Below are 70,604 nucleotides of genomic sequence, written 5' to 3' on the forward strand. Positions count from 1 at the left end.
TGAGATGACACCAATTGCTAGCCAAGAGCCTTCAAGAACCGCTACGCCGATTCGAGCCACTACTCCGGCAACTAGGAGTCCAATTCACTCTGGGGCTTCAACTCCGGTGAGGCCCCAAAATGGTGGGATGGAATCTCATTCTGGTGAGGGTCATCAAGGATCATCAAACCCTTCTTGCAAGGTGTCTGAGAAGAAGGCTGAAGATCATGCAAGGAAGTTGAGCCCTCTTGAAAGCCGAGCATTGGCTTGGGATGAAGCAGAACGTGCTAAGTATATGGCCAGGTATATTATTATTTACATCATATGATCTGAACTTGTTTTGCAATGATGACTCTACTAGTTTGTTTAATATTTCAACCCTTTAACTTGATATAAACTTTTCAATTTTTTAAATTTCTCTTATAAAAATATGCCTTAGTCTAGGTGAGTTTTCAGAAGTAGCCAATGAATTGATACAGTTTGTTTCTGAAAAAATTGAATGTATAGGTTCAAGCGTGAAGAGGTGAGGATTCAAGCATGGGAAAACCATCAGATAAGGAAAGCTGAAATGGAAATGAAGAAAACGGAGGTACCAACTTTCCTACTTTAGTTCTTGGCAGCTTGTTCCTTAGAATAATAGCTGCTACTATTTAGAATTTCACAGGCCCAAATGCTGTATAATCTCTTCACAGCTTTTCTGAATGGTAGTGGTGTTGATTGGCACTGTACTGTAGAACAATGTTTTTTTCCATTCAATTGTTGCCAATGATTTTAACCATTTACAATGCTGTAGAATAGTGACAGCTCATCTTTTCACGTGCTGCTTTTTCTGTTAGTGGCATAGCACATAAGTGTATAGTTGAAAGTTCTTTGAATCAGACTGACGGAGCAATATTCCTGAAAAGAAAAGAAACATGGGCATTGCAGGGATCTTTCATGTTTTCAGTGTAATTCTTTCCCAGTGTAGCGAATAGGAAGAATATTTACACTGTAATGCGCTTCATGGTCAAAAGATAAAGGGCCAAATTACTCTTATTGTGTATTTTGATCACTTCAAAACGAGGCATTGGAGTAAACTAGTTATGCTCTATAAAGTAAGAAAGAAAAATAAAATTGTAGATAGATATAGTGGAAGAGGAAATTGATTTACACCATGGAGCTAAAGATTTTTACTTTTAGAACAGTAAACCGCTTGCACATGTACATATAACATGATTGATGTTGTATAGTGATACTTCATCCATTCCCTCTTATATGATATTATCACTTTTTTGGTACTTTTGCAGATCAATTATTAGGATAGCATTCTTGAATCAAATGTATTTAAATATTATATCTAGATACATAGAATTAAGAATGTATTAAATATTGACAATGTCAAATAAAGAGAACAAAAAGAGTATATCATTCATGAGTTGGCTCCTATGGCCCAAAATTTAATGAGTGAATCTTGTCATTTAGTACCTACAATTTCACGAAGATAGTCATAAATCTTGTGACTTTTAAGTATTTCCAAGCATTGATACTTAAATATTATTATGATTACTAGGTGAAAGCCGAGAGAATGAAAGCTCTGGCACAAGAAAAGTTAGCAAATAAGCTTGCTGCAACAAGAAGAATAGCTGAAGAGAAGAGAGCTAATGCACAAGTGAAGCTGAATGAGAAAGCATTGAGAACTACAGAACGAGCAGATTATATAAGAAGAACAGGACAAGTTCCATCTGCGTTCTCTTTCAGTTTCAACTGCAAGTTCCCTTCCCTTTGTTGCTGCTGGTAGCAACTAGGAACCAACTACATGTGATGTATAATATTAAGGGATAAAATATCTTATGTTAAGTATAGAGCCTTCTTATTTTAGCTCATTATACTCGTGTTTCTTTGTGAAATGATTTTATTACCTAAGTGATGTTATTCTTCCTCTATTCCGATGTCCAGAGAAAAAAAAAAACAAAGTACTAATGTTTACCATACATGGTACAAAGCTAGCTGGGAAATAAAAAGATGCCCTTCTTTCAACATTCAAGAGATATTCTAGGCATTTTTGGTTTATGTTCATGTCACGGATTTGCTATTACTTTTGTATTTGGATTGGCGTTTGAAGTTTGAACAAAAGTGATTTTATAGAATTAATGTTTGAAGTTTGAACAAAAGTGATTTTATAGAATTAATTTTTGATAAAAGTGGACTTGTGTCAACATAATTTATGTTTAGTAATTCTATACCAAAATTGATTTTGATAAAATAAATATTGTTATATAATTGGTGAGCAAAATTGAAACTCGCACAACTTTACCGACAAATTTACCGAGTCGTCCAAATAATACCTCAGGTGAGTGAGTATCGATCCCACAAGAATTGTTGGATTGAGCAAGCAATAGTTATCTTGCTGGACTTAGTCGGGCGAAAAGAGAGTTGTTGTTGCAGGCGCATAAAACAACAAAGTAAAGAAAAGTAATTAAAGGTTGTTGTAGAGAGAATATATGGAAGCAATTAAGTAGGGCTGGCAATTCATACCCTACCCGCGGGTATTCAACCCGGTCCAACCCGTTCGGGTAGGGTAGGCTACCCTACCCGCAGCGGGTAGGGTAGGGTACGGTCCGGGTATGCCTGCGGGTAGGGTAGGGTACGGGTTTAGGGTGTACCCTACCCTACCCTACCCGCACCTCATATATAACACATATTTTATAAAAATCTCTCTATATAGTGAAGGAAGTGAGAGTTGAACCCACAACCTCTCTTATGTAATGACTTATAATAAGTGGACAACCACAAAACTAGTTAGTTAATTAAGTAATTTAGAGCATTAATTTTTTATTTTTTATGTTATTAATACGTATAAAATTCAAAATAATTGAATTTTATATTTACTTTGAAAAATTTTGATATTTCTGCGGGTAGGGTAGGGTAGGGTAGGGTTTAGAATTTTAGGGTGCGGGTAGGGTTAGGGTTGAGAGATTCTCAACCCGCGGGTAGGATAGGGTAGAGTTTTAATGAAATTTTCAACCCGCGGGTAGGGTTAGGGTAGGGTCCAAACCCTACCCTACCCTACCCATTGCCAGCCCTACAATTAAGGTCTCAGAAATGTTTATCTTTCTGCATTAATACTTCATACTAACTACTTTAACAATGAATGATTCATTCCATAGCAAACTGTAAGTGAGTAAACCCTATTTTTTTAGTAATTTAATCTCCTATGATTCTCATCAAAAGTCAGGGTCAGTGGTCATTCAATTTAAATGAGGGTGAAGCTCAACATTCTAGTCTATACCACAAAGGCCCTAATTACCCCATATTCCAGCTGAACAGATGTTTCCATGTCTCCAACGAATTGTGGATTAGCCGTCTAGGAGATGTATTTTCAAGCTGTAGTTCAATACTATCCTGTTAGGGACTCGCAACAACTTATGTAGAAAAAGAGGTCATACTTCCGTTCCACCCAGTTTCATTTAGATTGAAGAACGAAAATACATCTTATAATGGAATCAAATATATATTAAAATAGAAAAGTAATAATATCAATCCATAAAAATAAACAGAGTTCCTAATCTTAACCATGGGATTTAGTTACTCATGACTTACAGAGAAAACAGAGTTAAAAGTAAAAGAAGATCTGAAGTAATGTGTCCATAAATCTAAGTGATCTCCTCTTTAAATAGTAAATACTAACCCTAAAAGATGTTAATTTTAATTTAAAAGTTATAAGGATAAGATAAAATAAGTTGAGGAGTGCTAAAATCCACATTGGGAACCACTTGATTATGTGCTTCGGTTGATGCCTAGCGTTCAACTTAGGTTCTGGGCGTTGAACGCCCATAGGGGGCGTGCTTGCTGTTTCCTTACTCCCTGGTTGGCGTTGAACGCCAGTTTTGGGCGTTCAACACTGGGGCTTGCTCCTTTTTGGGCGTTAAACACTAGGTATGGACATTTAACGTCAGTTTTGGTAGTGATTTTGGAAGAGAAGTATAAACTATCATATATCGTTGGAAAGCTCTGGAAGTTAGCTTTCTAACACCGTTAAGACCACATGAATTGGATCTCTATAGCTCAAGATATACTCATTGGAATGCACGAAGGTCAGGATTAACAACATCTGCTATTCTTTCTTTGTCTCTGAACAAGATTCTGATAAATTCGCCCAAAATTCACCTAAATTTATAAAAATAACAAAAAAACTCAAAGTAGCATCCAAAAATGAATTTTGCACTAAAACATGGTAAAACTCAATAAAATCTAACTAAAAACTACTAGAAAATGCTATGAAAAAGGGTATAAGATGTCCACGCATCACAATACCAAACTTAAACTATTGCTTGTCCTCAAGCAACCAAAAATAAGATAGGACTAATTGGAAGAGAAAAATACATCAGATTTGAGTTGTCAATGAAGCCCAAGTCCAATTACTGAATGGGGCTATTAACTCTCTATTTCTGAATAGTTTTGACATCTCACTTTTGTTTGAAGTTCAGAAATATTGGCTTCCTTTTAGAACTAAAATCCGAATGATATTATTGATTCTTTTCTTTAAGGTTTTCTTGATTCTTGACCATAACTTTTCTTTTCTTTTGGTGTTTTGCATTTTTGAGTATAACTGTGATCCTAAGTGTTTTGTTTTCAGGTATTACTACTTGATACATAAACACCACAAGCACTTAATTAGGGAAACCCTTTGAATTCGAATTTAGCTTTGTTTAAATTTCCAGACAGTGGTGCTCAGAGCCTTAAGCGTACTCTTTATAACATTAAATGTTAGAGACATAAATAGGACTTACCTCAAACGTTTGGGATAAAAACAATATTTTATTTATTTTTTTATTTGGAACAAGTAAAAAAATGATTTAAACTCCTTTAAAAATTCCAATTCTCACTTTTTCTTTGTTTACAAATCAGACCAAAAGAAGTCTGATTTTAAAATAAATTTTTATACTAATTTAACTTAATATGTCAAATGTGAAAAATATTTCTATTTAAATAAGTGAATGTTTAATAAAATAATTTTGTTAAAGACAAATTGTAAAAGAAGAAATTTAACTCATGTAAAAATGATTTCAAATTAAAAAAATTAAATTCTATTTTATTAGTATATTAAAATCATTCTAAAGTATAGAATTAAATTTTAAATAAAAATAAATTCTTTTTTTTAAATAGAATTTTTGTTTTACACTTAAATTCTTTTTAAACAAATTCTTAGAATTAATGGCTGAATCCTAATTAGTGAAATGGAAAAACTAAGTATGATTGCTTTCTATGAAGGTAGTATAAGTGTTTGTTTGGGCGTTATTATTTTGATAAAAAAAGATTTTTTTATTGAAAAAAATCTTTTCTTAATTTTTAGCGTGTTTGGCAAATTTCGAGTAGTAAAAGTAAAAGCATTAGAAAAATCAGAAAAACATCTTTTTTGAGAAGTTGTAATTTACATTTTTTTAAAAGATCTTTTTTCTTAAAAAAAATATATTTTTCATATAATAAATAAACAAAAAATACTTTTATATTATTATATCCAAACATAATTAATAGATAAAAAAATCTTTTTATATGAGATATCCAAACATAAAATTATTTTTATTTTTCCATAAGATCTTTTAAAAAAAACGACTCAAAAAAAGATCTTTTATTAGAAACTCACCCAAACCCTAAAACTACTTATACATTCATAAAAATTAGCTAAATTGAAAATTAAAACTTAAAAAATTTAAAGGTACTTTTTTCTTTTCAAATGTAAAAACAAACACATCCTTAATTCTTACCGATAAAGTTTTTCCATGAAACAAAGTAATTTTTCAATTGGGTGAATAATCCAACATATGGTTTGGAGAGCCAGTTTTTGTAGGCCCAAGTTGTGGCTGATGGCATGTGAAAAAATAGCGGAAATTCATATCAAGCTTTCTTCGCCTAATGTTATTAGTCGAGAATATTAACATTAATGTATTTGATTAAATTATTATTTAATAATTTTTAATTATTGTTCATACCCTTACCCAATGTTAAGGGTCCAGGTCCAATCGAAAGGCCTGATCCAATAGATTAAGCCTAGCAAAGCACCCACCTCCATTAAAGAGGTCGGTGTCAACCCCGACTTGGTACGAAGAAGTCGGTTGTGAGATTAGCTGGCAGATAAATACTCATTCAAATGGGTAACCGCCCCTGAAATCTCTCTAACCACTTCATAAAGCCATATCTTAACCTCCCTAAGATAATGGGACGGTTATTATCCTAAAGATACGGCACTACTTCAACGGTGGTTATTGGCTCACCACTATAAGTACACTGACACACCTCAGGTATTCCTAAGTCCAATACTCTCTAAGACCTGCTTACACCCTTGCTAACTTAGGCATCAGAGTGTCCTTGCAGGTACCACCCCCCATTCACGCGCGAGCACCAGTCGGACGGAGCCTCCCGAGTTGTGGACCTACCTGGAGCCCTCCTCTATTATACACTTGGGCCGCCGAACGCCATCCATTGGACTAATCTCCGGTTACCTACCGTAACATTGGCGCCGTTGCCGGGGACCCGAGAGATCATTCAACGATGGCGGATAGATCCCACGAAGAAGGCCATGCGGAAACAGATTCTGAGCAAGAGAATCTAGACGTAGGCCATGGCAATGAAGACAATGATCAACACCGAGAGGGTACCTCCGGAGTAAAGAATCCGAAGGTAAATTCCTCAGATGGACGTGAGTCAGAAAAAGGCGGACCGTCTCATGTAACCGAACTAATGAGTTTGGTTCATAGTCGCCTGGAACAATTGGAACAAGAGCGGGAGAGGCAAAAAGAAACCGAAAGGTACCTTAAAGAGGAGATGGAACGACGAAAAGAGTTAGAAAGAAAACTCTTACAGCTAGAATCCTCCCTCAAAAACTCCCGCGATGAAGGAGAAGATCGACTCCCGGGAGGAGAAGATCCCTTCAGTGAGGACATAATGAGGGCGAAAGTTCCAGGGAACTTTAAAAGCCCTGATATGGACCTCTATGATGGAACTACGGATCCAAAGCATCATCTTAGCAACTTCAAAAGTCGGATGTATCTGGCTGATGCCTCCGACGCTACGAGATGCAAGGCCTTCCCGACCACTTTATCGAAAGCAGCAATGAAGTGGTTCGATAGCCTCCCCCCGAGATCCATTACTAGTTTTGAAGACCTCTCAAGGAAATTCTTGATGAGGTTCTCAATTCAGAAGGATAAAGTAAAACATGCACCGAGCCTCCTGGGAGTGAAACAGGAGGTCGGAGAGTCTTTACGAGCCTATATGGAAAGGTTCAATAAGGCATGTTTAGAAATCCAAGACCTGCCCACAGAGGCAGTAATAATGGGGTTAGTCAATGGACTTAGAGAAGGCCCCTTCTCACAGTCCATATCCAAAAGACACCCCGTTTCTCTGAGTGATGTACAAGAAAGGGCTGAAAAGTACATCAACATGGAAGAGAATGCAAAGTTAAGAGACCCGAGTTCACGACCTGGACCTGCTTCCTCCTCTAGAGAGAGGGAAAGGGAAGTCAGGAAGAAGGAAGAACCCGGTCTCGAAAGGCCCAGAAAGTATCACTCTTATACTCCTCTAAAGACTTCTATAGTGGATGTATACAGAGAGATCTGCAACACTGAAAGGCTACCACCCCCAAGACCTATTAAAAATAAAAAAGGGGGAAGTCGCAGCGAATATTGCGAGTACCATAAGATATATGGTCACTCCACCAACGACTGTTACGACCTCAAAAATGTGATAGAAAAGCTGGCTAGAGAAGGTCGGCTTGATAGATATCTCATGGAGAGGTCGGACACCCATGGAAAGAGAAAGCGAGATGACATGGACAGAAGAGATCCGCCACCACAGACCCCTGAGAGGCACATCCACATGATCTCAGGAGGATTTGCGGGAGGTGGAGTCACCAAATCTTCTCGCAAAAGACATCTCAAAAGAGTCTATCAGGTCGGGGATGAGACGCCCGACCTCCCCACAATATCATTCACAAAAGAGGATGGGCAAGGGATAATCCCCGGGCACGACGATCCCGTGGTGATAACCATGATCCTAGCCAACGCCAACCTCCACAGAACCCTAGTAGACCAAGGGAGCTCGGCGGACATCCTATTCAAGCCCGCCTTCGACAAACTAGGGTTAGACGAGAAAGAGCTGAGAGCCTACCCCGACACCCTATATGGGTTAGGGGATACGCCAATAAAGCCACTAGGATTTTTACCCCTTCACACAACTTTTGGAAAAGGGGAAAAATCGAGAACTCTAAGCATAGACTTCATAGTCATCGATGAAGGGTCAGCCTACAATGCCCTAATTGGCAGGACTACCCTTAATCGTCTTGGAGCAGTGGTATCAACTCCTCACCTCTGCATGAAATTCCCAACTCCAGGAGGAATAGCCACGGTGAGGGGAGATCAAAATTGGCAAGGAAGTGCTATAATGAAAGTCTGAATCTGAGAGGGAAGGGCAAAGAAGTCCACACCGTAGAGCTAGGCGGCACAAGAACCAGAGAAGAGCTACGACCTCAACCGGGGGGAAAAACCGAGGAGATACAAATCGGGGAGGAGGAAGGAAAGAATACCTACATAGGAGCCAACCTAGGGGAAACCCTGAAACAAAGGTTGGGTGAACTCCTAAGAGCCAATTCCGACCTCTTCGCCTGGAAGGCCTCCGACATGCCCGGGATTGATTCCGAGCTCATGTCCCATAGGCTCTCGGTTTATCCAGGATCCCGACCTGTACAGCAAAGAAGGCGCAAACTCAGCCCAGAGAGGGCCTCCATAGTAGAAGAGCAAGTACAGGCGCTCCTGGAAGCCGGCTTTATCAGAGAGGTCAAATACCCAACATGGCTAGCAAATGTGGTGCTAGTCAAAAAGCAAAATGGTAAATGGAGAATGTGCGTCGACTACACCGACTTGAGTAAGGCCTGTCCTAAGGACCCTTATCCTCTACCGAGTATTGACACCCTGGTAGACTCCAGCTCAGGGTACCAATACTTATCATTCATGGACGCCTACTCGGGATATAACCAAATCCCGATGCATGAACCCGACCAAGAGAAAACATCGTTCATCACGCCAAAAGCCAACTATTGTTACGTGGTCATGCCATTCGGATTAAAGAATGCAGGAGCCACGTACCAAAGGCTGATGAACAAAGTGTTTTCCCCCCATCTAGGGAGCTTAATGGAGGTGTACGTCGACGACATGTTAGTAAAAACCAAGCAAGAAGTCGACCTCTTAACCGACCTCTCACAAGTCTTCAACACTATAAGGTTGCATGGGATGAGACTAAATCCCGCAAAATGCGCCTTCGCAGTAGAAGCAGGAAAATTTCTAGGGTTCATGCTAACACAAAGAGGGATTGAGGCCAATCCCGACAAGTGCAGAGCCATCCTAGAAATGAAAAGTCCGACTTGTTTGAGAGAGGTTCAACAGCTCAACGGCCGACTTGCAGCCCTCTCCAGGTTTTTGGCAGGATCAGCACTAAAATCCCTTCCATTATTCTCCCTATTAAGGAAGGGATGCCAGTTTGAATGGACTCCGGAATGTGAGGAGGCGTTCCAAGAGTTCAAAAAATTCTTGAGCCAACCTCCCATCTTAACCCGACCAGCACCGGAAAAAGACCTCGTCCTATACTTATCCGTCGCAAACAGGGCTGTCTCATCAGCCCTGATCAGAGAAGACGAGGTCGGGCAACACCCGGTCTATTTTACCAGCAAGGTTCTACAAGGTCCTGAACTAAGGTACCACAAACTAGAGAAGTTTGCTTACTCCTTAGTAATAGCCTCAAGAAGGCTAAGACCTTACTTCCAGGCTCACACAATAAGAGTCCGTACGAACCAGCCCATGAAGCAAATCCTTCAAAAGACGGATGTTGCAGGGAGAATGGTTCAATGGGCGATAGAGCTCTCCGAGTTCGATTTGAGATACGAAACTCGGACTGCAATTAAAGCCTAGTGCCTCGCCGACTTCATCGCAGAATACGCAGGTGAACAAGAGGAAAAACCAACTACATGGGAACTCTATGTAGACGGGTCCTCCAACAAAACAGGGAGCGGCGCAGGCATAATATTGGTAGATGGAAAAGGAACCCAGTTAGAGATCTCCTTAAAATTTGAATTTCCAGCTTCAAACAATCAGGCAGAATATGAAGCCTTGATTGCAGGATTAAAGCTAGCAGAAGAAGTTGGCGCTACAAAGGTGACAATCTATAGCGACTCACAAGTGGTGACTTCCCAAATAAGTGGGGAATATCAGGCAAAGGACCCCAATATGAAGAAATACTTGGAAAAAACCTTGGAACACCTTGGGCACTTTGCGGAAACCGAGATCAAACACATAACTCGGGATCTAAATAGCAGAGCTGACGCCCTGTCCAAGTTAGCAAGTACCAAACCCGGAGGGAACAACAGAAGCCTGATTCAAGAGACCCTACAAGAGCCCTCGGTATCAAAAGCAGAAGATGAATGAGAGGTTCTTGAGGTAGTCGGCCTAAACCTCGGATGGATGAATCCCTTAGTCGAATACCTAAAATTCGACATCCTCCCCAAAGAGGAGAAAGAGGCTAAAAAGATCTGAAGGGAAGCACAACATTATACTTTGGTGAGAAATGTCCTTTACAGAAGAGGGATATCAACACCATTGCTGAAGTGCGTACCGACCTCAAGAACCACCGAGGTGTTGGAAGAAGTACACAATGGGATTTGCGGAAACCATCTCGGAGCAAGATCGCTAGCCAGAAAAGTAATCCGAGCAGGATTCTATTGGCCGACCTTGCAGAAAGATGCTACCGACTTTGTGAAAAAATGCCAGCCATGCCAGATGCATGCAAATTTCCACGTAGCTCCACCAGAAGAGCTCATTAGTATAACTTCCCCCTGGCCCTTTGCAAAATGGGGGATGGACCTGTTAGGTCCTTTTCCCCAAGCACCAGGGCAAGTTAAATACTTAATCGTGGGAATAGATTACTTCACAAAGTGGATAGAAGCAGAACCATTAGCCACTATCACTGCTCAAAGAAGTCGCAGGTTCCTCTACAAAAACATCATCACAAGGTATGGGATACCTTATTCCATCACCACAGATAATGGAACCCAATTCACCGACGCCACCTTCAGAAACCTGGTAGCCAGCATGAAAATCAAGCATCAATTCACCTCGGTAGAACACCCACAAGCCAATGGGCAAGCCGAGGCAGCTAACAAGGTCATACTGGCAGGTTTGAAGAAAAGATTACAGGAAGCAAAGGGAGCTTGGGCCGAAGAGCTCCCTCAAGTACTGTGGGCTTATAGGACAACTCCCCAATCCGCCACAGGAGAAACACCTTTTCGACTAGTGTACGGCGTAGAAGCCATGATTCCCATAGAAATCAGTGAGCAAAGCCCAAGAGTAATTCTCCATGATGAGGTCGGAAATGTACAGGGGCACAAAGAGGAGCTCGACTTGCTCCCCGAAGTCCGAGAGAACGCCCAGATAAGAGAAGCAGCATTAAAGCAAAGAATGGCTACCAGATACAACAAAAAAGTCATTCGAAGAACATTTGCTGAAGACGACTTGGTCCTAATCAGAAACGACATTGGAGTCAACAAGTCGGGGGAAGGAAAGCTCGCCGCCAATTGGAAAGGGCCATACAAAATCAAAGAAGTGTTAGGGAAAGGTTATTATAAAGTAACCGACCTGGATGGCACTGAGTTACCAAGGTCGTGGCATGCTTGTAATATGAAAAGGTACTACAGCTAGAAGCGAACTCTACTCCCTGATGTACTCTTTTCCCAGCTTCATGATTTTTTCCCAAAAAAGGGTTTTTTCTGGAAGAGGGGTTTTTAACGAGGCATCATAGTAGAGGCTAAGGGAAATATACTGTCAAGACCCTTAGTAGCAAAAAGGTACCTTCCCGATTAATAAAGATCTTTTCATTAATATATTTCTCTTAAATATCCTTCTCTATTTTTATATAAGTCTTTCTACGAAACGCGCCGACTTAAGCTCGACAAAGCGTGAAAATCCCATGAATCGACCTAGATGGTCGTCAGGATAAAACGACGAGGTACAAGTCGGTGTAAAGAGGTTATACAAGTCGATCGTAAAAACTCGTGAACTAACCCGACTCATAAGTCGGAAAGTGATCCCGAGTAGAGAAACTCGGAAAGCTTCGATCCACAGATCGGAACATAACACCGAGTAGAAGAAAAACGCATCGCAAAAATAACCTAAGTCATAAAACTCACCAAAGCAAAGTTGAGTATAAAGGATAAACAAAAGAGATTGAGAAACCTAGAAGAAGTTTAAAGGTTGCATACGAGCCTTTGCACGAAAAGGCTCGAGAAAACAATGCAAGCTAACAAAAGGTTTTTTCCGAAAAGATCAAACATATCCAAAACAGAAAAGCATGCATACGCGCAAAGTAACTTAAACCCTTATTCAAAAAGGGGCACCCACTTTGATTAGAAAACCCTTATCCAAAAAAGGGAATTTATTTTGTTTAAACCCTTATCCCAAAAAAGGGCAACAAACATAATACTTTGTTTACGGCCTCAAAAGGCCAAGAAGCAAATTGTTCAAACACCACCAGCAAATAAATAGAAGTTTAAAAAAGGGGGGACCCACAGGCCGGGCCCCATATAACCATAAAATTAAAGAAGTCATTTTTTGGAATCACCACCACCATGAGGAACATCACCAGGGCTGGAAGGAGGAGCTAAAGAGGAAGTCGGAGCAGGAGTGGAAGAACTCGGAGCATCTTTGGAATGAGGAGGAGACTCTATAATCCTCTGCCCCCGAGTCTTTAGGTCTGACTCTGAAAGGACCTCGGGAACAGGAGGATCAACAATGGCGCCATCAATCACCACTTTGTCAGGATGTAATGGAGAAAGATCCAAGTCGGGGGCTATAACCCTGACCTGCTCTAGGAAAATTCTCCAAGACTCCTCGGCGCCATCGGCGATAGAGTCCTCCAAGTCAGCATAAGCAGTCCGAGAGTTCAGCAAATCCTTCTTCACCTCCACCATATCTTTAAATAGGCTTTGGTAACTCTCCTGGGCTGCCTTCCTTAAATTTACCTCCATAGTACATTGGGCTCGCAGCTCGCTCTCCTTCTTCCGGAGGTCGTCTCTCTCCTTCCTTAACTTATCCCTCTCCTCCTTTAACTCCTTCTGATGTTTTTCAAACATAAGAAGCCTCTCCTCCAGCTCCTCGACCTTTGGGGAAGTCCCCAGAGAGCTAAGAGGAGTCTTCTCAAACATGTCCAAAAGTTTGCCACAAACTCCCGCCGCCCTAAAACTTTCTTCGGCCAGAGTGGCAAGGTGTTTCCGAACAGAAACATCATCCATATTGATAAGTGGATAGATGTTCTTTCGGACGAAGGCAAGAGCCTCCGCCCTAACACCACCTTCCCAAGAAGGGCCAGACTCTGAAGTCTTGCGCTTCTTACTCTCTGGCTCGGAGAACGGTTGGGCAGAAGGGAGTGGTCGAGCCAAATTTGAGGAGGAGGAAATAACAATAGGCTGAGAGGGAGTACCCACATTTCTAGGAGGAGGAGGAGGAGGAGGAGGAGAGACGACCGCCTTGGAACCCCCGGACCTGGCCCGAGACTTTGCCTTGGCTTCCTGCACCCTCTGGTAGGACTCTTGAGCATTTTTCTTTGCCATATCTACAAAAGAAACAACCAAGTTACAAGTCGGCAAAATACAAGTCGGTAAAATACAAGTCGGTGAAATACAAGTCGGAAATAGGAAATGCATGCGCTACCTATGCAAGATTGAACAAATACCGACGTCCCCTGGAGGATTTTTCTCGTATCCAAGTAGGGGGCCTTCCCCCATGCTTCTCGGAAAAACCCTACAATGGCCGCCTCCACCTCGTCTAGGTCATCTAGACCAATTTTTTCACAAGGGGTGGCCGGCAGCCAATAAAGGGGAAAGCGGGGGGAGGAATGCTCGTCCAGAAAAAAGGGGTGGTGACCCTCTACAGCTTGAACCTTGAAGAAGAAGTTTTTGAAGTCGTGGAAGGATTCATCAAAAAGGGTGAAAATCCTCCGACCTTGAATGGCTCGGAAGGATACCCATTGTTGCTTATTATTTAGCCCACTAAAGGGCTTAGTCATATGGAAAAGATAAAAGAAGATTCTCAAGGAAGTCGGGAAGTCCAGAGCGTGGCTTATAAACTGGTAGATCTTCAAGAAACCCCAGGAATTGGGATGGAGTTGAGTAGGGGCAACCTTACAGTGGTGCAGAACGGATATCTCAAAATCCGAGAAAGGAAGAAAAACACCCAAACGGGTGATCATGCATTCATACATAAAGAAAAAGTGAGGGGTCGCCTCATCAACTCTCCCAAAGCAGACCCGGTCTTCAGGACCCGGGATTATCAATTCATATTTGGGCTCGTTCTCGTCCGAAGTACAGAGCCTATGGTGAGTACGAAGGTGGGTGACGAACTCAGCGTCGACCAACGGTTCCTCCCCAAGGACCGTATCGTCAACCCACTGAGAAAGAATGTCTACAGAAGCCATTTTTTATGTAAAGAAAAGTGGCAGAAAACCTACAAAAGGGAAAAAGGAAAAAAGAAAATAAAAAAACAAGGCCACTAAAGAAGAAAGATTCGAAACTAGAATCTACGGGTCAACCTATCTACTCGCCAAACAAAACATGCAAACAAAAATGACATGGGAAAAGCAGAACTAACCTTTAGCCGAAAATGAAGGTTGGAGAGAACTGAAGTCTTCAAACACAAGAATGCAACACAAACAGGATAAGGAGAAGTTTGAAAGATTGCAGAAACGGAAAATGGAAAGAGAGGGAAAGTATTTATAAATAGGCTAAGGGGCATAAGGGTAAAAACGAGGCAGTCATTAATGCGACTGCACCGTTACCAAAGTCCTCAATCCCTAAATGATCCCTCAACGGACACGACGCTTGAATTGACGTAACTGTCAGAAACCAAAAGTCGCGAAAATCACGTCGGTTCTCACCATCCGTATTCTTTCAAACAAGTCGACTACGAACCCGAGTTGAATACTTGAACCCAAACTTTAAAGAAAATTTGGGTTCAAGTAGGGGCACTGTTCATACCCTGGCCCAATGTTAAGGGCCCAGGTCCAATCGAAAGGCCTGATCCAATAGATTAAGCCTAGCAAAGCACCCACCTCCATTAAAGAGGTCGGTGTCAACCCCGACTTGGTACGAAGAAGTCGGTTGTGAGATTAGCTGGCAGATAAATACTCATTCAAATGGGTAACCGCCCCTGAAATCTCTCTAACCACTTCATAAAGCCATATCTTAACCTCCCTAAGATAATGGGACGGTTATTATCCTAAAGATACGGCACTACTTCAACGGTGGTTATTGGCTCACCACTATAAGTACACTGACACACCTCAGGTATTCCTAAGTCCAATACTCTCTAAGACCTGCTTACACCCTTGCTAACTTAGGCATCGGAGTGTCCTTGCAGGTACCACCCCCCATTCACGCGCGAGCACCAGTCGGACGGAGCCTCCCGAGTTGTGGACCTACCTGGAGCCCTCCTCTATTATACACTTGGGCCGCCGAACGCCATCCATTGGACTAATCTCCGGTTACCTACCGTAACAATTATTAATTTCAGTGATAATTAAGAATACCAAATTTTTTTTTGTATTTTTTTATAGAAACATTATTATTTTATAATAATAAAATAATATCTATCTTAAAAAAAATTATTAATTTTATATAAAAATAATTATATATAAATATTTAAAAAAAGTTAAATTAAAAAAAAGATATTTTATTACAATCGAAGAAAAAGAAAACGTTTTTTTTTTTAATGTTGAACGCGGACATTTTATTTATTAACAACAAAATAATAGTCTAAAAAAATTACCTGTCGTTTAATTAATTTGGGGTATTTGTTTAAACTTTAAATAAGTGTGAGAAGTTTAAATTTTATTATATATATATAATAATTTATTAATTGATAATAGAGTTTTAAGTAATTCGATAAATTTAATAAAATATATATTAATATTCAAATTATTATTTTTATAAATATTTTTTTCTTTTTTTTTAATTTCCCATGTTTTAACAAAGATATTGGAAGATAGAGAATAAAGATATTATCCGTAAACAAAGTTATTTGTTTAATCAATCACCTAATTTAAAATTAAAAAATAAATTAAATACATAAAATATAAAATCACAATTAAATTTAAATCTTAAAATTGTTTGATTTAAGACAAATTTTTATAAAATTAATTAAATTATTTAAAATTATAATATTAAAAAAATTTTAGGAGTTACATGAAGATTTTTTTTTAACAAATGATGAATGAAAGAAAGAAAGATCTTCGTTTTTTCAATTAAATGTAGTTGCTATCGAATTGAGGCAAATCAAGCACGTCTTTACACTCTTTCGTTCGTTGTGTTCCTTTTCCTCCTCCCCATACCCTCACGCTATTTTTCTTTTTTTTTTTTTGTGTTTCTTTTTCTCTCCTCCTTTTTTCTTCTTGTAATCGCATCGATCTATTGGTTCGCTATTTCCCTTTCAATATATCAAATTCGTTATCGGTAAGCCCCTTAAATTCTCTATCATCAATCCTTCTGCCGTTTAATTTCCCCCTTTTGCTCTTTCAATTTTGACCGTCCTTAATTTTTAGGGTTTCGTTTCTAATCCCTTCTGTACCCTCATATTTTCGTTTCTAGCCATCGTATCTCTCGTTTACTTTGTTATTCGTTATCGAATTGTCGTCGGATCTTACTTCATTCGTGTCTAGGGTTTGTGCTTGTTTTCTTCGAATCTGAGATTTGGGGATTCGTTTTCGTATTGGGTTTAGGGTTCTATAAAATACACAAAAAAATCTTCTGCTGGTATTGGAGGGGATTAGGTTTTTTTTCTTAGTTGGATTTATAGTTTGTATATGGCGGCTGGTAGGCATGGCGGCTATCGTGACAACGAGTTTAGGGACCGTGAGTCGAATTTGGATGTTTCAAGGCGCGGTTTCGCGAATTCGAAGGAAGATTACGACCGGGTTAGGAATGGAGGCCGTGACGTTGTGAGGGGTGGGAGCAGGGATGCAAGAGATAGGATTAGGGTTAGGCAGAAGGATATTAGGGAGAGAGAAGCTTCCAATGGCGGTCACCGGTCATCTTCTAGTAGGAGTGATTCTGGCAGCAGCGGAGGTGGTGGTAGTGATGGTGGCGGGCTTGGGCCCCGACGGTGTGGCTTTTCTGCCAAGACCATGGATAAGGAGCCTGGTGAACTTTCCAGTGAGAGTGGCTCTGATGGTGCTATTGAACCAGAGTCAATGATGAAAGACAGCGAGGTTGCGAATGTTGAACAGAATAGGACTCGATCCCCGCCCCCGCCAGAGAAGAAAAGGAAGTTTTCACCGATTGTGTGGGATCAGGATGACAAGGAAGTGAGCGAGCCATCTAAAACCAAATCAAAGGTTTCCACTGCTCCAGTGACTGCTCTTCCACCTCCGCCTCCACTGCCAAAATCATTTGTGCGGTCACCTAATGTTCCATATGGTGGAGTTGAGATACATCCTGTCAAAAAGAGTGAAACTAAGGATGTTGAATTACCGGAAGCTACTAGGGCCACTATGCCTTCTCCAGGATCGCATTCCATTTCTCCAAAACAGGCTTGGCATAATGATCGTGAAGCTGAGCAACAAGAAGGTGAGGATTATGTTCCTAGTCATAATATATCATCTTCCAGATGGGCAGCTGTAGATAACTCTCCCGGTGATGAGGGTGAAATCATCGATGATGAAGAATTGCCTAGGAGGAAGAGGAGACTGTCTCCTGAGTTATTGGATACAAAACTACGGAACAAACTATTAAGCCCAGTGGAATCTAAAAAAGAAGGATTTGATGGTGGCAGAGCTAAATCATCTGAATCAGATGAACGAGGTAGCCATGGGAGAACGTCCAGTGGGGATGATCATCCTGGAACTGCGTCTGAGAAGGATGACTACATGGAGATTGATGCTCAAGGTGGAAAAAGTGATACTAGTATTAATCATTTGGAGACGGATTCTGAGGACGAGGATGATAGGAGGGAGACTCCGGAACCTCCAGCGACACCACAAAGAATGGTCAACATGCTTCAGGGTTGTAGAAGTGTTGATGAGTTTGAGAGACTTAACAAGATAGATGAAGGAACTTACGGTGTTGTATATAGGGCCAGAGATAAGAAGACTGGAGAAATTGTAGCATTGAAGAAAGTCAAGATGGAGAAGGAAAGAGAAGGATTTCCACTGACTTCACTTAGGGAAATAAACATTCTTCTTTCTTTCCACCACCCATCCATAGTTGATGTTAAGGAAGTAGTGGTAGGGAGTAGCCTTGATAGTATTTTCATGGTTATGGAATACATGGAGCATGATCTTAAAGGTCTGATGGAAGCAATGAAGCAACCATTTAGCCAGAGTGAAGTAAAGTGCTTAATGATCCAGCTTTTAGAAGGTGTTAAGTATCTTCACGATAATTGGGTGCTTCATAGGGATTTAAAAACTTCTAACCTCCTTTTGAATAATAGAGGTGAACTAAAAATATGTGATTTTGGTTTGGCTCGACAGTATGGGAGTCCATTGAAACCATACACACATCTCGTGGTTACTCTTTGGTACAGGTGAGTGTGATTTGCTTGTCATTGTTTCACTTGTTTCTATATTTTCTTTCTTCCCTTTGCATAGGCTAATTTATGTTACTCTATTCGTCTTAGTTGTTTTTTTTTTGGTGAACTCACATGTATGCTGTAATGTATAGAGCATTGAAATTGTACTTCATTGTTGTTTCAGGCTATTATGCCATAATCATTATTTGTTGATTTTGTAAGCTTGATGTTTATTATATTGTCTTCTCCCATTTAGGTGGACGTATTATCCTTTTTATTTGATAGCAATGCTTTTAGTGAGGACATCCATCATCTTACTAGTTAGAATAATTTGCATTTACCTTGTTTACAATTGATTTGTCTCTGTGTGACCTTTTCCTCAAGGTCATGGGTTCAAGCCGTGGAAACAGTCACCGATGTAATTATCGGGTTAGGTTACATACATTATGCCCTTTGGGTGCGACTTGGCTGCCCTTTTTACCTTTATTTACAATTGGATTTTAACATGAGTCTTGCTTCATTTGCTTGCAGTGATAAGACATCATTGTATTGATGGTTGTGTATCTGTTTCACAGGGCACCTGAACTTCTTCTAGGGTCAAAACAATATTCAACAGCCATTGACATGTGGTCTCTAGGTTGTATCATGGCGGAACTTTTGTCCAAAGAACCACTATTCAATGGGAAAACAGAATTTGATCAGCTTGATAAGGTATATATTAGATGCCATTTTTCTAATGTAGCAGGTCATTCTTACTCTTGTATTTTTCTTTCCTTTTAACTTCATATCCCTTGTGTAACATGGCCCTAAATGTGGTTGCTAGTCCAATGATATTTTCTCTCCCTTTTTGAGCAGATTTTTAAGATTCTTGGCACACCAAACGAAACAATTTGGCCTGGGTTCTCAAAATTACCTGGAGTCAAGGTCAATTTTGTTAAGCACCAGTGAGTACTTTTTATTTCCTTTATTTAAGACATTGTTTGTTTGATTACACTGTTCTTATGTTTTGTCACTGTTTTCCCAGGCTTCCAACTTTGGGTGGTTCTGGTCTGGCTATCTGGCCTCTCTTGGTGATTTGTCCTATTTCTGAACTTTCTGGTTTGTATTGACAATTGGACTATGCCTTTCAGGTATAACCTCCTGCGCAAAAAGTTTCCTGCCACTTCGTTCACTGGTTCCCCAGTCCTTTCTGATGCTGGATTTGATTTGTTGAACAAGCTTCTTACTTATGACCCTGAAAAGGTAACGTTGCATGAGATGCTCGAGTTAATCTGACAATCATACTGTTTCTAAAGTATTATAAAACATGAATAAAAAACCTGTTTTTATGTACAGCGGATCACGGCTGAAGCTGCTCTCAATCATGAATGGTTCCATGAAGTTCCTCTTCCCAAGAGCAAAGAATTTATGCCAACCTTTCCTGCTCAACATGCTCAAGACAGGTATTTTGCCCTCATAAGAAACTAGTTTTGCAATCTTATTGTGGCTGCCCCAAAGATGATTATAGTAGGCAATTCCAGTTACTGTAAAATCCTTGTCAAGTTTTGGTTACCATTCATAATCATCATTCATTTGATGCCTATGCTTTATGATGCAAACAGGCGGATGCGGAGAGTATTAAAGAGTCCGGATCCTTTAGAGGAGCAGCGCCGTAAGGAGTTGCAGCAGGGTGAATCAGGCACAGGTGGAATTTTTGGCTAGTAATCGTGAACTCTAAACTTGTCACAACAGTCATTCTAACTCACACAACTGAAATGTTTGCATGTATGAGGTGAGAGTATGAACTGAAAGGAAGTTGCAACCATTGTTTGTTAGACGATCACTTGTGCTGTTTTTTAGCAGGGATTTGTTGGGTTGTGAAGAGATTTATTCATTTTGCCAGATTAAATTCAGGTTAACCTTCATGCTTGGTCATTATATACAAATGCATCTGGGACGCTGCTTTCAGCTTAAGGTGTGGCATAATTGCCTTCTGAAAATAGGAATAGTCAATGTCTGCTGAAACTTGTTATGTAACATATTTCCATTGGCATATTGTTGTAAACAAATTTTATCTGATTGAGTATTAAAATAGTATGGATTTTCTATCAACTATTAGTTCCTTCCTTTTAATATTCACATTGTGTTTGCAAGAGGCGGTTGGTGTGAAGTGGATGATGGCTTTCTGTGCATTTCATTGAAGAAATTGACAGTGACTTAGTGCCTTAAAAGGTAATTCATTCCTTTGATATCTTGGATATTAAGGAATGAGGATAATGTTGTGAGAGATAATGTCTAGATTCTAGAGACAAATGTAGCATGATAGCTTAGACTGATGCTTAATGCCTGTTAATTAGTTTTGTATTTTGATTATCATTTCTTTTTTCTTTTTTTTTTTAAAAAAAAAAACTTGTAGGGATGTAGGCAGGGTCATTAGTTGTGTAAATTGTTTTCATAATACTAGTTCATGCACAAATTCTTGTTCTTGTATAGGAAGTCTTTAATTGAGATTTATTTTTGGAAGCCATGATTTGTCATGGATTTTTTTAATAATAATTTGTAGACATGATCAATTTCTTGTTCTCAGAGCTCTAGTACTAGCTCTTCCAAGGAATTACGCTTTTATTATTTCTTTCTCCCAAAAGAAATATTTCTGAAGTCATGAGTACTGCTGGAAGGGTATTATGTTGAACTGAAAATCTGAAATGAATTTCCAAGAATGGTCGAACTTGCTTGTAAATTAATGTAGGCCGACGGTATAACATTGTTGACTTAGTGTTTTTTTCATTTTATGGGCTATTTGCCGTTGGTTTTTTATTTGGGCTCAAGATTGTGAACAGACACACACACACAAAGTGCTGGATGTCAAATTCCTCTCTCGCGCTTAATGTAATAACTATTAATATTTGATATCCGTTGCACCAACATGTGTAAGCTTTTTTGTGCACTTCATGATCTGAAAAATACGATTACTATCTGATGATATTGCCACTTTTTTTTTTCCGAATAATTTTATAATGCCGGGTTTATTGTGGTCAAATTGTCAAAATGAACTATTTCTAGCTTCCTTGAATTTGTTGCTTCATTTATTTTTATTTTTCATTTCCAATCCATTTGGTAGTGTATTTTTGAGTTTTTCTTTCCAAATTTTATTTTTATCGCAGTGTTCTACTAACATTTTTCTTCTCCATGACAAGAAAAAATGTGCTATCCACTTTTAGCTTTGTTACCATCAATAGACTGGTGTCTTTGTAAAACACTAGCCTAAAACCTATCTCAAAAGCAAAAGAGAAGGAATTATATAACCTGCGACTTCTATATATATATATATTCATCATCTGAAGATTGAAGTTTTGACAAATACAAGAATTCTTTTATGACATTTGTCTGCAAATGTCACTGCAGTATCAAAGCAAGCATGTTGAGGACGTTACCAGTGTATCCTAAAGTATAAAACTCACTTAGTTGTTGCTTCAGGCTCTCTAGAGGTACAATGCGGCCCTTGGTTTGTTATAATGCGTTTCCGATGTTCTTGTATCCCTGTGGATTTTAAGATCATATTTACATTTCTTATCCGTGCTATAGTAACTCTTTCTTATATGTATATATTTGTCTTCTCCATAAATTTATGTGGGATAGATTATGATTCTTGTTGTTTGCTTTTATGTTTTCTTTTAGCATTTGCATTATTAAATAAATAACTTAGCTTCGAGGGCATATCCCAAGTCCGAACTCCTAACTGTGTTTTCCTGGGAAAGTCATCAACCTCCCCAAGGGTAACGGTGGTGAGAATTAACCTCAGTATTTCGGTGAAAACTGACCTTGGTCAAATTTAGAATGTCACTCCTTGGGGCTCTGTCAGTAGGTAGATCGTTCATCTGATTCAGCAGTTTGCTTCAGCCACATTATAATCCATACCTAGGGTCATACAATTGGCTGATTATTATATCATTATCATATTATTAATTTGTAACACTCTAGTTAGGTTTTGGTCTTTCAGACTTATGTTTCTGGCCATGTTCTAGAGTTTTAAAATAATTCCTGTCCAAGAGTCCATCCATACGTGTGCTCTTGATTGCAAATCACTTGGAGCCTTAAACCTTTCTGATGTGCCTAATTTTTGGTGATTAAACTGAGACTTGCATGCAAAGTTGAATAAAATGTTTGTTGTCATGTTAGCTGTGATTTTTTTTTTCTCTTGTTCAGGTCTCTTTTACCCCTTAAAGCACTGAACATCTGTAGCAGCTTCTGTGCATTTGCTGTGGTAGAATTAAAATATTTTAGTTTGAATACAGGTGCTATAGACGTGTAACCTTTTATTACCACCTCCTTGATCTTGTGGGTTTAACCTAATATGGGCTAAGGTTGCTTACCTTGTTGAGTTTGCAAATATTGATGCATTTTTATAATGCTCACTATTGAATAATTTATAATTCTATTAATTGGTACAGCTGGGAGAGATGGGTTTGCTTGGAGTTGCAAAGCATCCACTTCCCACTCAACACCATTAACTGGATCCAAGGTTTAGTAAGCAAGAGCTGTGTAGCCTTTTGTTACTCTTCTTACCGTTGCCATTAAGCAGGTGCTGTACGTTAGAATGTTCAATTATTTTTTACTTAAGTCATGGGAATATGGGATCACATTTGATAGAAGATGAGAACTGTTAAATTATTTTTAGGACTTTTGGCGTTGGATAATTAAAATGGACTTGGTTGAGTTTGTTGTATCTTGCAGAATTAGACTGTCGATATTTGCTTTGCACATTCTCCCGTGTGCTTTCCTGCATCTGACTTTGAGAGTTGGGTTAGGATATAACCACGTTACTCGTCAATCCAAATAGCGGTGCCCTGAACATTGCCAAATTGTTGTGATGGTGATGATGCCTGCAGAGGCTGTTCAGCATATCGATGAGTTCTGTTGTCTCTTCTCTTAACTGCTTTATCTGTGTTCAATTTTCTATTTCGGAGTTCATGACGGTTTTATGCTTTTTGCATATACTATGCATGTCAATCGTCAAAAGGAAGGGTGTCAACGAGCACACGTGTGGACTGAAGGAGCTAATGAATTATGGGGAAGCACAAATAAAGGGTGTATTAAAAACAGGAGGAAATGCAAATATTTGTAGAGTAACCGAGTTATTTTATCTTTTGAACACTTGCAGTTTTTGTTTCCCAACTCTATACTCCAAGGTGCTGGCAGCGTTAACTTTGAGATATAAGATAACATGAGTAAATAGTCACTTTGACAAAATAGAGTTTAACATTTTCTTTCGACAAAATGAACCCTAAATATATATTCGGTTTGACAAATTGATCCCAACGTATAATTAACAGTTAATTTATCTACTCAATCATTAAATTTTTATAAAATTATTACATTGTTCTTACTTTTTATTATAAAATTACAAATATCTTCAGCATTACACTACTTTGTCAAACCATCATCTTACCTCCACCTTTATCAACAATGATAACCCACAAATTAACCATCACTACAAAAGATTAACACAAACTAATTTAATATGATATTCTGAAGCAGAGGGCTAACATTCACTCACCCACATCATCATTTCCAATGTCTCTTCCGTTCGCCTCGCCATTGGTGTCAATGTACATTTTTTTAGATTTTAAAAAATGGAGGTCGAAGTGTACTATGTTCCCATTCATGAACTTGCCAATTTATAGTTGTTGCTATCGATTTGCTTTGATCGCTTGGTTATTAGGAAAAAAATTCATATTTATTTTTATGGTGGCAGATGAAATGCAAGTCCTCTTGTGGTGGTTGTGGTTGGCCATAAGAGAGGAAGAGGAGGCCATAGCATGGCGGTGGAAGAAAAAGAGGAAATGGGTTTGCTAACAAGAATTCAAATTGAGGTACTCTACTTAAAGTGTTTGGAGGTTGTGCACAAAAGATTGGAAGTTGAGAAAATAGCATCACAGAGAGAACAGGAGAGTTTCACTGGTATGGGTTTTTGATGACAAATACTGACTGCAATGGAAATATGATGAGGTGGTGAGTGGTGACATAGAAGAGAGAGAATATAGAATAAATTAACAATTTTATAAAAAATTAACGGTTAAGTTAATTAATGATTGACTTAATGTTAAAGTCACTTTGAGATAACATTTATATAGCAGCGGGATAAGTCGGCATCGCGCCATTGGGAAATGAAGTAAACGGTTTGAATTGAAGTTTACGTTATTTTCTTATTTAATTCATCTTAACATCAAGGGTTTTTCGTGCTGAAATACTACATAGGTTTCACAGCGAATTGTGTCATTGCAAATTTGTTTTTGCTAAATGTATTCTCGCAAATTGTAGAATTATTTGTGGTAGAAAAATAGAGAATGCTCATCTCAGATATATAATTTGTTTGAAGAACTACAAGATATTTAATAAAAAAAAATTCTTTTCGGTGTTTGATATTTTATTTCATAAGACTGGTTAATTTTTTTGTCAATGATTTTTTTTTTAGAACATATTAATGTGACATGTTAATTATTAATATATCTTTCATTTAATTTTTATAAGTAAAAATAATTTAAAAATCACTAATATTTCTTAGTTTTATATAATAAATTTAACTAATGTATTTAAAATAGGTAATAAAAAGATAAAATATAAAAACTAAACAGCTTTGATAATTGTTCTTAAAAAACAACGAAACTCTCGACAAAAAAAATCGTCAATCCTAATTAGTTTTTAATGGATAAATCAACAGTTTAACATGTTATGTAAGCTTATTCTGTTAATATAGAAAAAAAATATTGATAGAAGAACTAATCAGTTTCATAGAAATAAAGATCAAAGATAAAAAAAAATATTTTTTTATTAAGAACTTCATTGTCTTTCTAAGTAATTGTTAAAGACTTTTTAAGATTTTTTCTCTAAAAAAATATTAATCCAAGCCGTTCATTGAAATTTTAATAGTCTATACTCTAAATTTTGGAACCAAATTGGTATAGTTCGAAGAATATTATATATATTATTGTATATATGTTTTTATACTTTTATTTTGGTATTAAAAATTATTAATAAGAATTTTGAATAGATAAAATTGTCTTTTATATTATGAAAAATTGATACAAAAGAGATCTATACAAAAAATAGTATAATATATATTTTTCATTTATTTAGTTACAACATCGTTTATTGAGATTTAAATATTAGCACACTGAGCTCTTGAAGTGCGTAGATCACGGAAGAAAGCAACCTTTCTGTTCTTAGTAAATAACTTAATAAACACATGGCACGTGCACTTCAATATGCGAAAAAAAAAAAGTGAAGAAAAGGGTGGAAATTCTTCGAGAAAAAAACTGAGATATGTACATCATCTAACTTCTCAGGTCTTTGTTCAACTTTCTCATTTCAGCGAACAGGAAAGTTTCCACTAGGTTGGGTGGGGAATCCTATTCACATAATTCAAACCAAGTCTTCGTCTAGTAGTTATCTCCTATGCCTTGCAATGAGTGCACTGTGCACATGGGTTCAAAACTTGGCTGATGCCAAGTAGTGATAGAACCCTTAATATTGTGAGTGAGTATGGTGTGGGTGAGTGGATAATGCCTAGGATTGAGGGCTGTCTAATCCATTTGACCCCCCCAAAAAAAAAACTAAGCCTTAATTAGATGCATTCTACTTCTTTCGAACTCAACTGCACGAACGCTCTTAAACATGCCTGTTCTTCTGAGACTGAAATCTTCAACACAAAAGTAGGCATGATCAGTTTCCTAAATTATTCCAGTTTTATGATAGATATGCAACTTTGATTACGTATTAGGACAATATTAATAATGCTGCTCTGGAGAATTGGAGCTCAAGTCATTAGATGAAACCCCCCATCAATCTTCAAAGCTGAGAATAAATTCAGGGAGAGTCGTTAGCTTGCACCATGAAAAATCCTAAGATCACTGATGGTGAAGAACATGAATGACTGATGAGAGGAATGAAAATCATGAACAGAATTCTGGAGACATGACTTACTTGGGTAGAAGCAAAGCACCTTGAACAGAAACGTCACAGAGCTCAGTTCCATAGATTGACAGATATAACTTGGTCCCTACCTTTCTACCTTCATTCATGGTTCGCTGCCGTGTCCGTGTTACGTGCTGGCATGGCTTGAGCAAAGTTATTAACATCAGTCGCCAGAAAAAGTTATGGCTATTTGTGGCCATTTTCCAGCAAAATGATAACGCTAAGCCAGAAGAACTAAACTTAGAAGGTTTCTTCTTGTTCTTGGTGTCTGCTTGCAATCTTCTTTTCCTCCTTAAATTATTGTCTTGCTGAGAACAAAGGTAACTAGACTTAATTCAAGGAAAAAAATTGTGTTGACAAGGGACCGATCAACTGTCCATCCAAATATAGTGATTCCTCCAGGATTAGTTTGCAAGTACATCACTGCATATTCAAAGGAATGAATGAGCATGATATCCCAGTATATATAAAACATGCTAGCAGTTTGCATAACTATTCCAACCAGAACTCCAGAAGTGGGTTCCACAGGGCAAGTCTCATTAAGTTGAAAGGTCAATATGGAGGTAAATGAAGTCAGACTAATGATACGTTCATGATTCATCAAACAAGAAAACTTCTTAGGACTAAATCTAGTAAACTCAAACGTTCACAGACAGAATATGGTTGAATTACGTACCGAAGGCTTGCCTCTTGTGGTGTGAGGACATATAGGAAGCCAACTGGGTATTCGTAGGCATTCCAGCATAATCCATTGACTCCAAATCACTCTCAGAATAGTCTAATTGTATTGAGTTTAAATGGTTTACAGCCTCCAAGCTCCCTGTACTGGCAGAGCTTCTTAGTTGAGATGCATCAGAAGAGCATGTCAACAGTGCATGCCACCTGCTTGCTAGTGAAACAACACCCTGAGCTCTGTGAGATATTCTTGTTGCCGCATGCAGACAAATAATGATGCCAACAACTTGAACAAGTGTAGATACCTAAAAGAAAGGCCAGTAAACGGGAAAGCAAATATAAATAATGTAACTTAGAGCCATTTGGTTTTCAGATAGCTGTTAAAAGGCGGAATGGGGTGGAATATAATGAAATGACTAACTGCATCTTTTGAGTTTTTGAGGTAATAATAGAATGTAATGGTAGGGCATTGCATTGCATTCCATCCCCCATTCTTTCATCGTCGAATTTCTGGAAACGGAATGGAATTTGAGTGAATAACTTCAAATTTTTCCATTTCCCCCTTCAACAATATTCAAACTAAGGGAGTGAGAAATTAATTATTCCATTCTTTGATATTGGAAAATGGCATGGGATTTTTGTTCCATCTCATCCCATTCTATGCCAAATGAAAGATTGATAACATAAAAGATCCATCAATCTAATTGCATAAACTCCAAAGACAAAGAATTGAACTTACAGCAAAATCTCCACCATTTAAGAAAGTGAGCATGCCACCGTATCCCGTAACCTGCAATAGAGTGACAAATTGGCTTGCTGTGACAACCAAGAACTGTAGAAGAAGATATATTCTGAACCTATGGCTTATCTTGGAGAGATGATAGCGCAACCGAATGTGCTCCTCCATGAAAACTAGAACGTCACTCTCCCTTTGCAAGAGTTTCCCATAATCATCAAAGTGGATAACTTGCAAATTGCAGACCAAGTGAAACATAATAGTGGCCGACAAAGAGACTGCACTCACATAAGTCCAAGATATAATCAAAGCAAAGAAAATAGCAACTGAGAGTATCCAGGACTCATGCTGCACATTTGAAATGCGAATGATTTCTCGCGCTGTCTTCACAAAGAAGCACGGCAACATCCATATAATGAGCAAACGCAAAGATCCCTAAGAATAGAAAATTGAGGAGGGGAAATCAGCACTCCCAGAAGTAGAACTCCTTCTAGGTATGTTTAAATAGTCAGAGAGCAATTTAACGAAGACTGTGTAAATTTTTTGCACTTTAAGATAACCTAAAACTGTAAAATCATTGCAAGGGCATTGAAGTGCATGCGAACAAAACAGAACAAGTTATGGCTTACGGTGAGAAGCATAAAATAGTAAAATAGGTAACAAAATAGAAAATTTTCTATAAAAACGCAATCATACTCTCAACACCATCGATCGCTGCGCATACTACTCTAGCCTCAGATCGGAAACAGAGCAACCACAACAACATACAAAAACTTCACCAAATATAATTGAAGTGAAAAATGAGGGTTTAATCACCTTAGATAGTAGAGCTTACAATGAAACTCATTAATTCAACGTTGATTTACCAATCCCCTCGCACATGAAAATCAAATTGAAATAAAATCCTTAAGCAAGAATCTGGAAGGTTCCCTCACCTGAATCTGGTTGACGTAATCGCGGTGAAAGCAATGCAACTGTCCGCTGTGGCGGTCAACGAAGAGGAACCTCCTGACGCCGTACTTCCTCAGGTTGTGCGAGAGGCACAGCAGTGAGACGGCAGCAAGGCACGCCTGGAACGCCACGATCGCCATCTCGAATGCAGGAATCTGGTATTTCTGGCAGTGGCTGCGGCCGTCAGAGCACTCGGAGAGAGCCAGCGCCACCAGCGGCATCGTGGTGCCAACCACCGCGAAGACGGTCCATGAGACGGCAAAGCTGAAAACGGTTCGCTGGTTGAAGCCAAGCAAAGTGAGAAGCGCTTCCAAACTCGCCAGCGTTCGATCGAACTCACTCTCCTCATTAGCATCATTATTATTGTTGCTATTTTTATTAATACATTGATTTTGAGGTGGTAGAGGTTGAGGGTTTTGATTTGAATTAGAAGTTAGTAGAGGCGTATGAGCGGGAGGGGGTTCCTCTATTTGTATTTGGAGATTGCTGTTTGACATTGCGTTTTCTATGTCAAGGTAAAACAACAAAATCAGGTTCTCTCTCAGCCTCTAATATTCTTGTGAATTTTGATTTTATTTGATTTTGTAGACAGGCCTTTTTGTCTTTCCCTTTAGCAAGGAAGTAGTGATACAGTGTGGCATGGTTCATGGGGCGTGGGGTTCCGTGGGTAATATGAAGCGTTAGATGAGCTGGGTAGTTTATGGTGGACCCGCGAGGTAGGTAGTTTATGTTTTATGTTAATTATATTCCTAGTTTGCTTGTTTAAGAGTATTTTCTTAATCTGAAAGGCTGGGCAGAGGGTGACATGGGAAATCGAATCCATTATTTTCCCAACTTTCGTGGGGAATGCAGATGCCTGTCCAAATATATATATTTGGTGAGAGATAGGTGTGGATGCGATTAAATTTGGTGCCGGTTGTCCTTTTCCCACTTGGGGTTTCTCGTGTGATTACTTAATTAGAATTTACAAGTCTCAGAGCGGTAAGTCGGGGACCACACCATGAGTTCAGAATCACAGAAGCATCAAGCACGTGCATGCTTCGGCTTCGCGATTTATGCGCATAGTGTCTCTATCTGAGAGCGATGGATCAAGTTGCCCTTTAGGACATACAGCTATCTGATGATCGGTATAGCAGTTTTTTCTTTTGAAATTTAATTTGGGATTTTATTCTTATTTTTTATTATATTATATCCTTACTTGCTTCTTTGTTGCATCCAATCACATAAAAGGATTCATCAATTTGACAATTTCGACTATCCATAAAAAATTATGCATGATTAGTTGATTACATACATAGCATATACACGGTTTCTTTCAATATCAGACATCATAAGCAAGGGAAGATTATGGGAACCAACCCTAACAAATATTCATATAGATATGCTGTTGGGAATTCCACGACCAGTTACACCTGGACCTGACGATGGAAGCAACAGTTCATAGGGTGGGACACCTGCACCGGTTCTGTTTTTCAATTTTGGCTCCTTATTCCTTGCATTGATTATTTCCTCTATCTCCACCAATCTAGCAGAGAATTTGTTGAACATTTTCAACACTTGATGATCATTGATCCATTGAGAGTGAAGAGGGTTCACTTGCCCCAAGTACTCTTCATCAGGGGAATGTGTGGAAAGTGTGTCCTGAACAGCCATCACTTTTGTAGCTTGGAGTTGCGTAGGCAGGGATGACAAGAATGCATGCTGAGGATTTTCAATGAACTTTTTGTATTCAGGGTCATTCTCTTGAGGAACGAGTCTTCTCATTAGGGTAGGACGGTTAGGAACATACCCTCCAAAAGGGTATTGCCCAAAATTTAGTGCAGCATGTTGACCTGAAGCAACCCATATCATTATGGTGAGGATACCTGACAGGTCCTCCTTTGTATCCAGTTTAGGCCACCAGGGTTCATTCCTTTTGTCATAGTGACCCTTGAATTTGATCTCATTCCACCATGCTTGGAGCTCAACATCAGATGTCACGGAATTCGGATCTGAGTAGAAGTGTACAACATAAGACTCTACCCATTCCTTTATAGCAGACCAGATTAAGAGTCCATCTGAGGCATAAGGGTAGTCATCAAGCACAAGTTTCAGACCAAAGGGCATTGAAGGGTCTTCTTCTGCCATGCCCCTGAAAAGAAAATTAAGAAATTAGTGAAATCTCTTGTTAATGTAGCCGGGGAGGATTTGAAAAGCTTGGGGGGCTTCAAACTCAAAGCCTTGGGATCAAAGTTACCTCCGAATAAGATCTGCTGGCAATGACTCCATATCGAAGCGCCACATGCTTTCGTAAGCTGATGAACTAAGCTCCATGGCATACTTTCCTGGACTGAAAGATGCCTCAATTATACCACCTCCATTTATTAGACTCTGTCGAGCAAGTGCATTGATTTCTAATGTATAGCGCATATGAGGGTGTAGCAGCTTGTAAATGGGATGCATTGAGCTCAGTTGTCTATGAGTAGCAATTATATATGGCTCCATGCATGCATGTGTCCTTAACCTGAACATCACAAATACAAAAGTATTCTTGCTCTCAGCCAAATGTGAGAAAATTCATATAAGTTTGCTCAAATAAACTGCATGATGAATTGTCTTACCAGTGATTTACTAGTTGATGGACGCCAGCATCATTTGAGCAAACATGAGCTTTTGCTAACTTCCAAATCCAGTGTGTCGTGGCATCATGACCGTGTGTGTAAACTCGCTTATTTTGCGCAGATGAAGGAGTTTGGGGAAGTGAAAGCTCAATGGCTATAGGACACAGCATACCAGTCTTTGCATAGAAGAGAATAGTCCTGGATGCATAAGCTTTCCTCCCAGGTAAGGAGTTCATCTTCTTCATGAATGGCAGAAGCATGTCATGATAATCAATGACAAATAGTCTCTTCTCCTCCATAGCCTATCAACATAAAAATGAAACGTATTAGAGATAACCGAGTTTAAGATAAAAACATGCCAAACAACAGTGGAAGAAATATACATCAAACCTTTTCAAAGCTCATTCCACCAAGTTCTTGCTCTAATATTTCCTTTGTGATGGCTGATTCCGGAGGGCCATACACAGCAGGATCTAGTTTGCTGCGGATAGGAAATTCCTGTGGAAACTAGAGAGATTAAGTAAACAAACCAAAAGTAAACAATACAAGAAAGTTATGAAAACAACCTTCAACAGCTCAATATTCACTGGATTGACCCCAGCTAAGGCTTGCCTTGCAAATTCATTGTCCCGCAACCAAGAAAATCTATCTCCTGTAACAGAACACAAACAAGTGAAAAAAGAGTGTATTGAGAAGTACAAGCTTGTGTAATGAGGCCTACTAGGCACTAGCATTAGCATACTTTTAATTACAGCAGGGATTTCATATTTCAATAATCGCTCTCCAGCACTGATGACTTGATTCATGACCTTTCCGAGCAAGAGATCTTGTACTCCACCTCTCTGCTGCTCTTCATCTCTCAAAACAACACCATCCGTGTAAAGCTTGTCGATGTCGGAGAAACAGTTGAAAGAAATGTCTGATCTGGACATGGTGGCTGCTATTGAGGGTATAAGATTGTGGAACAAGGCCTTCAACCTCCCAGCAGAGAATGTGTTCTGTTTAATTTCTTCAAAAGTTTCATCCCTTGGCACATACACAGGGTGAGGCTTCTCAATTCTACTCTCACATAGTGGATCTAACATCATCCATCACACAACACATCATGCACACTCCATTGGACAAGCTATGAGAAATTGCATGTCTCATTTGACAACTGCTATATTTTATCCCACTAGATAGGGTCGGTTACATACCTGAAGCGGTGTGAGGTCTGCCGGATCTACATCGGCGAGGATAAGGCCTCTCTGGACCCCCAAGAACTGGCCTAGCAAGTTCCTTGTCCTTATCAGGGTTGCCTAAGTCATTGTAGGTAGCATAGTCATAGATTCTATCATGCTGCTTTCTCTCACCTTTGCCAGTTCCCCTTATGCTTAATAAGTCCTCAAGCCTAAGATCTTTGATTCCAGGTGGGGTCTGCGAAGGTAAGTATGCCTATCCACAAACACAAAACACAACACAATAATGTTATAGACTCTAGATTTATGTCTTTTTTATTACCACATTCATCCACTAATAAGAATCAAATGGACTGAAGGAATAATGTTGTCACTGACTTGGTTGTTGAATATGATTCTGCTTTTGGGGTTGTCGTTTCGTGAATGAATCCATGTGTTGGCTGGGAAGAAAATGGGTCCTCCGCTGAATCCATGAATGACAACTTTCAAGAGGTAGAACTCTTTGGCGTGGAGGTTGGTGATGAGAAGAGCTCCGGGGCTCCCAAAGTCACTTGGCACTCTCAACTCAGCAGAGTATTCCACAATGTAGGAAACCTTTGAAGGTTTTGGTAGCCATCCTTTGACGTAGGATTCTACGCTTTTTCTCGAATTTGTAACTGAAAATAACGATAATGACAGAATCAATGAGAACATTTATTACAGGCAAGAAATTTAGAGATCTAAGGAAATTGTTTTTGCTTTTGTCTATTCCATATATTAGATTTTAAGCTGTTTTTTTGTGTTTATTAGTGTTTTCTTTTTCTCAAAATAATTATCTCTTTTACTTTTAAAATTTATTGAAAAATTAATATATCTACAAAATTATTTTAAAGGAAGAAATATGTTACTAAAACCAATTATTAAATTCTGAACGAAAAATAACACCAACGAAAAGCTTTTATGAATTTCACATAATTAATTAGTTCATGTTTTTTAAATGTTTTATTACCCTGGAAAAGTGTAAAGTATATTTCCCTTAAAGTCAGCAGAAGGAAAAAGTATAATGCCCTTTTTAATCTCTCAATCATGAGTTCAAATAATGTTTATAGTTATAGATCATCTCATGTCTAATTGATTATTTCTTGTCGCCTAAAGATAAATTAAGCATTTTTTCCGTTGAAACTTTTCACGGTAATGACCCAAACTTATGCCGTGGATAGTCTAAGGTAGAAGTGGCCAAATAAAAATCCATAAACAAAACACATCACGATTAACAAGTGGATGATAGAATAATAAATAAACGCAACACCCGCAATTCAGAACTCAACAAAACTAACCTTTAGAAATGATTAAGAAGTAAGATAGGAAATGATAAATAAATAACTCTTGCCTAAAATAATATCAGTAATATATTTTGTGATTTGTAACTATCAATTAGTCATTATTAATATTTTTAATAATATAAAATTATATTTAATTGTATAAAATTACACACTGTTTTTTCCTGCTAATTAAATAGTAGTTAGATTTTAATAAAAGTACTAATTCCTTAAACCTTTTCAAATACTATTTTGACATCTATTTTTCTTCCCTCTCTCTAATATTAATATATGGATATTTAATTATTTATCATATATGTTTCTTGTGTTATTTTGTGAATAATTAATCAAAACATGGCTATTATTAGCAGTAAAGATATAACTTTGTCAAAAGCTGGTGCAGAGTGCAGATCAAAACAGTTTTACTCTTTATATAAGTTCAATTATTCTTTAAGATTTATATATGAAATCAAAACCTTAGGATTGTAATTTGTAAACAAAGCTAAGCTTAGGATCTAATAAGCACACAATTAGGAAACTATTACCGGGGTCAATTTGGTCACTGATGAGTTGAATCTGAATGCCTTGACCAACACCGTTGATGAAGTATTCCCACTGATCCTCCAATTTATCAGTGAGATTCTCCTTTATCTTCTTCCTTATTGTCATCACAGCCTTCACTTCTATCCCCTCATCACTCCTTCCAGAAGAAACCACGGAACCATTGCTGTCTTTGCTCGTCTCCAAGAACGAAGAATAAGTTGATGTTACTGTCTGACTCTGACTCTGACTCTGACTCTGACCCTGACCTGCACCTCCGCCGCCGATCTCAGCTTTGACCACCGGCCTCCGCCGGGAAGGAAGTAAAGAAATCCTCCTGTAGGCGGAGAAGGGCGGAGATGGGCGGCAGAGGGCATTGTTGTGATGAGAGAGATTGGAGAAGTTAGGAGGATTGAGCACAAACATATTATGTTTAGTTAAGTTGACGAAACAAGCCAATAATAAGAATAGTGAGCATATGATTTATGTGATATTTATTATATTAATACTGAATTGAATAGTCATCACATGACGTCGTCATGTGTCCTTTCTTGTTTATTTAATGGATTTGATCGTCTGGGAGTTATGGAACGGCTGTGTCGAGTGCACAGTACATTGCACAATTGGAGTGTGAAGTGGATGTGCCATTATTCAGTAAATAGACTACTACTACTGCCACACTAAACGTGCAAAATGATTAAAATGGGAAGAGTTTTTAATAAATTAAATATATTGATAATGCATTAATTAAACTAAGCACGGGTTGATATATTGATTTAAACAAGTATCTTAATATCTTAAAAGTATACATCTATTCCACATATTACGTGATAGATAGATAGTTGTTAAGGTATATACATCTCAATGCATTGTTAAAAGAAGGGTCTTGATGCAATTGCACAAGAAGATGCATTCCAATTTCCAGCTCCGTGAAGAGTTTCTAATTTAGTTATATTGGCATGTTTTGTGTACTTAATAGTTCCGGTGTAGTATGCGCAAAATGGTTGAATTGCTTACTAGTCTTTTTCTCTTCAATATTACTATTGTTTTTTGTATATAACTGCAGATGAAAGTGGATATTCTATTTCAAATCAGAACATGTAATAATACACTTCAATGACTTACGGTTAAAAAATGTATTGCGGGAACTGAAGCATTTCACGTGATTTAATTAAAAAAAAAGTAAAAATATATTACCTGGAGTCAAGTTAAACCTCCTTGATGATGGTGGGTAATGCTATTTATAAGAATTCGTAAGTCGTAACTCTGCAAAGACTACAATTATAGAATGAAAAATGTTAATTTTGTGCACTTTCAGCTAATAAAATTAGCCCATTACACATCATAATTCGTTATTTTCTTGAAATTTTTATTACCTGACAATTTAAAACTTCTTAGTTATCGTTTATAAAAATTAGTCTCATAATAAAATCTGGAGTACTATATGCTGCACCTAAGTATTTCCAATCTAAACGTGCTCAATAATGGAGTCAACGGATGATTAAAATATTTTCATAGTCGACGACGCAGACTGATTCCACAAACATTGCTTTTCCAATTTTCAAGTGATTGATCATTTTGTGTAATTATTCCTTTGTCATTTTATGAGTTTTTCATTTTTTTTCTTTATTCATAATTTTATCTTTTATTTGGATGATTCATTGAATAATGCTAATAAAAACTAAAAAGGCGATGCTGATTGCTAACTAAATCTGGATAACACTTAGAAACTTTGGATACTGTTATAAGCATAGCATGCGTATGCGTATGCGTATGTGGTCCTTATATGAAAATAACATTAGTATTGATAGCACCGAAAAACTTGTTCCCCTAATCACCTTACAAGAAAGAAACGATTGTTGCTTGAATCAAATTCGAATTCGCACTTTGAGAGAAATGGAACATTGAAAATTGTGTAGTTTTGCCCTTTAACAACGATGATTAACACCTACGAAACGAAACAGTACAATTTTGGTTATAACAGTAGCACTTTACAATAACTTGCTGATAAGGCTAATTTGCAAATTCAAGATAATCTTATTTAGAACTAGAGAATAGATACATAGACAGATTTCCAAGAATGTTTCAATATCACAAATAAAAATTAGAACATTCTTGTAGAAGTGCCATTAAAAATTAACTATATCAAGTTATCAACATGACGTCTGTCGTTACAGTTGCATTCCAAAATCCCTGCTAGTTGTTCAATTACTTGTCAAAAGGATATGGAGTTTGTTCACTCCCTTTCCCGTCCTATTTCTTCTTTTCTTGCCCAACTTTGGGAACATTTCAGTGCCCAAGATCATGACATGATAATTAATATTATACATGGTGAACAAAAGTATATATACTTTTTCAGCCACTCACACAACTTTCATAGCCATACCAAGCCCAACATCACTTGTTCTTGGTCAAATTTCCAATGTTAACATCAGAGCACAAAATAGAAATGGTAACAACATTGAAGCTCGGAAGTCTCATTTTATCTTGGTCCAGTGTCCTTTCAGAAATTTAAGTACCGATCATCATCTCAGCTATATCTTCGCTCATTTCTTGCCTTTACGAGCAAGAAATCGTTCTCTAGCCGCTTGGATTCTACTTTCACTGTCATCAACACCAGCAGTAACTTCAACATTTTTCTTCGGCAAATCTGGCACATTTCTCTCGTTCTCCTCCTCAACAGGACCAGTTCCACCACTGATTCAGACAATGGAATTAGTGTCAACAATCGCATCCTTTTAAAACCGAAAAGAAGGGAAAAAGAAAAAAGCTCCAATTGCGGTATTTTGTTCAAAGCTCAGAGACATCAAATTGAGTTACCTTAGTTTGTATACGTCAAGTATCTTAAGCTTGTTAATAACAGGTACAACCCATCTCATCTCAACAGAACATACATTTCTCATGTATGGACGTGGAGTTGCAATTAGCTCATGGTACACAACATAGTCTGGAAACTTCCCCAGATCATCAGCTTTCAGAACAGACGATGGATGTACCTAGTACACATTACAGATTCAGGTATCTAAATATCTATCATTTAGTTAAAATTGAAAACAGTGAAGTGTATGGATTTAAGGGAAGCCATTTAAAGAATAAAAAGTATAAAAGTAAAAGCTCGCCAACACAACATGAAATAATATTTAGCAATGTGTTGCTAAAAGCAATGTGACATGCAATAGCAAGTGATCGGTCAAGAACTATCTATTCCAAAAGCTTAAGTTGATGGGTAGTGAGTAAACTTGCTCTTATTAATATTACCTGGACTACTTGGCCTTGAAAACCCAAAGTTCGATAACCATTGTGATGCATTTTCCTTTCAGCCAGCTGATTTGCATATCCCACACATAGAGCCTTCCTCAAATTTCGATAATCCTGTCGAGACTCTCCCCTTCTCCTATCGAGTGGTCCTATTGCAAGGTTGAAAAATGTAAGCAAAGGGGAGGAAAGGGAAACAGGAGAAGGAAATACACAGACACACAAAAGAAAAGAGATCTTCTTTCCCCGTGATGTAATTCCACTTTTATTATTATTTTATTATTATTTATCTTTTTTGACAAAGGGGTAATATTAGATTGGATATCATCATATGCTAAAGTGGAAACCAATAGTTTCTGTAGATCTTTACTGAAAACAGCATGATAATACTGGAAACAACTAACTGAGCCCTGAATGCAAGAAAACCATCAATTACTTTCTATCCACTTTTATTAGTAAGCATGCATGACAAGTAACAAAAATGAGATTTGACCAGGATACCCTTAGATTATAAGATAATTATGTGCAAAGGAGACTAACACAGTTCTCAACTTGAAGATGCTTTATTGTCAAACCAAATAGATCCAACTGTTAGTATGAACTTATACTATTTAGTTTTCAACAGAAAGTGTATTCTACAGTCTACACCGTACAAAGCAACGCTTAGAAAGTATGTTCGGAATGCCTGATCCCAAGATGACATTAGGGGAAATGTAAATTGACCTCCAGAGCCCCAAAAGACATTACAGTAAACACAACTTGTTCAAGCAACATTACTGTTGATGAATATAAATCTAAAACTGACGTTCTAAAATTAATGTTCAAAACTTCATTCTATTCATAAATCATTCAACAAAATTAGCCAAGTTCACATCAACAGAAGTAGGATGAACTGGAAGCAGACAGAAAAGAGCAAGTACAACATGTCCCATTTAAATTTCAGTCAACCATTATTTCACACTTCTTTTAAATGCACATTTTGCCACATGAGTTTCAAAAAAATCCATTAAACAAAAAATTTCAAAATCAGGCAAAAAGTCACTTTCTGCATGCAGTTTCCTCAGGAATATGGAACACAAACCTTTTGCTATTTTCTGCATTATCTGAGATAACTGCTTACGGACATCTCTAACAAACAGCATCCCTCGCACCTGCAATTAGTTAATTCCAGAATAATCACATATACCATTCATTAAGTAAAACACCCAAAAAAATGTCTAAGATGTGTTTCTCTTCGTATTTTATATGGGACTCCAGAAAACAGGAAATTTTAGATGAATGTTAGTGAAGTAGAACTGCAAACATGCATTCTCATCAACATCAAGAACTAACAATAAATGTCTTTATCCAAAGCCAGGAAGATCTTATATATCTGCACAGCCAGCTGTTTTGATTATGTGACAAGGAATACCCTAATACTCCACAAGAGTGGTAAACTTGAGACTAAATATTCATCAACAGACTTCCTAGGGTTACCTGTAAGCCATTGTCTTTGCACCAACCAATGTCATAATCAGTTTGATCCCAGCACTCAAATATCTGCAGCAATTGTATGTGATCACCCAAGCCAAAGCCATCAGGAAGGTTGGGCTCTGGGTGTTTCCTCTTTTTCTCAGTTCTGCTGAATCAGTGGAAAGTTGTAACAGCTCAGTCAGTCAGTCCTTGAAAAAGGAAACTGCACAAAACTACATGCAAGGCGTATTCCAGAATTTTGATAGTTGCTATATGCATTATCCATCCATTACTATTGTAAAACATGTTTTATAAGATGCAGTCTGTTAAAATTCAATCATGTGTATTTATTTGTAGGGAATGCTAACCTCGTCACTTGTGTGCTGGTGTTAGCATCCACACTTTAGACAGGACCAAGAAATCATTTTTTTTTTCATTTTAAGAGTGTGCAAGACTTGTGGATAAGAGGTACTTTTGTCCATAAACTGAAAGGAAAGACCAACATGGCTGAGGCTTTTCAGAGACAAAGTGTGAATTTGCAGCACGGTTAACTTTATGTTTATGAGAGAGGATTCTGTAACAACAAAAGAAAGTCTAATCCCTCTAGATGGGATTAACTACATAGATTAGATTATTTCATAAATGATATCGATTGTTAAACATGCAAAAGTCTTTAAACCCTTTTGATGATTCACCTTCTAACTTGCTCTTTGTTACCTTTCACCAAATCTACCCTTCCTGTTGGGACTTTTACAGAACTTCTCCAAACACGTGCATATCACTTAAGGTGAAATTATACCATCTTTTCAAAATAGGTCCCATATGAGCTCTTCCTCTAATGCATTTGTCCTTGATCCTAGGATGTCAAACTAATCAACACAATTTTTGTGGTATATTATCTTTTCACAGATATGTGACTTGTGGTATAATATCTTCCCTGATTTTACCTCTAAGCTACAATTTTTGTACCTTGATATTTTTTTTTTACATTCCCAATACTCTATGTTACTTCTACTTTTGAAATCATGTGATTCCAAAGCCTATCTCTGCAGCTCTATCTTTTCATTATCTCCTCTCTTAATTCTTTCAATAGTAATATATCATCAGCTATCACGATTTCTATAAGCCAGGAAAAATAAAATGCCTTAATATACACAAGTTTTGTGCATTTATGCAAAAGGAAAGAGAATGGTTTGTTATCTAGTTGAAAATGCATGAGAGAGAGAGAGAGAATGAGAGAGAGAACCTCCGCCCTGGTAGCAATGTAGTTTCAGCTGATAACATGGCAGCAACAGTCAAAGCCTCAGGTATGCAACCATAATCATTTGCCTCCATCAAGGTTCGTGATAAGGAAGGTTCTAATGGAAGCTCTGCATAGAATTTTAAAACAAAAAATTAAAATTAAAATTAATAAAGTTAGAAAGAAAATAGTGCACAAGGAACTTGTTGAAATACTCATTCAGACTGACATCTCATGATGAAGATAATGATAGTGAAATGCATGATTTCTCCAGACTAATTTAAAATTCAACCAAAAAAAGAAAAGGGGAAATAACTACCAGCCATTTTCTGTCCAATACTTGTAATTGCACCATTTTCATCAATAGCATCAATCAGATATAATTGCTTCAAGGCATCTTGTAAGGACTCAGCTGCAGAAAAGCAGTCATTCATCACCAAGTTATAGTCGAGTAAAATCCACTAAATCACTATCTGCCATGGAAGATGGAACAGGAAGATTAAAATCAAGAGAAACTAAACATATGCATTAAAATCAGTTGGGAACAGAACTCTGGGCCGATAAAAAGAACAAGGGTAACAGTAGAACACCATTGAAGAAGCCACAGAAAGAATTCAAAAACTTTTGAAATAACAAGTGAAAAAAGAAAAAGAAATAAAGCAACTTACCACAATCAAATGAGAATCAAGTTCAGTTATTTAACATTACTAAGAAAGAAAAAAAGAATAATTTAGTAAACTTTCAAATAAGAAAAAAGTATCTTACATGAAGGAGGATCAAGAAAATCAAATTTCAGGATGTCAATATCTGGAAGGTCCAATGACTTCAAGTAAAGAACACTACCAGCAAGAGAAGATCTCTGTATTTCGGGAACAGTAACATCCAAGAACTCATCATTGTAAACTTGGGAAGGATACAGACGGTAGCATTTTCCAGGACGGGTTCGTCCTGCTCGGCCTGCACGCTGATTTGCTTGCACTCTGCAATTTAAGATATTACTTTTAAAGCACATAAATTGCTTCCTGGACTGTAAAAGCATTGCATCACTGCATCCATGCTTCAAGTCAAAATGAAATGGTAATAATGATGCTTACTTGCTAATTTGAACAATATCAAGAGAATACATGCCGGTAGATGGATTATACTGCCTTTGCTTTACATACCCAGAGTCAATAACATACCTAAAATTCACAACATATGTTCAGAAACCGTAAGGAGACAACTTATTGTGCTTGATCTAAACAAGAAAACTATTTCTATGTACAATCAAATCAAGAAATGCACACATTCAATTGTGATGGGCATTCATCATAAATAAAATAAAAAATAAACAAAAAATTGCATCTCATAAAATGCAAAGGAATTAGAATATCATTAATTTATTTTCTTTGTATAGGAATTTGCATTACAAATTTAAAAAAGAAAAAGACATGCATTTTAAAGAACAAGTTAAACTAACACCACATTACTGCATGTGATTTTCCACTGTGTCAAAAGAAAAAAAAATGCATTGTCAGCTATACTATATATTGAGCACTCATTCTTGTTTTGGCGACAATATTTTCATCCTCTTCAGGGTGCTGCCCTAGGTGATATTCACACTGCTTTTACAGAAATAGTTTAATCATGGCATTAATCAGCTTCTTATCACATTCAAGAAATGAATTATCGGGTTGTCATTTCAAACAAGTTTAGGCTTTTTCTGACAAATACAATAATAAATAGCTACACTGAACACTGCAGAGAAATAAGAATCATTTAAATTATTATTACAATAAGTAATAACAGTTCCCTTGGCCTGCAATAAGCAACACATCCACTGAAGTTTTAATTTTAAAACAATAAACTTTGACAAAATATTAGTTCCCTTACACAACACCGTCAACAGTCAAAGAAGTTTCAGCAATGTTTGTTGCAACAATAATTCGCCTACAGCTTGGAGGTGGGGGACTAAATACACGCACCTGTAAGATTATACAAGATACGGATGAGCTTAAAATGCATGAAAAATATATATTATCTGGATCTTTAGTTTTGATGAATACCTCAAACATAACTGTTGCATAGTCCCAAAACAAAGAGCAATCACATGCATCTAATTTTTAATTTCAGGCTGAGTAATATTCTTTTGCATATGATTAGGAAACAAACATGATAAACAGCAACTTGAAAGCGAAAATACCTAGAGAATTCCCTCACTGCAGTTTGTTACTAACTTATTTCCAAAAGCCTAAGAACTATGTCCATTATACCTTCCAAGATATACTTTATATCGGTTCATATAGAAGTTATAGTATTTGCAACTTGCACTGAATAACTCAAGCCAGTGGTAAGCACAGTTCTCAATTAGGAAGATTGAATCAGAACAAAGTTTACTAGCCTGCAATTCAGGTGGCAAGGAACCATGTAGGGGGAGGATTATAGCATCCATGCAAGAACCTTCCTCCAAAGACCGAACTTTATCTTCTAACTTAGATACCAATTTCTCTATATCATCCTGTGAAATTATTTAGGCATGCTCAACCATTGCGTCATTTTAGAAAATAAAGGATTGAAATTACACTCTAGAGTATAAGGTAAATACCATATGATGAAAAGTTCACCTGTCCAGTCATGAATATCAAGACATCCCCTTCCGGTTCGCGAACATGTATATCTGCAAAACCAATACAATTATTTTAACCATGATCATCTTCTTCCTCGAAGAAAAGACCAGTTTTCATGAGACGTTATCTCAATACATGATAAATAGACATGTTAATATGTTATGCATGAATCCATCAAAATGCAATCAGAAAATTTTAGTTATACACCCTTGCTAGAAAGATTATTAACAATTGATACAATTTAAACCAATATACATTGCAATGCAGCTGAGGTTAACATGTCATTTCATACCAATAGCCGTTTTCAGAGAAGACTCAAGATAGCTTGACGGACGCTCCTTGCTATAAAGTATCTCAACCGGGTACAGTTTTCCTGGGATGGTCAACACAGGACAGTCCCTAAAGAAATTTGAAACTTTATCACCATCAAGAGTGGCCGATGTGATCAAGACTTTGAGATTGGAAGTACGAATTTTAGCCAAGCGTTTCATCAGCCCCATCAATATATCCCTGAAACAAAATACCAATCAAGATTGCATAAACAAACTCCACTGATTCAAACAAATATACAATCCAAAGCTAACACCTCGGACTATACTACAAAGTCTGCAGATACAACTGAAATGCAACATGTTTTAACTCTTACGTGTTCAAGCTCCGTTCATGAGCTTCGTCCAATATGATGACAGAATACTCATTCAGCTCAGGATTCACCAGACTCTCGCGGAGCAGAACCCCGTCGGTAAGATATCTAACCAAAATCAAATAAAATCAAATCAATCGCCACCATTCATCCAGTCAGAAACCAATTGAAATAAAAGCCAAACCAACTCAAACGGTGAACAAAGAATTATAGAATGCCATTACTTTATGCGCGTGCGGTGTGAAGTTCTATCCTCGAATCGAATGGCATATCCAACTTCCTCTCCAAGCTGAACGCCAAGCTCCTGCGCAACGCGCCTGCGATGAAGTAAGAGCCAAAACGACGGCGTATTAGCGAAAGCGAAGCTCAGAAATTTGTTTGGGATTTTAGTAGAGAGAGAGGAGTTGGTTAATTACCTTGCAACGGTGACCGCAGCGACACGGCGGGGCTGAGTGACGGCGATTCTGGCGGAATCGGCGTAGCCGCGGCGGTAGAGCATCTGAGAGAGCTGGGTGCTCTTTCCGGAACCGGTTTCTCCGATGACAACAACGACGGGATTGCGCTCAACAGTTTCAATGATCTTTTCTTCATATTGCACTATTGGAAGTGTTGCCATCGAATCCATCAAGTGAAACCGAAAGAAAAGAAACCGCAAGTTGGACCCTTCAGAGTCTTAAATAGTAAATACTCTCTGCTGAAGACTGGCCTCCTAAACTGAGAGGGAGCAAGTTATTGCATTTGTTTCAAAATCTACATTGTAAATTTTATTAAAAACTTTATTTTTATTTTAGAGATATCAGTATATCACATATCACAAATTTTAATTATCAAATTATTCTCTAATTTTTTGGGCGGAACTATAAAAAAAAGATTTAGAGTTATTTTTCTTAAAAGATTTTATGAAAAATAAAAGTAATTTTATATTTTAGTATTTTTTTATTTATCAATTATATTTGGATATAATAATATAAAAGTATTTTTTGTTTATTTATTATATAAAAAAAATTTTAAAAAAATATATTTTAAAAAAATATAAATCACAGCTTCTAAAAAAAGATTTTTTTTTATTTTTCTAGTATTTTTATTTTTACTATTAAAAATTTGTCAAGCACGTTAAAAAATAAAAAAAAATTATTTAAAAAGACCTTTTTTTATTAAGATAATGACTTCGAAACAAGCACTTTATTTTGTTATATTAAATTTCAGTAAAAAAAATAATTAATTTGTATAACAAAATACAATCTTAAAAACTAATTGGATAATAAAATTTGTAAAAAAACTAAAATATCTTACTATTTTTTTTTATATAAATTTGAATATTAATGTCTATCTTTTTCTATACAAATTTGACTACTTCAATATCCGAGCTGCTAGGAAAATGAACTTTGGGGCAAGTTAATTGTTCAATTTTTGGAACTTATAAGGTCTTTAATTATTTTGTGTGTATATATTTAAGTAGTTGGTCCAACATTGCAAACGAAATGATGATAGATCTATACATTATTTGAAAGGGGCAACTTATTTGCTGTTTGCTGACTCTTATCATCTTCTAGCTTCTGCACCAATATCACAAATAATGCCTACATCCATTCTCCCTTCCCAAGTAAGTCTCAAAATCTTGTAGATGATCGTTTTTGTCAATCGTTTCTATCAAATCTTGATGGTTTTTCTTTTTAAAAAAATTACTATTTTATCTTTTACTTATAAGGATATATTGTTTAATTAACTGCGTTACTAATTGTTCGCTACAATGGAATTCATTCTCGTTGGTTTTCATAAGATGGATTGAACAACAAACAGAAAACAATAGTAATAATTAATTAATAATGAGATGCATGAAACAAATTTGCCATAGAATGTCAAGATTTAGGAACAGTTACACATAATTAAGACCAATGCAAAATTAATTTGTGTTGTCCCACGTTCATGAGTTTTGTTCTCTTGTGATTTCTCAGAACGGAAACACAAGAACCACAAAAATGAGTTCAAGGCAACGTCCATTACATGCATGTGGAGTTTCCATGATAGCAATGGCAGAAATTGCGATTGGAAAAACCCAGAATGTCAATGGTCCATTGGGTGCAAACTTGAGAAGGATAATTGCAAAACTTTCGAGATCCACCACACCCCTTATTTATGCAATGCAATGCCAATTGCTAGCCATACTATCCTTCATGGATGATCACATCATAACAGCAGAGAAAATCTCCGAGAAAGTGTTCCCATCCTCTGCGGTGGCCTTCGACAAAGTCGATGAACTAGTCCTAATCATAGCCTCCATGCCAGAGAAATTTGATGGGGCAGTGAACAAGGTCCTAGCAGTGATCCACAAAGTGCCATTGCTAGAACGGGCAATGACCCTTTTCATATCAATGTTGAATGGTTTTGCTTCTATCTTGGATCATTATTGGGGGCGTGGAGATTCAATAAGAACAAAGGAGAAAACCATAGGTGTTGATTCATCTTCTTCTTCTGGATACATTTCCTTGGAAAACTTTCCTCCTATATTGGAGGCTGAAATCAAAGGGACTCACGACAAGAAGGCAGCGGCAGTGTTGCCGAGTTGCGCAAAAGGGTCTTACAAGCAGGCATTACTGGAGAGTGGTAACAAAGAAGGGAACAATCCACATGATGATGATGATGAGAAGGAGGTTGATGGAGGTGAATTGTGTGAAGTTAGTGAAGAAGGGGAAAGGAAGCAAGATGATAGAAGAAGTGAAGTTGAAGAGAATGATAAGTGTGAAAGTAACAAGGGTGGTGATGTTCTTTTGAAATTGTTTGATTCATGGCTCATGAACCCAGGTCGTTTCTAGAAAACCATGAAGAATAATGCAATTAGCTAGCTAGCTAACTAGAATCTCCATTTCTAGTATTTTTTTTTTTTATTGATTTATTTGTTTTGCAGTTTTGTTTCAATGTTACCCAAACATTCTTGAAAGTAGCTTGTTACTCTGTAATTTTAATTTTGTCCAACAAAGCAATCAAGTCCTTTCTTACCACTTATTGAGTTACAGTGTATATATAGGCAATGATTTACTTAGTATAATAATACAAATTTATTGATTTTGGATGTGTGAATCTTTCAATTCCAACAATAGAGGAGAACTATAGGATGTTGAGAAATTAATAACATAGCAGCCTCCTTATCAATGAAGCTAAGGGGCTATTGAGTGTTGAGGGTACAATAGAACTTATCACAAAATAAAATAATTCGTCTAGGAATTATTCCGGGAAGATAGGCACTTGGTGCGTCCATCTGCATGTTGCAAAGTCAACACCCAACAGAGAAGAATATCCATTTTAGTTTTGGTTGCTGTATGTTTGGATCCTGAGTGTGACAAAGTCAAATCATCATGATCGTCATCAATAACGATGTTCCTGAATTCTGATAGTGCTTCACGGATTCCCTCTGATCTATGTTCAAGTTGGCTTGATGACATAACCACAAATGAAGCAACTGTGCTAAGAATGAATTCGCACCTTAGGACAATTTCTTACGTTGGATATTTGACTCCAACAACTGAACCATCACATGATACCGTTACGTAAAGGCAATTCTTGACCGCAGATCAGGCAACTTGACATTTTTAACACCCAAAAATTCTCAATCAAATTAATAAAGGTAAGAAAGAAAGAATCTAAGTTTTAAAGTAGAAAACAGACAAAAAAAACTAAAAATATCAGAAATCAGATGCAGAGTTTGGATGTTCAGAAACCTTCTTTTAATATCAGTGTCTTTTAATCTTAATCATAGAAACCGATATTAATAAAAGAATGTACACTCTGCACACTTCGAGCCAATAATTACGGGTCAAAGACGACGTAGGAGAGGCATGAAGTTGAGGCTTGAATTGAAGCAAATGGATTTATGAGAATATGCTTACTTAGCTTCTTTTCAAAACAGAAACACCGTAATTTACATTATTCAGGTTTGTCGTAAGCCCGTAGCTGGAAAAAAGCAAATCTTACACTTTGAGCCTCGATGAAATACCCCCCGGAAAAAAAAGAAATGTAAGAGAGAGAGAGAGAGAGAACAAAATCCATAGATTACACAGGCCTGTACATCACTTCTTCGCTTTGGAAACCAAAAAATAAGCAGCACCCATTGGAAGCGAAATGCAGAGATTTACAAGTTACAAACCTTTGGAGCTTAACACTGGTAGACAGAAAAGCTCTTGCTTTTCCAGAAAAAGCTAAAAGCTTTCCCTGTCTTACTTCTAGACATTGACTTGCATTGCGGCTTCATTTCAGAAGGCGGCATTGACAAATCGTTAGTTTCAGGAGGGCAATGATGTGCGTCAGCTTGCACTGGCGGATGGTCTCGTTGCCGCTGCTCTCGAAACAGCATCAGGAGCTTCTGAGCTTTATCTCTCCCTCTTGGATTTCCATTCACTGATATTGAAACCAATGCAGGGATGACACCTTCTTGTAGCACCATCTCACAACATTTCTCACTTCTATTGCATAGAAGCAGGAGGCAAGAGACAGCTTGCTCTTGCTCTAGGAGCTCGCCTGTGTCCAATATTGAAGCCAATGCGCCTATAATTCCTGGAGTCGATAAAATTTCCTCCATCCCATCTTGGGAAGAAGCCAAATTTATCAAAATAGCTATACATTTTTCTATCCAACTACAATCGCCCTGGTCCACAAGAAGAATTTGTAGGCCGCCAACGATGCCGGATGAAAGGAGGTAAGGAATGTTGGAGGTTACAGTGGAAAGATTATAGAGAGCATGGAGAGAATCTTGCTTGCATTGAATATCAGTGTCAGCTTGAAGAAGCTCGATTAAGAACTGAACAGCCTGACTCATACCAATCAAACGCTTGGCCTCTTCAAGGGAAGATAGATTCACGTATAAGGCAGTTGCACAACCATACGAAGGAGTATTTGAAACCATTTCCTCCAACAATGATAATACTCCTGCCGCCAACATGATTTCCTTATTTCTGTTGAGAGGTTAAAAGCATAAAATTTAAGTCGATGATTTTCACCTTGTTAAACGTAATTGTGAATATTCAGATGTTAACACAATTTTTAAGTAAACATAAGTTAATATTATGCATGTTCTGGAAAAGCTAACGTACAACGTCATTCTCTTTCTGTTTAAATATGACAATGAAGAACCAGAGCGCATAAATGCCACAGAAATTATGTATATCCATGTGCATGTGGAAGGAATAGTGGAGGGAATTATTACATCGAAACATATTACCTAATAAATCACACAAACTTTGGAACTCATTATCAATACTTTTTAATAAAATCGATTTACTTTCAATATGAAGCATAAAAGCATTTTCAATAACAATATTGCTAGCTTTTGTCCAAGTGCAGGAATCCAAACAAAAGCTGCTATATGCCAATGATGTGAAACAGGATAAAATGGTTTACTAGGAACTACATTAATGGTTCAAAACTATTTCAAAAATAGAGGGGAAAAAAGAAGCAGTAAACCTGTCATTATTTACAGCCAGGTTGAAAAGAGCCATTGCTCCATGCTCCTGAGCCATCAAATTTCCTTCACGCACAGCTGATTGTAAAAACCGCAAAAGTACTTCAACGAAGCCATTAGCCCCCATAAAAATCCTTGCTTCTTCATCATCCTTCAGCAACAGCCTTAATCGTTCAACCACTTTACATTTCCTCTTCAAACTATTAGCCTCGGTCAAGATTTCCAGAAGGCTTGAGTACTGAGCAATATCTTCCTCTTGTGTAGACACACTTTCAGCCCTATTTCGCCCAATTTCCTCAAAGGTACCCCTTTCTTCTAATGGAACCACTTTAATACCCTTCAACTTGCAAGAGCTGACACTGTTTGCAGATCTTGAATTTGTGGATTCAGACTCATTGAATGCCAATCTCCAGTAATTAAGATCAAGAGATTCAGGAGGGCCTTCGGGAATATTAACTCCATTCTGTTCACACCAACTAGCAACAAGACCTTTCACACAGTAATTAGGAGTCAAACAGAGATGTGTGAGCTTCTGTTGGGTCTTTGGGCAAGTGCTGTGGCCATCACTAAACCATTTTTCTATACATAACCTTTCGTAAGTTTGCCCAGAAGCAATGATTACAGGATCGTACATAAGTTGCAAAGATATTGGGCACCTTAGCTCTTCAGGGGGAAGGGGCATGTGCTCTGATTTCATATCATTTGGCTTAAAACAAAAGGAACCAAGTTTAGAAAACTGTCTGTCAAAGGCCTGACAATGAACACCGGGAACACCATCCTCAATGGATCCCTGAACAGTGGGAGAACAAGGTGCAGAACCCTGAGAATCATTGTCATCTGAGAACTCATTTCTAAATAATTTTGAGTATTTCTTCATAAGATGCAAAAGATAAGCAACAATTGATTCCTTCCGCTTGTCTTCCTCTGCCCGAGCCCTTTCTATGACCTTCTTGAGAGCTCTTCTTTCAGCAAGAGCTGCTCTAGAAGATGTAATTCCAAGCCTGCTAGCAGCCTGATGAAAAGATTCAAGTTCATTGCTGTCATTAGAGTCATTAAACTTTCTTCCCTGCTGAAGCAATGCAATTAAATCATCACCAATTTTCTTCTCTGATGGATCAAGTGCAAATGACACACTTGCAAGTTCATTGACAATCTCCTGAATCTGAACATATAAATTCAAACCAAAGGTCAACTTTAAGTATTGACACAAAAACAGTAAATTTGTGAATATGCATTTATATAAACAGCAATCTTCAAGTTTAGTACCTGACACCCAATAGATTGTGGAACAATATCTTCCACCCGTTTAAGACCATCTTTGAGAGAACATTTAGCCCTCTCAAATTTTAGAAGAATAGAATCTGCAGTTATAGCCTGCATCGTAAGTATTGCCGTTTGTGAGATAATGACTTTAGACCAGCCAACAAATGAATAACCTGATGAACAAGCTAAAAAGAATCATCAGATACCCAGAGATCAGGTCATAATGGAGAAATAAATCATACCAGGTAAAGTTTACTACATTCTGTGCAGTGCTGAAGAATGTGTTTAGTCTTCTCTATGGCCATGTGCAGAGAACATAATGCTTGAATTCCAGATTTGCTCCTAGGCCGAGCTGCTTCCAAGGAAGGAAATACCGACAATATTTTGCAATATATCAGAGAAAGCGCCTTGCACATCTGTCCATGTAACTGCATCAGAAACCAAATAAATATTGCTTAGATTACATTACAGAAAATTAAAGAAACAATTACATAAAACTTGTAACAGACAGGAAACCATGACACTAAAACCAGAGAAAGACCGATCATTAACACTTTTCTTTTTTCATTTGGTCAGTGACGCAAATATTTGCTAAAGTAGCCATAGCGATAAACCGAATAAAAAAAGACCTGTCCAGTAGTGCAGATTCAACTGTTTGTAATAGCCACTCAATAAATTTCCGAAAAAGAAAATGTTTGTCTCGATTTTCCACTTAATTGAATCCAAAAAATGTAAAGAAACAAATATTTACCAAATTCGAGTCCTCAAATAGACCTTGCCATATCGACTGTTCATATAGTCAAAGCAATTACTGCTCAATCATCATACCTTGGCATCACTTGCTGAAAACTGTTTTTCCTCATACTCAGCTACATCCATAGTTCAAATCTCCCTGTAAACTCTGGGTGCTAACCAATCTCAACTGTTTTAGCCAATGAATCAAATGCAAACAAGAAAAAATCAGAAAAGAGCCAAAAAAAAATAGAAAATAGAAAATAGAAAATCTTAGCAATTCGGAATCAAAACGGCATCAGTCCATATCGCTGCAGTCAACTAAAATTTTCAGCAGTTTTTTCGTTCCAAATAGTATGCAATTAATTAACACTTTCCTTCAAGAATTGAAGAGACAACAGCTAACAGAAAATACAGTACGTAACTACACGCTGCTCAAATTTTGAAAATAAACTTTGAGGGATCAGAGAATAAATGCAAAAGACGAAAAGGATATGTCAAATTCGAAATAAATCATCTCCGTGAAGCTTAATCCATCGAAACTAATTTTCACTTAACACCTTAATGATTTCAACCAAAAAAAAAAAAAGAACCCGGGCTTTAAGTTTCCAGCTAAGATCTTCATTTACACAACTTCAGCGCTTGAAGAAGTATAGAAAGGTTGAAACACAAAAACCGTTAACAGCTTAAAAAACCATTAAATAACTATTCAAGAGAAGTATCAGATTCAGAAGCCAAGTGACGTAGGTAAGATAAGTAGAAGGAGCAAGGATTGGATATTGGACAGCAAAACGACGACGTACCAAGCAGAAACTTCAAATCGCGGCCAAGGAGGCTTCATTTAAGAAAAAAAGGAACAGAGAGAAAGAGTTGCAGAATGGAAGAAATTTTAGAGTTGAGTAAGAAGATGGAGAGATTTGTACAGAGTGAAACACGCTGAGAGTGAAATCGAAAGCAAAATAGAACGACGTTTGTGAGAGAAAGAGAGAGGAGAAGAATGAAGGAAGATAGGGGAGGGAGATGGAGATTTGGTTATGCTGTGAGACTCAGTGACTGTCTGACTGAGTCTAATTGTTAAAAACTTGTTTAGTTAGTTAATATATAATATAATATTAGTTATTTGAAAATTAAAGAAGTAATCATGTAACTATATTATATTATATTATTATGTGTCCGTTTTATTCGTTTTATTTTTGGGATGAAATTATTACACATATATTAAGACCGATAATCTTTGAATTTAAAGTTTCGACCTGTTTATTACACAAACTAATTGCCACTAGAGCGCTCTGTCTTGGAGAGATGAAATTATTGTTGTTTTTTTTTTTTCTTTTATTTTAATTTTGGACAAAGAAAATGGATTGAAAGGGAAGGGAGTTAGAATTTTCACTGCTTTTTTTCTCTCTCCCTTTCCCGGTTCATCGGCCGACAGTTGCCGACCTCTTCGTTTGTCGCCACGCAGTCCTGTATAATGACATTTTTGTCCTTTTGCACTCCACATGGTATTTAAACTAAAAGTTTGATTTAGGCTTCTATAGTAGTATGTTAAAAGTGTTGTTTAGGGTATATAATCACATTCAGATCTAAAAGTTGGGTCATTTAATATTTTTTATAAAAATTATTAAAAGCAATATTAAATAATTAATTTTTTTTGGCTTAAAATTATTCTGTTTATGTTAAATTCTGAATCTTAACTTATAAATTTTAAATTTTACACTCTAAAATATAAATATTAAATTTTAAAATTGATTAATGTTACCTAACTAAAAGTTTGATTCTCTAAATTTTTTATTTATTAAACATTACATTTTTATTTTAATTTATGCAGTTAACAAGACATATGAGATGAACTTAAAATATATAATAGTAGAAATTTTTAGGCCTAAGGTTAAAAAATCATTTTTAGAGTAAATTAATAGAAGATTATATTTTAGCTTAAATATTCTTTTTCATTTTATAAAATTTTAGATTTAAAATTTGATATTATAGATATAATTTGTTGAGTTAACTAGGACATTTGATAAGTATTTAGTTTTTGTCTCCATATTAATTTTATCTATTTTTTTATATATCTAAATTTTTTTAACAATTAAATCTAATTAAATTGGTCAAATCCAACAAAAATCATTTTCATTAGTGAAAGCATGAATACATGCTCCAACTATCCCCACTAACTAACGTAAACGATTATATTTCACGTTCCTCCTCTTCCTTTTTTTGTGTTTTTTTTTCTTTGTGTACTTTCTCTTTATCATCGTTCTTTTATTGCTAATGTTGTTGCTGCATTTTTATTCTCTTTTTCTCCTCCGCTTCTTGGTGATTTTATAGAATTATATATTTTTTCTTTTTATTTGTTTTATTTTTCTTTTTTTTATTCTTGTTAATAGGATAAAACAAGAAGAATTATAAGAAAGTAAAATAAGAAAGATAAAATGAACAAGAAAAGAAGATGAGGAGTTTTGAGTTAAGTAAAATATATAAAAAAAAATAGTACCGAAATTTTTTAATCGTGATTCAGAAGCTTTTCAATGTTGACACCAAAATTGTTTAACTATGACACAAGTTAAGAGAGTCAAACAAGAATTATCAGAGAAAGAAGAAAAAGAAGAGAAGAACGAAGAACAAAAACAAGAAGAAGATGAAGAGGAGAAAGAGGAGTTGTTTTAATTATGCAAAAAAAAAAACTAAAATTTCTTAACAATAATACCGAAATTTTTTAATTTTGATATCGAAATTTTGCTATAAAAATATAAAAATGTCTTCTTTAATATTACATTTTTTTCTTCTTATTCTTCTTTCTTTCTTTTTTTTTTCTTTTCCAATGTTGCAAGAATCGGACCAATCATTGAAGTGGTCAAATGACTGGTTCAATGATTCAACCAGAATCAAACCGTAGTTGAATCGGTTTAATTAAATATAGAGTAAAATTATAAAAAAAATCAATATGTAATTTTAAATATTTAAATTCAATAATTTATAAACTAATTAAATTTAAAATGTGACAATTTCACAATGAGTTATCCATAATTTATCATTAAAATTTCATAAACAACTTCAAATATCAAAGTTTATAACTAAAGAAAATCAAAACGCACATAAATGACAAACACAAAATGTTTTACAACCAAAAGAAACAACATTGAACAAACAATATTTCAACTAAACAAAGACACTACTCATCAGAAGTCATAATAATCATTAAGTGTTTCAATGTTTTCATCATAAATAGGTAATCCAAAGCCACCATCTTCAAAAGTACTACCAAAAGAAGTATTCAAGGATTCAATTACAATATCAAGCATATCCACTTCAACTTTCATGTCTCTTCCATCTAATAAAATAGAAAAAAATCAATAAAAAATCAATATTAATGACATATATCTTTATAGAATGAAACAAAGTTTGCTATGTCACTCATCATGAATATACTTTCAATGCTTTCAACATCTCTATTAATAAATTCAGGATCATCGTCATCTACCAAAACTTTGTTTCCAATTTCGATACAGTTGTATCTCTTGCATTGCGGCAATTGAGTCATCGTAAAGTATTTCAACATCAAACAAATCAAGTAAAGATCTCAAGATATTTGCCTTGTTCAAATGCTTGTCTCACCGTATTTTCAAGATACTTGTGTATGGCGTATAGGCAGCTTTTCGATTTTTAAACATTGTCTTGATAGCATTTTTGGCTTTTTGCATGGCTTCATACCAACAATTTTTATAGTGGTAACACAATCTTGCCAAAATTTACTATCCAAGACAATTGAACTAACAATCTTTCTATTAGCACTTTTGGCTAATTTATGAGAAGTGAAATGTTTGTCCACCATCAATGCTTGCAAGTCTTCTTTGTGATCATATATACTTTTCAAAGAAAACAGTGGCAAAACGTGTGACTCTTGGTTAAACAATTTCTTTTCAACTTTTTCTTTTTCTAAGCTAAGACAAGAAGATCATATGATTGTAAACAAACACAGTCACTTTTGAAGCACGAGAAGTAAGGTCAGCTATGTGAAGAATACTTGCAATATCTTTTAAAATAATATTCATACAATGGACAGCACAATGAGACAAATAATATTTGGATATTTTTCATGAATGAATTTTTCAGCAAATACATAATTAGCAGCATTATCAGTGACCACATGCACAATGTTACTAGGCCCAACCCACTCAATAACATCAGCAAATAAATTAAACATAGTATCGGCTTTTTTGTATAAAACTAGGATTCTAAAATTGTATAAAGTACGAAATGAGGTAGAGAAGAGGAGAAGAAGCCCAAAAAGCTAAATTTTTTCTCTTTAATATCTAACCTAATTGATTTAAAAATAAAATAAAATTATAAAATCTAAACTCTAAAAGATTGTATTTTGTTTTAATAATAATGAAAAAAAATAAAATAAAATAATTATTAATTTAAAACTAAGCCAACAAAGTCCTTCCGTGTAATCCATATACGCGCTATTGACGCTAAACGCCAGGGCGTCGTTGAGGCAGAGAAGAAATGTGTGGTTTCTAAGCGTTTAGCGCCACTAGCGCGTGGTCTTGAAACTGGTTACGAGGTACTTGGCGCTAAACGCCGGGTCGTGGCGTTTAGTGCCTACTCAACAGAAGGTTTGCACGCGATACGAGGTGCCTGGCGCCAAACGCCAGGTAACGACGTTTAGCGCCAGCTCAACAAAGTCAAATTTTCTCCTTTTTCTTCAGCACGAAATTTGTCAAATCACCCGAATTTTTTCTGAAATCAATAAAACCGCACTGCGTTTCAAAGTAGCATCTAAACGTGCTTCAAGCACTAAAATCTCAATAAATTCATATCTAAAATAATAAGAAAATATAGAAAAGATGTTCGCACATCAGCACACAGCAAATACTATAACAGGTCTAGTACAATGCATTACACACATTAAACTTCTTATAGCACTAGCATATTCTAATTGTGCTATAGGACTTCCCATGTTTCTTTCTAATTTAAAATTAGGATCATAAGGTGTATTGGATTCTTTAATTGTGAGATGATCAAACTTTTTCAATACATTTTTTATATAATGAGATTGACTTAAAGTAAAACCAACTTCATTCTTATGCACCTTTATGCCTAATATTGTATCAACTTCATTCAAATATTTCATCTTGAATTTAAAAGTTACATACTCCTTCATTACACGAATTCCATCTAAATTTGTTCCAATTATTAACATATCATCAACATATAGACAAATAATTACTCCATAATCTTTAGTAAATTTTGAGTAAATACATTTATCCGCACTATTATGTGAGAGTCATTTGATAACATCACGGAATCAAACTTCTCATGCCATTGTTTAGGCATTTGTTTTAAATCATACAAAGACTTAATCAATTTGCAAACTTTCTTTCATTTTTATTGGTTTTGTCTTCACTAATATGATTCACTTTAGAACTTTAAGAAAAATACATAGCATCACGTTTTTTAGTTTCCTCCTCTATATGTAGATACCTTAGTAATTTCTCAATTGCGAAGTTCTCACCAAGATGTAAAAATTTCTTCCTATTACCATTTCAAGATGAAGGTAATTTTAAAATAATTGCTCCAACTTGTAATGATTCAAGAATTACCACTTGTAGATCACGAAATCTACTTACAAGGATTTGTAATTCATGAATTTGATCCATAACAGGTATAGTATCATTCATTATAAATTCAAAGTATTTAATCATAACAAACTTATCTGTTCCTTGTCATTCGGTATTGTATTTTTCTTTCAAAGACTTCCAAATCTCCAATGGTGATTGAATTGACATGTAGAGATCATAGAGTCGGTCGGATAAAGTGTTGAGAATATGACCTCGACATGCGAAAGTATCTTTATCGCATTTCTTCTTCAATTGAACAATCTTTTCTTTCTCTTCCGATGTGATATTTTCAGCGACATCGGCAATTAGTGTAGTTTTTGGGTCAATCACATATGTAAGATTGAGATCTGAAAGAAAAAGCATCAACTTGTCCTTCCAACGGTTGAAGTTTGTTCCATCAAGGCAATCTAACTTGACAAACTCTAGATTCATGACTTTGAACGTGGTATTTTGATCTTGTGCCATCTTCAAGTAATATCTCTCTAAAATTGTTGGATATATGAAGATGGTTTTAAGGCACGATTAGATCGCTTTTTTTAGAGATATATTCGTCCCCTCACTTAGATGCTATAGGATTGATGACAATACTCTCCTAGGATACAATGAAACCTAAGAATTTCTTAATTAGTAATAGTAAGAAATTCTAACTCTCTTGAACAGAGAAAATCTCTTAATAAATAAGTAAAGTGTACACTTAATACTTCTGTATTTGAAATAGTAGACAAGGACTTATTTATACATATTGCACGTAGCAATTATAATTTATGTACACAAATGGTTGTGTAAAGAATTGCGTCCCTTTAGCCAATAAATACAATATTTTGAATATACACAATTCTTAAAAGGTTGTATCCCTTTAGCCAAATGATACTAAACGGTTAGTAACCGTTTATTAATTTTAATAATAATATTAATAATAATATCAATAATATTAATTAATCAAATTTGTAAATATGACTGTTACTCCACCACGACAATGCGCCGTTTTCGCTGGTGGGAACTCTTGCACGAGGTGTGCGTCTTTTTCTCCTGGTTGTCTATATCGCCGCTGCAGAAGTAGCTGCACTAGACACCGCGCTTGGAAAGTCAGCAACACTACTCTTATCTCACACAATTCTACCACGTCGCCACTGTTGTTGTCTCGCGTCCCTTGCTCGCTCGCCGTTGTTGCTGTGTCTTGTGCACATCGCGACCTCCGCGGCTTCGTCTCGCGATGCGCCACCGCAAGTCCCCACTGTCTACGCAGCGTTGTGGCTCCTATTCTTCTTTTTCTTGGATGATTCTTTTAATTAGTTTTAGATATTTTTTTCTGAATTTCGAATGATTCTTTATGCTAGTTTTGGATTATTCTTTTTCTTATATTTTGGATGTTTCTTCTTTTTCGAAGTTTGGATGATTTTTTAATAGTTTTGGATTTTTTTTTAGTTTTTTAATGTTCTTTTCTTAATACTTTTTAATGTTTGGTTTTGTTAGGTTTCGAAATTTCTAAAATCATCGAATATCTCTTTTTTATTAAGTTTAGGATGTTTGTTTTTGTTATGTTTTGAAAATTTTTAAATAGTTTTTTATTTTTTAAAATAAATTTAAGTATTTTTTTAAATGATTTTAGGTAAGATTTTGGATGTTTCTTTTTTGTTGGGAAGAGTGGGGGAATCTACGGTGGTCAAAGGTGGTCAGAGATAATACGCGTTGCGACAAAAAAATCGAAGGTGGTTGATGAAAATATGGGACAGAAATTAAGATTTGTCACATAAATGTAAAAAGAAGAATTAAAATTTGTGTATTAAATAATGAAAGATTATTTTTTTGGCGACTATAATAAAATATTAATTAAGATAAAAAGAAATAATTATATTAGAATATTTTTTTTATATTTAGTGGCCCTTGAATTGCAGTCCAATAAGATGTTGTCTACCGTTAGTTACACCCTCTGTTAGTTATCTAACAGAATTGATATATAAATGGTTGAAAAATTATTATTCTACCTCACCAATGTAATGCGCAAAAAATTTAGGAATATAATTAATAGAGGTGAAACGGTGGTCTGAGTGTTGTATATGTATGGATGGAAAATATGAGAAATGTATGAAAAAATATATATATATATATAGAGAAGAATTATCAATTTTGCTGCGTCCATGTTCTTTATAATAAACTTTGTTTTAACAGCAGTATCTTTTAATAACTAAATACATTTTTTATTTTATTAATTAAAAAATAATTTAAATATAGAATTAATTAATAATAATATATTTTATACAAATATTAAGAGTATTTGGTGTATAATAAATAGTATTTTTTTGAAAATTATTGATTTGCAAAAATTAAAGATAGAGAACAGAGTTTTAGAGAGAAAAAACCTCTATCAAACATTTCTTTTTCTATCAAAAGATCTATCAATTTTTGAGAGAGTTTTAACACCATTTCTATTACGTTTTCCTTTTCAATTTCTCAAACTATATAGTATATACAATAGCATTGGAGAAGCAGTTTTTGGGAAGTCTAAAAATGCCATGGGTTTTAGAAAATATTAAATAATCTACGGCTTTTTGAGGAGTTACAAGAATATTAAATAAGTCATAGTAGTGTTTAATGTCCTTTAGCTGTGTTAATATATTGAATAAAATTTGTTGAATTTGAGGAAAAAAATTTCGATATATTTTTTAAAAGGTTTAGGACTTTAGGTATCAGGAGACAAGACGTATGAAATAACGGGCATAAAGTTAAGTATGTATAAAGCGGTATTATGATCTCTGAATGCTACATTTCCTAATAAATGCTTGGACTTGCATTATTTCTTATTCATTGGATTGGACCATATATATTATATATGGCATGGGATTTTTTTCTTTAGAGAAGACGAAATTGATTGTCAAAATTATTTGGCTAGTGTACACTGTACATAAAATTAGTTAGGATATTATTATATTTGATTTATGAGGATTTATATTTAAATTTATATGTATATCTTTTAAAAAAAATTTACAATCAAGTAATTTATTTAATTAAATCCAACTAAATTGTATAATTATTCTTTATATTCACGTGTGTTTTTTTTTTATTTATCTTTTTCTTTTGTTAGTGATTATCGTTATCGTTACTACTATCACCATTATCACTGCCATTTTCCTTCTTTTTTTATTATTTGAATTTGTTTTTCTTTTTTTTTTCTTTTCTTTCATCATTATGATTATGATTCTTGTCATAACCTTAGATTTGGAGTCTCTATGTAGTTGTAGTATTTTTTATGTGATTTAAGCTATGTTAATGAGTTTCTAGTGTCATTATTTTCAAGTTTCAGTATTATTAAGAGTTAGATTCATGGTAATTCATATTTTCATGCTTATTTTGAGTTTAGTTTTTTCTGGTGTCATTATTTTAAAATTTTAGTATTATTTTGATTTAAATTTAGTGTAATTCTTGTCATAAGTTTGGATTTGGAATCTCTATATAGTTGTAGTATTTCTTATGTGATTTAAATTATGTTGATGACTTTTTTAGTGTCATCATTTCTAAAATTTTGTGTTATTATGAGTTAGATTCTTCAATGTGATTCATGTTTCTGTGCTTCTTTTGAGTTCAGTCTTTTCTGATATTACCATTTTAAATTTTTAATATTGTTTTGATTTAGATTCAATGTGATTCTTGTCATATGTTTGAGTTTAATGTTTTTATGTAGCATCATCATCATCTTCTTCCTTTTCTTTCTCCTTATTTTTATTATCATAAGAAGAAAAAAATTAAATAAAAAAATATAATACTGTAAAATTACTAGAAAAAGAAAGAAAAAAAAGAAAAAAAAACACAGCAAATGCATGCAGAATAATAAAAATACGAAGAATGAGGAGGAGGAAGAGCGCAAGGAAAAAGAATAAACACGAAAAAAAACGTGCAATATTGTTACTGGGAGTTAGAGCGTGTTTACACGCTTTCACTAATGAAATTGATTTTTGTTGAATTTAAATTAATTTGATTAGATTTGGTTGCTAAAAAAACTTAAATGTGTAATAGAATTATATCGTTTATAATGTGTACAATTGAGGTTTAAGAAGTATTAGAGATATAATCATTAGTGTTACATTATTCTGTCAGGTTACATTTTTGGGATGAGTGGGTTCATGACATGGTATTAGAGTTCTAGATCTGAAAGATCAATGGTTCGATATTTGGTGAACTCCAAAATCAACTTAAATTTTTTGGATTAGTGATTTTATGACATGAAATGTTTATTATCCTTAGTATCTGGATGGTTATTCTGGTCATTGGCTCCCTAGCACTACCCATTAAAATAATCTCTTTACATACTTTATGTATTATTTGAAAATAATTTCGTTACCAATAAGGCAATAACTGTCTACAAGACCATAAGTTAGAGCAAAGAAAAAACTAAATTCCAAAAATAGATTCATGCGCGCATATATAATAATATATGGTATTTAATAATCACATCATGCATCCATAAGTTGCAATGTGGAGCACATTGACCCCTTGCGATAGGTAGAAATTAAAGCAAAACAATATACAACGTAGCTAACACTGATCACTACTCATTTTCTTTTTCCTACCTAAATTAGATGTCACAAAAATCACACCAGATTTTTTTATTAAGTCACACGAATGAACATTGAAAATGACCCTGAACCATGATGCTACTATATATCTATATATATTTTTAAATTATTAAAGCCATCATGAATTCGAAGAAGGAAGTCACTTAGAAAAATTTTAGCCTAATATTGTGCATATGGATAAGGTTCAGCTACCTACTGTGACAAATTGCCCGATTTATTTATTACTACTTTTGTATTATAATAATAATAATCAAATCACTAAGCTATTATTATTTAATAAACATATCTTAAAAGAAATAATGTATGAGTGTATATATAACCAGGTTTAATTTTCGGTTAGATTTGTAAATTAACAATGTTTAGTTTATAAAAGAAATTATATAATCAATAGTAGAAATTGATCATATGAAGATGTCCACAATTTTGTTTACGTTAAGATTCAAATTAAAGTATTGATGATATGTGTCACACAATTGTCGGTAACTGAGTTAAAAGATAATAATCCATATTTTGATAAACGATAAATTATCCAAATTTAAAAAAGAACATTATAAAATCCAAAAATATTGACTAAGATAGTAACATACACTTGAAGTTCATTTATTTTTATTATTCAACTAAAGGGTCAATTTATCGTTAACTTGTAATAACATAGACTTGAAGTTCATATATTTTTATTTATTAATTACTATAAGTTAAAGAGAGTTACTCAAATAAAGACGCTTAAAATGTTTTTTTATTAAAGATATTTTTTAATAATTAAAATTTAATACATATAATTAATTAAATTGTGTTATTTTTATTAAAATTAGATCAGACAAATTGATTTTGGCCACAAAAACAATAAATTACACCTTAAAACGATCTAAATTAATATTTTTTTATATAAAAAATAACTACAATATTCCTATTATAAAAATAACTAAAATACTCTTATTATTATTATAATATAAATTTTAAGAACAAAAAATCTTAATCTTTTTCTTATTTTCGTGCCATCATATAATTAAGATTTAAGATTTTTAAAATTAAAAAAATATATATATAATAAAAATATTTTAATCAAAATTATTGTAATTACTTCCTATAGAAAAGAATATTAATTTAATCGATTCAAAGTTTGATTTGTCGATTTTTCGGCTAAATCAATAAATCCTAATCCTAAAAAATTATATTTAAAAAAAATATTTTAAACATCTTTATTTCTTTAAATTAAAAGCTGGTTTAGGTGATCATTGACAAGTAATCGAGAGTTTGAGATTCCCTTTTCACTGTGCACAATCATTTTTTGCCAGAGTAAAACTCTAGAGTTGAAAATCTCTGCAATAATGAGAGGACCATATCGGGGTTAATAAAGTTAAACCACACAAACCATGGACCTTCTATTGAACCACGTCATCTCAATAAAGGGGACCCCATTAAATGTGGTCTCTTTTGACTTTTTGTTTCATGATTTTATTTGGAACAAGTGGCTATGGTTTCTATTATTGTATGCTATATATCTTGTGCCATTTAGGTCTACTTTCAGCGGTTGATCAATAATATTCACGTTAAAGAATAAGGACATAGGAGGATCAATAATTCTGTCAAATTTATACACGCTTATGGGGGAGCCTAGTATGCTAACAAACTTGACACGGCTTCATAAATATTACGTGTCAACCTGCTAATTAATACATGTATGTTACCAATGAATTATTAAGAGAGAGTTTAGGTAATATTGAGATTAAAGATATATATTAAGGTTATTAATTGAAAAAGTTGTTGTATAAAATATATAAAATTTATAAATTAATGTATTTATTGAAATAAAAATTTAAAACTTCTACTAATAATTAATTAAAATACTTTTTTATTAAAGAGAATAAAATGAAATTATTATAAACGAAAATAAAGCTAATTTTAAAAGAAAGAAACCAAAAAACTAACTGCACTATATATACTAAAATTTGACTTCTTTTTTCATTCATTATCATCAATGATTATTACATTATATATGACTCAAATACCGAAAATATTTTATTATTTAGGATACCTCGCCAATTTTATTATAAGATATTAATTATTTTATAATTCTTAATACTTTATTTTTTAATTATTCTATGTATAGAAAAAAAAAAGTTCAGAGGACGTTATCGATTTCTAGATATTGTTTCAAAACTAATTTATTAATTGTTTAACTAATAATAATCACATTAGAGACTACGTACACAAGATATGGTATATATATATATAGTCATTATTAACTTTTGGTTTATGAAAATCAAAGTGTTAAAATAATAAAAAAAATCTTAGTTTCTTTGTTTGTATTTTTTCCTTTTTAATGATTATTTGAATAATTCATCTAAGATTAACCCTTAATTTAATTTGTTTTTCACTTAATTAAGTCACACATACTATTGAGCTCTCTCTTTCTCTCCCTCTCTCTCTCGATCTCCATAAGCAACTAAGCACTTGGGTATGTAACAAGATATATGTGTTGTTTAGACTGAAAAAAAAACCTTTTTCCAAAAAAATTAAGTAATTATTTAAATTAGCTTTCAAAAATTTTAAAAGTAGATATTTTAGTTTTTTAAAAAATTAATATATAAAAATATGTTTAAGGTTTTATTCTGACAAATTAAATAAATCAGTCTTTAATTTATTTTTTGGTAGAGTAATTATCTAAATCAGTCCCTAAGAATTTTAAAAGCGGATATTTTATTCCCCCAAAAAAATAATATATAAATCGATTCCTAACATTTTTTTCCTTATCCATTTTCTGGTATGACTCACATAATTTTTTAAGTATTTATTATAAAAAATATTATTAAATATTATAATCAAATTAACTTTTAAGGTTAATTAAAACTATTTGATTTTTAATATGAAATTTTATTAAAAAAATATTATTGAATAAAAAGATAACAAAATTTTGCATAAACAAATATAAAAAAATATATATATTGTCACTCAATAATAATAATAATATAAATATATTATTATTATTATTATTCAATAAAGTTATTAAAAATTATTTTATAAGAAATTTAAAGATTTAAATAATTTGATATTTTTGTATTTAATATAACTTAGTTTGGTGTAATAGTTAAGAATTAAATAACTAAATTATTCTTCTATTTTTACTTAAATCTCAATTTGATCATTAAATTATCAATTAATTTAAAAAGCTAACTGAATTTCTAGTTTATAATTAGACTAACCTAACATACACATTTATATGACACATGCATATATTATTTTCTTTGATTTATTATGTGTGCAAATTATGTTAATAAAAAATATGTCAAATTTGTAACTTAATTTCACATGCTTAGTTTACTGTCAAATTGTCAAAAAGAATCTGACAATATTCTATTTTAAAAAACATGTTTGTGTTAAACGAAAATATTTTAATTTGAATTTCAAAGTATTATTATTCATCTTATTTGTTTTTAATAAAAATAATATATCAATATACTAGTGTTATTGTCCACGTATACAAAAACTAAGCTAATAATAATAACGATTGACATATAATAAAAATAAAAACAGATATTTTATTTTATTAAGATATAAGTATAGAGTAATTTTCCTGCAGGTTATTAAATCCTATCCACTATAAATAGAATTTTTATTTTAAATAAAGAAGGATCATTTTTAATTTCATCCACTTAACTATTATGTGTGTGATTTTACGTATCAATTTAGCATTTTTTGTGAGTGAGTTAAGCTGAAAAATAAACAAAAGACTGTTATGTCTAGTCTGACAGAAAAAAAAATATATTAGAAATTAATTTTTGTATTAATTTTTTAAGACTAAAGTGTTTATTTTTAAAATTTTTGAGGATTAATTTAAGTAATTATTTCGTCAAAAAATAAATTAGAAACTGATTTATCTGCGAAAATAAATTCTTGAAAATATTTTTATGTATTAATTTTTTTAAATTAAAATATTTATTTTTAAAATTTTTAGAAACTGATTTAGATAATTATTCTAAAAAATTTGTTCGTATCCCAACTTTTTGTATAAAAATATATTATTGAATGTAAAAGTATACACGTAGAGTTCTTGTGACTACTGTTGCGAGGGATATTACTGTGAACAACTAGGGATATACATTATTTGACACGTCCAAAGATTCGGTTTGGATCTAAATATTTTTGGAATTAATTTGGTGCGATTTTATTGAATTTAAGGTTGGATAAATGTTTAAAAAATAAATCTAATTATTATTTAGATTCGAGTTTGGGTTAAGACGAATTCGATTTCATTCAATTTATGTGCACCCTAAGAGAACTAAAAAAGTATATATTTTTAAAATTAATTCTAATATTATGTTATATTAATTATAAGTTTATTGTTTTATTTTTTATCATACTTGTTAAATTAGAAAATAGATCAAAGAAGCATGAAATTAAAATTTATGGACAAATTCAAATTTAAATATAGATATCAACTTCTCAATAATAAATATATTTTTTTCTTCTTTATAAATTAAATAAGTGCATCATAAATGTTTAACATAAAGTTTATCAAAACCCGATTTTAGTGTGATCCAAAAGTAGTGTGATTTTACTGGGTTTAGGGTCGGGTAAGGGTTTCAAAAATAGATCCAGTTATTATTTAGAATCGGATCCAGGTCAAAGTGAATCTAGCTTCACCCGACTCCGTGTACACCCCTATGAATAACTATATTACGTATATATTAAAATTAATTATTTGTATAAAATATAGATTGAAATATAAAATACATATTAAAAATAAATTAAATAATATTTATTTATATACAAATATATGTAATATATGATGATTAATTTTGGCGTATAAATAATATTTTTGTAGTATAAATAAATATACAATGGAAAGATATCCAAAGTTATTATTCCTAAGTAGGGTTGACAATATGTACTATATATGCGGGTATCCAATTTAATCTAATTCCCGTGGATATTCAATTCGATCTAATCCGGTAGGATAAGGTGTGAGTTTAGGGTATATCCTATCCTATTACCCTACCTGTACTCCTAATATATTATATAATATATATTTAAAAATTATATATATAGTGAAAAAAATAAATATTTAAGCCACAATCTCTTTTTTGTAAAAGCTCAAAGTAACTATTAAATTAATAATTTAAACTATAAATTTAATATATTTATTATTTAAAGAGTAATATTACAAGAATTTATAATTAGAAGAAGAGTAACAAGATGTTTATCTTTATTTGTATTATTTTAATTTTATTAAAAATTTGATGATTATGCCATTTATAATTTTATGATGAATTTTTTTAAAATTTTATTATTTTTAATTTTAGTTTAAACGTAGTTTTTGTTTTCTAATTTATTAATTTATAAGAAATATAAAATAATTAAATTTTATATTTGTTTTAAATTTTTTTACGGGTAGGATTAAATAGATTAGGATTGAAAATTTTAAAGTGTGAATTAAGTTAAAATTAAAAAATTTTCAACTTATAAATAAAATAAAATTAAATTAAAAATTTTTTTTAATTCGTAGATAGAATTAAAATAAAATCTAAATTCTATCCTACATATTATGAGTCCTATGTATGAGCAAAATTATACATATTATAAAGGAGCAATTTGTGGAATCGAATTAATGATGGATCATGGAATGCATGTGATTGTCGCCTATAACCGAGGAAGTAGTGACCACGTCCACGTTCTTTGCATGAAAGATATTACGGGACTCGAAAAAAATTGAGATGTGATAATATTTGTTATTTTACAACATTGAAATATTAGTTTTATTTGGCCTACATGTCCAATAAAAATTGAGGTTGTGGTGATATACGTACATGATCTCATGACTTGACAATATTGAAATGTGGTCACTTTTGCAACATAATCAGAAGACTAAAATATGACATATTTGACACAACAATGTGAAATATGATGAACGATAATGTCAATATATGTATCACGAGCGTAGACTTTAGAAGGAATAATTCATATGGTGCATGCTATGGTGGGAAAAAATGGTGAAAAGATAAGGATTCATTTTTATAAATAATAAAAAACTTATTTAAGAAAATAAATTATTTTATTTTATTAATTAATTTCTTCATCATATAATTATTCATAATTCATATATATCTTTCTCAAACGATTTATATTTTTAGGTGATGAGAATGTGAGACGATGATTTTATAATAATATAATTCTAACGAAGAGAAAGAAATATGTTGCCATAATTGAATAAATCTATATAATGATAGATATATATATAAATAATGATATATTTAGCTTTTGTGTTTTTCAAAATAAATAAATAAAATAAAAGGTGCCATATGTATTTAAAATGTGATAGTGCACCGGTAAGATTCATACACTATTGGTTTGTAATCAATCACATCGAGATACCAAACAGAAAAAACAAATTCAATCGCATTGTATAGATATTATTTTTTTTTAAATTTAAATGGATATAAATAAACATTATGAATAGTTATATTTCTAATACGTTTTTTTAGTAAGATTTTTTTTATATTTGCTTGATTTTTTTATAAAATTTTTTATTTTATTTATTTTATATTATTTTTTTCTTTTAACATTCAATAAGAATTGAATTGTAGATTTTTCAGTAGAAGTTATGATATTACTTCTTTTAAAAAAGTGAAACTGATAGAAAGAGACAACATGAATAATTATATATCTAAATATCTAATACATATTAATAAAATAAATTCTCAAAAATTATTAAAAATAAATTATTTTTTCAAATTTAGTATATAAAATATCATATTGACAATAGTTTAAAATATTAAAAACAAGTGACAAGTATTTAGTTCTAATATATAAAAGTTGGATAATCCTTTTTTTTTGGAAGTTGCCAACTAATGGACCAATGGTAAAGAAATTTCTCTAAAATATTTGTTTTATCTTTTGTTTTATACTACTCTCTTAAACCACATTGTAAATATAATTTTTGAGTAAATAATCAATATAATTTTCGAGTAAATAATTATTTCTGATTATGAAAGTTTCGGATGCGGATAAAATTAACAATAAAAAATTAAAACTAAAACTATATTATATAAGATAAGTTTTTTTTTGACAAAAATAATTAATTATTAAATTTTTATTGATAATTTTATAAATATTTCTTTCTTTTTCTCTTTCTTCTTTATCTTCCTATATAACTACCACTATTTTCGCTGTAAAATTTACCATCCCATCAAATCTACTCTCAAATGACTATTTACTTTATAATTTTCAAATGCCTATTGCTGATTATAGATCTTATTTATTTTTCTATATTTATTGATATATAACTTTCGAAAATAAGTTCAAAATAGCTGAGTATCCAAAGTTGAAACATTTAAGTTATAGGAAAACATCTGACAAAGAAAAAGGTTATAGAAAAACGATATTGTCATTTTTAATTTGGATGATATTATTTTACACATGATTTTTTGCATTATATAATTAATAATAATAAAAATAACATTATCAAAACAGGAGTGAAGATATGTCAATATCTATTGTTAAATTATGTTTTTTTTACGTTTTTTAATTATTAAATTTTAAGTAATTGTTATGGTGTCTAAAATTTGGTTTTTAATTTATCAAAAAAGGTTAATATTTAATTTAAAAATATAAAATAAATAATTTTTAAGTATTTAATATTTATTTTAAAATCTTCTATATTAATGATTTTTTTTTTTTATTTCGATACGTACAAATGCAAAGTTCGAATTTTCACGCTAAGAGCCTAAGACTCAGATTCAACTTTTTTTTCTTGAGTATAGCCTTTTTTTTTTGTCAGACTTGAGTATAGCTTAGTTTTGACGCAGACGCGGGCTTAGTTTTAACGCCACCATAATATTTATTGGACTTAAGACGGACGCTAATAATGGCGTATAAAGGGCTTTCATTAGAGTCCAAAACCCATTGATTCCACTATTGGGCTTCTTCCACCATCACACTAGGTTTTTTTTTTTTTTTCGATTTAGTTTATTTATTTTTCTTTCAAGAACGTACGGCCACCCCCGGCGGGAAAATTTCTCGCTATTTCAATTTTATTTCGTATTTTCGTTTTATTATTTTCATCACCGACTTCGTTTTCTCTGTGTACTGTGCTTTTCGCCTTCACCACCACCTTAGCGCAATTACAGATTGCGAACGTGACGGAGCAAGACCTTCACCAACTATTCACTCTTTCTCGGTTTGCGCTTCTATTACGAGTTAGTTTAGTTGAATTTAACTCAGTTTTTGTTACTCAGTAAAGTTATTATCCCTTCTCTCTACATGTTCTTGAATTTGCGATTGGTTGTCTTTGTTGACAGGGAAGAGATTGAACAGCATTGCGTTCTTCATCACATTGGATGATCTCATTACGCCGGAGGCTTAATTTACCGAGTTCTTCATCGGTGTCATTATCAATTTTGTTCTCTATAGGTGGATACTTCTTGTCCTTTCTTGTTTTGAGTTGTTGCACGATGGAAAATTAGGAGAAACTTTGATGAGAATTTCTCAGAAGGTTGTTTCTTATATGTTCTTGATTTATTTTCAGAGCTGGTTTCTTCATATGTATTCTTATAGTTAGTAGATTCTGAAGCAAAATGAACGTGTTGTTCATATTGTCATATTTGTTGCTTGTTCTCTCAATTCGTTCTTTCTTTCTTTCTTTCTTTCTTTCTTTCTTTCATTTAAAGAATCTTATGGAGGGAAAATTGGTTGTAACATAAAAGATCGGAGATGAAGTCAACAATCAGCAAGAGTAGCCAATAAAGTTGGAGGAGAATGAGATTCCTCAAGTTATATCGATGGATCACAGAACCATTTTTGAATTTATTTGTGCCTCAGCTTTCGCTGACCATTTCTTGTTGCAGATGAAATAAGAGATTTCCAACTTGAATAAAGTTAGGGAAAGGGAGATGGCTGTTGTTCAGGAGAAGGTTGCAGAACTGCGTAACACTATCATGTCCCTTAATAAAAAACCAGATGTCACCGAGGACTACTTTTAAGAAGTTGCAGGACAAGGCCGAAGAACTGGATGCAAAGGCGAGTTCATTGTCCATTATCATAACATATGTAGCTTTGGTCTATAATGGAAACTTAGCATTATGATTTATGAGCTATCAAATGTGATGCCTTATTCTTGTTGACATTGGATAATATATGAGTGGAACATCTACAGAGTAGTGAAAGTTTATATTGCCTTTTAATAGGTTTGCAAATTGAATCTTTAGATAATGAAACTTCTGACTATGCTGCAAGCTAATTATAATTATCAGCAATGAATGCTTAAGCCTATCAGAGTTGGAGTGTAT

The 70,604-nt window shown here is 34.5% G+C and overlaps 6 protein-coding genes across 16 annotated transcripts in view; 2 read left to right on the forward strand and 4 right to left on the reverse strand.

Annotated features, from left to right (window-relative positions):
* Positions 1 to 1,988, forward strand: part of LOC130970043 (uncharacterized) — a 3,279-nt gene extending 1,291 nt beyond the window's left edge. For all 4 annotated transcript variants that reach the window (XM_057895998.1, XM_057895999.1, XM_057896001.1 and 1 more), the window contains 3 exons: positions 1 to 282; positions 487 to 568; positions 1,529 to 1,988. The exon at positions 1 to 282 is cut by the window's left edge. In XM_057895998.1, the coding sequence (XP_057751981.1) occupies positions 1 to 282; positions 487 to 568; positions 1,529 to 1,756 (592 nt within the window). In that variant the 3' untranslated portion in view covers positions 1,757 to 1,988. The remainder of the gene's footprint in view (positions 283 to 486; positions 569 to 1,528) is intronic.
* A 14,357-nt stretch (positions 1,989 to 16,345) lies between these two features.
* On the forward strand, positions 16,346 to 24,653 carry LOC130968443 (cyclin-dependent kinase G-2). 6 transcript variants are annotated; one of them, XR_009081661.1, is made up of 11 exons: positions 16,346 to 18,566; positions 19,127 to 19,262; positions 19,407 to 19,495; positions 19,576 to 19,598; positions 19,682 to 19,793; positions 19,887 to 19,993; positions 20,153 to 20,505; positions 20,687 to 20,762; positions 21,936 to 22,018; positions 22,982 to 23,112; positions 23,265 to 24,653. XR_009081661.1 is itself a non-coding variant. In XM_057893718.1 (6 exons), the coding sequence occupies exons 1-6, from the start codon at positions 16,849 to 16,851 to the stop codon at positions 20,250 to 20,252; spliced, it is 2,262 nt and encodes a 753-aa protein (XP_057749701.1). In that variant the 5' UTR covers positions 16,350 to 16,848; the 3' UTR covers positions 20,253 to 20,642. The 6 variants fall into 6 exon arrangements, 1 of the variants encoding a protein (XP_057749701.1); XR_009081660.1 differs by lacking the exon at positions 19,576 to 19,598 and having other exon boundaries at positions 16,350 to 18,566; positions 20,153 to 20,322; positions 20,394 to 20,505; XR_009081659.1 differs by lacking the exon at positions 19,576 to 19,598 and having other exon boundaries at positions 16,350 to 18,566; positions 20,153 to 20,322; positions 20,434 to 20,505.
* Positions 24,654 to 25,663: 1,010 nt separating this feature from the next.
* On the reverse strand, positions 25,664 to 29,419 carry LOC130966973 (uncharacterized). 2 transcript variants are annotated; one of them, XR_009081303.1, is made up of 5 exons: positions 28,851 to 29,419; positions 27,919 to 28,350; positions 27,181 to 27,484; positions 26,514 to 26,927; positions 25,664 to 26,384 (listed from the first exon to the last, which is right to left on the reverse strand). XR_009081303.1 is itself a non-coding variant. In XM_057891795.1 (4 exons), the coding sequence occupies exons 1-4, from the start codon at positions 29,361 to 29,363 to the stop codon at positions 26,797 to 26,799; spliced, it is 1,380 nt and encodes a 459-aa protein (XP_057747778.1). In that variant the 5' UTR covers positions 29,364 to 29,419; the 3' UTR covers positions 25,664 to 26,796. The 2 variants fall into 2 exon arrangements, 1 of the variants encoding a protein (XP_057747778.1); XM_057891795.1 differs by having other exon boundaries at positions 25,664 to 26,927.
* A 687-nt stretch (positions 29,420 to 30,106) lies between these two features.
* Positions 30,107 to 34,950, reverse strand: LOC130968709 (lipoxygenase 6, chloroplastic). Its single transcript, XM_057894119.1, has 9 exons — positions 34,488 to 34,950; positions 33,023 to 33,300; positions 32,663 to 32,900; positions 32,209 to 32,544; positions 32,033 to 32,118; positions 31,857 to 31,964; positions 31,467 to 31,768; positions 31,103 to 31,369; positions 30,107 to 30,997 (listed from the first exon to the last, which is right to left on the reverse strand). Exons 1-9 carry the CDS (start codon positions 34,906 to 34,908, stop codon positions 30,238 to 30,240), a joined length of 2,796 nt encoding a protein of 931 aa, XP_057750102.1. The 5' UTR covers positions 34,909 to 34,950; the 3' UTR covers positions 30,107 to 30,237.
* Positions 34,951 to 36,517: 1,567 nt separating this feature from the next.
* On the reverse strand, positions 36,518 to 44,391 carry LOC130969729 (probable pre-mRNA-splicing factor ATP-dependent RNA helicase DEAH4). 2 transcript variants are annotated; one of them, XM_057895591.1, is made up of 16 exons: positions 44,095 to 44,391; positions 43,903 to 43,995; positions 43,682 to 43,786; positions 43,328 to 43,545; positions 43,033 to 43,085; positions 42,810 to 42,926; positions 42,302 to 42,393; positions 41,524 to 41,610; positions 41,195 to 41,409; positions 40,749 to 40,841; positions 40,436 to 40,559; positions 39,214 to 39,358; positions 38,819 to 38,888; positions 37,741 to 37,889; positions 37,303 to 37,478; positions 36,518 to 37,179 (listed from the first exon to the last, which is right to left on the reverse strand). In XM_057895591.1, the coding sequence occupies exons 1-16, from the start codon at positions 44,301 to 44,303 to the stop codon at positions 37,029 to 37,031; spliced, it is 2,097 nt and encodes a 698-aa protein (XP_057751574.1). In that variant the 5' UTR covers positions 44,304 to 44,391; the 3' UTR covers positions 36,518 to 37,028. The 2 variants fall into 2 exon arrangements, with proteins under 2 accessions (XP_057751574.1, XP_057751575.1); XM_057895592.1 differs by having other exon boundaries at positions 36,519 to 37,179; positions 39,214 to 39,355.
* A 3,138-nt stretch (positions 44,392 to 47,529) lies between these two features.
* LOC130968282 (U-box domain-containing protein 6-like) lies at positions 47,530 to 52,200 on the reverse strand. Its single transcript, XM_057893470.1, has 6 exons — positions 51,929 to 52,200; positions 51,222 to 51,315; positions 50,636 to 50,821; positions 50,397 to 50,504; positions 49,133 to 50,292; positions 47,530 to 48,624 (listed from the first exon to the last, which is right to left on the reverse strand). Exons 2-6 carry the CDS (start codon positions 51,270 to 51,272, stop codon positions 47,829 to 47,831), a joined length of 2,301 nt encoding a protein of 766 aa, XP_057749453.1. The 5' UTR covers positions 51,273 to 51,315; positions 51,929 to 52,200; the 3' UTR covers positions 47,530 to 47,828.
* Positions 52,201 to 70,604: the final 18,404 nt, after the last annotated feature.

This window comes from Arachis stenosperma, chromosome 3 (genome assembly GCF_014773155.1).
Source record: "Arachis stenosperma cultivar V10309 chromosome 3, arast.V10309.gnm1.PFL2, whole genome shotgun sequence".
NCBI lineage: Eukaryota > Viridiplantae > Streptophyta > Magnoliopsida > Fabales > Fabaceae > Arachis > Arachis stenosperma.

What these genes read in the sequence shown, in the direction of transcription:
- LOC130968443 (XM_057893718.1), top strand. Translation starts at nt 16,849, where the DNA reads ATGGCGGCTGGTAGGCATGGCGGCTATCGTGACAACGAGTTTAGGGAC. An exon ending in GTCAATTTTGTTAAGCACCA is followed by an intron (nt 19,496 to 19,681) that starts GTGAGTACTTTT and finishes TATGCCTTTCAG; the next exon opens with GTATAACCTCCTGCGCAAAA. An exon ending in TTACTTATGACCCTGAAAAG is followed by an intron (nt 19,794 to 19,886) that starts GTAACGTTGCAT and finishes TTTTATGTACAG; the next exon opens with CGGATCACGGCTGAAGCTGC.
- LOC130966973 (XM_057891795.1), bottom strand. Translation starts at nt 29,363, where the DNA reads ATGTCAAACAGCAATCTCCAAATACAAATAGAGGAACCCCCTCCCGCT. An exon ending in ATTACGTCAACCAGATTCAG is followed by an intron (nt 28,351 to 28,850) that starts GTGAGGGAACCT and finishes TTCTATTCTTAG; the next exon opens with GGATCTTTGCGTTTGCTCAT. An exon ending in TAAATGGTGGAGATTTTGCT is followed by an intron (nt 27,485 to 27,918) that starts GTAAGTTCAATT and finishes CCTTTCTTTTAG; the next exon opens with GTATCTACACTTGTTCAAGT.
- LOC130968709 (XM_057894119.1), bottom strand. Translation starts at nt 34,908, where the DNA reads ATGTTTGTGCTCAATCCTCCTAACTTCTCCAATCTCTCTCATCACAAC. An exon ending in CAGACCTCACACCGCTTCAG is followed by an intron (nt 32,545 to 32,662) that starts GTATGTAACCGA and finishes GGATGATGTTAG; the next exon opens with ATCCACTATGTGAGAGTAGA. An exon ending in CCAGCAGATCTTATTCGGAG is followed by an intron (nt 30,998 to 31,102) that starts GTAACTTTGATC and finishes TTTTCTTTTCAG; the next exon opens with GGGCATGGCAGAAGAAGACC.
- LOC130969729 (XM_057895591.1), bottom strand. Translation starts at nt 44,303, where the DNA reads ATGGATTCGATGGCAACACTTCCAATAGTGCAATATGAAGAAAAGATC. An exon ending in GCTGCGGTCACCGTTGCAAG is followed by an intron (nt 43,996 to 44,094) that starts GTAATTAACCAA and finishes ACTTCATCGCAG; the next exon opens with GCGCGTTGCGCAGGAGCTTG. An exon ending in CTTGACGTATACAAACTAAG is followed by an intron (nt 37,180 to 37,302) that starts GTAACTCAATTT and finishes TGTCTGAATCAG; the next exon opens with TGGTGGAACTGGTCCTGTTG.
- LOC130968282 (XM_057893470.1), bottom strand. Translation starts at nt 51,272, where the DNA reads ATGGATGTAGCTGAGTATGAGGAAAAACAGTTTTCAGCAAGTGATGCC. An exon ending in TTTCAGCAAGTGATGCCAAG is followed by an intron (nt 50,822 to 51,221) that starts GTATGATGATTG and finishes TTTCTGATGCAG; the next exon opens with TTACATGGACAGATGTGCAA. An exon ending in CACAATCTATTGGGTGTCAG is followed by an intron (nt 50,293 to 50,396) that starts GTACTAAACTTG and finishes TTATATGTTCAG; the next exon opens with ATTCAGGAGATTGTCAATGA.